The sequence below is a fragment of the Dipodomys spectabilis genome, unplaced genomic scaffold (genome assembly GCF_019054845.1).
Source record: "Dipodomys spectabilis isolate Male_0828 unplaced genomic scaffold, ASM1905484v1 ptg000335l, whole genome shotgun sequence".
NCBI classification, from domain to species: domain Eukaryota; kingdom Metazoa; phylum Chordata; class Mammalia; order Rodentia; family Heteromyidae; genus Dipodomys; species Dipodomys spectabilis.
Genome location: NW_024871012.1, coordinates 1131509 through 1203295, shown reverse-complemented (window position 1 = coordinate 1203295; position 71787 = coordinate 1131509). Strand labels below are relative to the sequence as shown.

The window sequence follows — 71787 nt, the reverse complement described above, 5'->3', positions numbered from 1 at the left end:
GGGTTAGGGAGCAGAAGAGGAGCGCAGAAGGGAAGGTGGGTGAACAAAGGAAGCCGTTGTTTCCAATATGCACTATGTAAAAAAATGAACTCTACAACCGTGGGCAGTGGTGGGAGAGGGAAGATGGGGAAAGAAAAGGAAGCAGCGGACTTGCTACCTGACATACGGAATTGTCACCCCTTTGTATGACTCCTTAATACTAACAATTTTTGAAAAAAGGAGGGGGTGTTTTATAGCACATGTGCTAAGGTCCTGGGCTCAGCCTCTCGAGACCCATTTTATAATACAACATTTTGCCAGACGTCAGTGGCTCATGCCTGTCATCTTAGCTACTGAGAAGGCTGAGATCTGGGATCGTAGTTCAAAGCCAGCCCACCCAGGAAAGTCCATGAGACTTATCTGCAATCAGCTACTCAGAAAAAGCTGGAAGTGACACTGGCTCAAGTGGTAGAGTGCTAGCTTTGAGCAAAAAAAAAAAAAAGGTCAAGGACAGCACCCAGGCCCACAGTTCAAGCCCCAGGATCAGCAGAAAGGAAGGAAGAAAGAAAGAAAAGAAAGAAAGAGAAGGAGGGAGGGAAGAAGAAGGAAGGAAGGAAGGAAGGAAGGAAGGAAGGAAGGAAGGGAGGAAGGGAGGAAGGGAGGGAGGGAGGGAGGGAGGGAGAGAGGGAGGGAGGGAGGGAGGGAGGACAAAGAACTTGGTAAGATCACCTAGGGATGGTTGTGGATGAGGAAAAGGGCAGATCACAGATCACTGAGCCTGAACCAGTGCTGAGCTGGAGCAGGCTCTGGCTGGCCAGGAAGAGTGCTGGAGCTTCTCCTCCCCCCCCCCCCCCCACGCCACGCTCCACTCGGGAACATGGTGCTCACGGCTTGAAATCAGCATACTAGACATATTCGCGCCATGAAAATCAGCATGCTTTTCCTCACAGAGCCGGTTGTTAACCATTCCTGCACACCACAGCCTGGGGCTCTCTCAGGAAAAGACAGTATAGTAGGGAAGATGGAGGGTGAGCTGGGGATGAGAGGGGAGGTCGAGTGGAGAGGCGGCTATCCTGTCTTCCTCTTTCCATCCTTCACCAAGGAGTTCAGCCCTTGACCATGTCACCTACAGAAACACACTCACACATACACACACACACACACACTCACACACGTGCTCACACACACATACTGTTTAAATTTCTATTCTGTATTTTATGGATGACTAACTCATTTCGGTAAACTCCAGTGCTTTAAGAAGCCATTCCATGAAAACATATGCATGAATATTAATGGGTAAATTATGTGCTCTGTCTCAACCTAAGCAAATACATACGCAATGTTCACACATGGAGAAATGGAATTGACCATTGAAAACAAGTTCAAATAAATAACAGGACATATTCAGAAGCAAAATAAGGCACAGTAACATTTTAAAGACTTTAAGTAAGAAGAACATTAGGAATTGAGGAACGCTAAAGGTTTAGCATTCTTATGATAAATTATAAGTGGCAGATATTTATGGGATCAACAAAGAAGCAAAATTAATTATCTGATTAGTTGCAATTACACATTTCCACAGTGAAATCCCTGACTTCATAACCAGAGTAATTAGCTCCTTACAATTGGTTGCGGTCAAACTTGGTTTGCATTGTCTAATGCAATCGTCTACCAGAAATGATCCAAGTTTCATGTATGTTTGTCGTTTACGCAAGGTTCACAGTATTTTTAAGGCCTGGCTGGTTTTGCTTGCTTAGGAATTTTTCAGGCATGGTCCCTGTTTTAATCTTGCTATTATAATTTCTTCTTCTGGGGCACCATTTTCTTAGCCAGCTGAGAGTATGACTAACAGGTAGAATATCTCTCTCAGCACTACTGTCTTAACCATCAGAGCAAACCATCAAATAGATTCATCATATCAATAGGCTCCCTGGAGTGCACTGATGCAAGCTCATCTGCGGTAGTTATTGTGTCTGGGCTGGTTTTCTGAATCCTCTGAACTCTGAGCTCAATCTCTTGATATGCTAGTGACTGCTTCGAATATAGCAAAGAGTCTGGAGACTTTTCACCCAGTGTCTCCCACTGGTTACATCAAATATATTTACCATGGAATGTAAAACCACACAATTGACATTAGGATAGCTTTTTCATAAGTCTCTATTTGTGTTGCTACCACTGCATTCAAGATACAGAACTATTCCAGGATCACACACACCTCCCTCATGTTACTACTTATCATCAGACTGGGGGGCGGGGGACTATAATGCTTTGTACAGGACTCTTTGTACAAGAAGGGGTCCTAGTGCCAGGTGTCTCTTTCCTGGTTATTTTCAAGATGCAGTCTTATGGACTTTTGGGCCTGGGATGGCCTTGAACGTCTGTATCTCAGCCTCCTGAGTAACTAGGATGACAGTTGTGAGCCCCAGACACTGGGCTTTGTTCAGGAATTTTTTAGGCCTGATTTCCATTTTAACTTTTCTTTAATGAGAATAAAATGGAAGTGAATAATTAATGACCAAATATAGAAAAAGTAAACCAATGGAAGTTTGTTTTACTCATTTATTGAAGAAGTCAGGGGTTTGAATGTAGGGCTTCATGTTCTCATATTCTTGCTTGACTTTTGTGCTCATCGTTGATGCTCTATCATTTGAGCCATAACTCCAGCCTGGCGTTTTGCTGGTTAATTGGAGATGGATCTTGATGACTTTTGTACCCAAGCTGGCTTTGAACCACAGTCCTCCAAGTCTCAGCCTCCAGAGAGCTAAGATTAAATGTGTGAGCCATCAGAGCTTGGACGCACCTTTCTCTTTCTGTTTGATTAATACATTTTCACACATTTATTTATTCAACAAATATTTACTGAGGATTATGACACATTGTTCTAAATATCAAAATATAATACAATAAAGAAGAACAAAATATCCCTGTTGTCAAGAAAACTAAGATTAGACTGAGGTCATGCTTGTCAATACACGCAATCTCTAAGATATTACCAGGCTAAATAATACATTGCAAATAATGACATAAATTGAGTAATATACATAAAATGTTACATGGGGGTCCCCTAGCTTTGTAAGTACAGAACACATTCCAGTGATGATTAGTAATGCTCAACTCTTCCTGTTCTTCTACTTCCCCAGTTCCTCCCTCAGGAAAGCCAAATACTTCCAAAAATTCATTAGCCCAGACTACCAATGAATAGTATTCCAGTATTCTAGAAATGAGACTCTAAAGCACTAGCCTGCCATACATTGAGTCATAATTTTAACCTCCTAACCAGGATACACAGCCAGTAGCGGGGTGAAGAATGTTTGCAGGGTATCAAAATAGCATGCGCAATAGATGTTCTGAAATTCTAACAGGGGCCATACACTTGCTTGAGTGTCTCCAGCATAGAAGGTAATCTAGAAAGAGGCATTGTGTACTTTAAAATGTTCTGAGGCCAGTGCTCTAGGCCATTTGAAATGCTGTTTTGGATTTGCTTTGAAATCCAGTAAGATTTTAGTTATCCATACTCATGGATGATGACTAGTCTGATCTTTAAATATAAGGAGCTGTTTATGTGAAATTTCCAAAAGTTAGTTGGCATAGAAATTAATCTGGAAACAGAAAAGGGGTTTTATTCTAAGTTAGAAAAAAAAAAAAAAGATCTTAGAGGTTGCTGGTTTAGTTTGTGATCTTTAGTCCACCTCCTTATTTTTTTTTTAAGTGTTCTTATTAGGACTGTGAAACAAATACTCCTTTATTTCTACCAAATGAGTAACTTGATCTTCAGTCAGCTGGCTACTAATAACAGGTAGGATGAGAGGAACACGGGCGGGCCATTCTCTACTCTACACGTCAATGGGGTGCTTGTGTGAGTTTTGTGAACGTTCCAGGAAAAGAAACAACCAAGGAGAAAGGATCATTTGTTGCAGAAACCTCTGACCAAATTAGAATCAGATTTGATCTTGTGTTCACCTGAGGGATCATACAGTCCAATACAGTTGCCCTAATCCTAGAGGAAGCGTAGAACCAAGCGCTTGGGCATCATACCCCAACTCACATCAGGCTCTCTAAAGTGAGCCTATTCAAAATGCACCTCTGTTGACTTAGGAGCTTTACATAACACAGTTTCTGTTTCTATGCTTTGTAAAATGCCAACGCATTTTGACATGTAGAAGGGATTCCTATATCAAAAACGAATGTTAAGTTTGATTAAAACTAAGTACAGCTGGGTGCCAGTGGCTCACACCTGTAATATTAGCTACTCAGGAGGCTAAGATCTGAGGATCATAGGTTGAAGCCAAGAAAGAGTATGAGACTCTTATCTCCAATTATCCACCAAAAAGCCAGGAGTTGAAAGTGTGGATCAAATCGTAGAGTGCCAGCCTTGAGTGAAAAAAAGCTAGGAACAGCACTCAGGCCCTGAGTTTAAGCTCCATTACAGTCACACCTGAAAGCAAGGAAGAAAAAAGGAAGGAAGGAAGGAAGGAAGGAAGGAAGGAAGGAAGGAAGGAAGGAAGGAAGGAAGGAAGGAAGGAAGGAAGGAAGGAAGGAAGGAAGGGAGGGAGGAAGAAAGGGAGGAAGGAAGGAAGGAAAGGAGGGAGGGAGGGAGGGAGGGAGGAAGGGAGGAAGTGAGGAAGGGAGGGAGGGAGGGAGGGAGGGAGGGAGGGAGAGAGAGAGAGAACTATGTCTGCAAATTGCTTTGGAGATTTAAGAACTTTCTGTAATATGACAAGTTCCAAGAAATTGTATTCGATAACAAAATTCCATTCTTATTTTCAAATGGTTGATTACGAGAATCCACCAAACTATACTTTTGGTTTATGGCTCATCTAACTAATTAACAGGAATCTAGTGTAATATGATTTAATGTTGAAGTAACTTCAGTGAGGTGATATTGCATTATAGAATTCTGTTTTGTCAGGTTAATTACCCATTGATAAATCTTTCTGACATCCAGAGCTAATCTCTACTTTTCTAAGCCTATTAGTCACTGTTAAACATTTCTCTCCCGATTTCCACCACATATTTCTGAAAGAGAAGAGATGATTTTCCTTCTGTAGTTTAACTTTCTCATAAATGGTCAAAGATCAGCATTTTCCTGACTATCTGGTATCCTTCAACTCGGGAAAAAGGGTATGTTTTCATCAAGTGGAGTTTGCATGTGTAAAACAGGAAGAAGTAACTAAAGAAAGACATTACTAAAGTAATGTCTGCAGATACAGCATGCTCTGTGGTTTGAGTACTTCACTTTCACCCCTCTCCTCTTAACAATCTGTATTCATCAGAGAAGGCACTGGAGATCCTCTGACGTCCTGTTGAGTGCTCTCTCTCTCTTAGGTCTGAGACTGGGACTGGCACTTTACCAACTGAGCCCTGCTTCCAACTCCCAGTTGTTGAGATTTCTCTGCCAAAGGTGGCTATAAATTTGGTGCTGGTGGCTCACGCCAGTAATCCTAGCTACTCAGGAAGCTGAGATCTGAGGATTGTGATTCAAAGCCATGCTGGGCAGGAAAGTCTGTGAGACTTTTATCTCCAATAAACCACCAAAAAAAAAGTTAGAAGTGGAGCTGTGGCTCAAATGGAGAGTGCTAGCCCTGAGCAAAAGAAGTTTAGAGACAACACCCAGGTTCTGAGCTCAAGCCTCAGGACCAGCACAAAAAGAAAATACAAAGAGTGTCTATAGGAGGATGCTTGGCGCATGCCTGTGACCCTACATACTCAAGAGGCTGAGACTAAGTGACCAGCAACAGCAGCAAGGCCTGGAGTTCAGGCCTCAGTACTGGCACAAGAAAGAAAGGGAAGGGGAGGGGAGGGGAGAGATGGGAAAGGGAGAGGAGGGAAAGGAAGGGAATGGAAGGGAAGGGAGGGAAGGGGAGGGGAAGGGAGGGGAGGGAAGAGAAGGGAGGGAAGGGAAGGGGAGGGGAGGGGAGGGGAGGGGAGGGGAGGGGAGGAAAGAATAAGTGTTGAACAGGTTTTTGTTTAGAGCTAAACTAAAACAACTGAGGACTGATTTACCAAACTTAACAATGTAAAACTGGTAACAATATCAACCAATTCTGGAATGTGGGGAAGGAGGAAGCCTGGAGGTCTGCTCCCAGTGACTTCTTTTATGCGTTCTCTATTAGCCCATTCGATGCTTTTCTAGATGATTCTCCTGGCTTGGGAGCGGCTGGTTCAGCAGTGCTGCCTGACTCCTGTCTGCCCAGTGTGGACCTCGCTGCACCCTTCCCTCCTCCCAGGTGGGCAATGGGCCAGGAAAGCTTGCTGATGTCCTTTCCATTGCATGGGGGCCAGGTGCTGGGGACATTTTCTTTTGTCTTGGTTTTGAATGGAAAAAGGAATGAATAACAATGTGGGCTCGGGTCCAGGTGGGTGAAACTGCCGGCCAGCAGCTCCTGGGAGCAGCACACAGCCCACTGAGGTCAGACACAGCGCTGTCTCTCCTGGCTCTGCCTCCTGACCCACATGAAGCCATGAGTCAGGATGAAATGCTGGCGGTGAAGAGTGCTCTCCGCCTTCCTTGTCCAGCGTGGCCGTGGACAGTTGTCCAAGGTGCACCTTCTTCGGTTTGCATGGACCATCTCAACAGTGGAACCACTCTGGAAAAGTAGAATGATTATTCTTTTTAAATTTATTTCCAGTCTAAAGCTTGCCTCCTCCCCTCCCTTCTTCCTTTTCTTTGCTATCACTATGCTCTTCAGGAACCACTGGAGTCACAACCACAGACACAAAAATAAGGAACTGTCTCAGCAAGGCAGAATTTACTTCTGTAGAAGGCTGAGTATCATCAGCCAACCATCTGCCCAGCAAGCACGCAGAGAGGCAGGTGCCCTTACATCCCTAGGGCAGCAGGCTCCACCCCCCTGATCAGATTGGTTGAGCTCAGCTTCACAATCTGCTGGAGATTGGCTAGTCTGAATAGGGTAACATGTATTTACATAAGGTGATTTTGAAACATGATTAACAGTACACAAGTAATCTTGAAATACACCTGTACCCGCTGCTATTTCTTGAACAGTCTGGGGTGTGTCTTAATTCCATCTTGAAAAAAATAAAAACGTTTAAGACAAAAAATCTTACATGTCAATAATCCTTTTTTATCCCAAAGCAGTTCCTCTTTTCCCTAACAGGAACCAAGCCACCAGGCCAAAGTAGGAACTTTTAAGCAACACATTTGGATAAAAACACAGCTTTCTCACACCTTCCCTTCTCTTGCCCACCCCTCCCCTATTCTCCTCTCCTCTCCCCTCATCCCTACCTTCGAGATAGATCTCAGCAAACTTTTCTTCCCAGGTTGTCATTGAACCATGCTTCTCTAGATCTCAGCCTGCTAAATGGCTTGGATTACAACTGTGAGTTGTGGCACCCAGCTAGCCTTCTATATTTCTAAGCTTTTAGTCTGAATCTTCTCTAGATTTACTAGATTTTTTTGTTGTTGATACGTCCTTTTTTTTCTTTTCCTACTCATTTTCCCTCATGCAAGTTTCATGAGAGTGGTATGTGGGGTGACTAACCATCCTTTTTTGTCTGGGAGTGTCAAGATTTTCCCACTGATTTTTCAGCATGGGCTTTTCTGCCCAGGCTGGCTTTGGACCAAGATTCTCCAGATTTCAGCTTCTGAATAACTAGGATTACAGGTAGGAGGCATCTTCAGTGCCTGGCTCTGCATGATCTCTTGATGCAAACAAGAAATGTGGTGGGGCTGGGAATTCAGCTGAAGTTATCCAGCTCCAACAAAAGCAAAACCCTATCTAAAAACGAAAAGACAAAAAGAGCTGGGGTATGACTCATGTGGTAAAAACCCTTGCCTCACAAGTGTAAGACCCTGAGTTCAAACCCAAAACTACCCAAGAAAGAAAGGAAGGAAGAAAGAAAGAAAGAAATATTGTGTAGTCAATACATACGCCAGTAACACAGTCATGTGTCATCATTGATATGGCTGTGTAGCACAGTGTATGTGCAGTGGTAGGTTTACAGCACCATCACCATAAATGCCATTTGACAGCTCCAGCATCTGCAGCCATCTTACAGGAGGACAGTTGTGTATGCTAACCATGCGTGGCCAACACCTCATCATGGTTTCTGTGACTGACTTGTCTCGTTTCCTTCATTTGAAGGTCAACAACTCCCAAATCCTTTCTTCATTTTTCCTTTTTCTTTTTGGTGGCATTGGGTTTGAACTCAGGGCCCTGCCAATGCTGGACAGCTAACTGTAGGACTTGAATGATGTCTTTACCCAAATTTTTTCCTTATCTTTGATGTTTTGCCATTTCTCTTACATCTTTCCCCCTGGGGACGGGATGTTCTCGCTACCTGCATAGATAAAGCTTGTCTGTTTCTGACAAGTGTTCATGCCCGTGTTACATATTTTTTTATTCTTGTTTCCGTTTGCTCTTTTTACATCCCCAAGCCCTGGACCTTGTGTTTTCTCTATATTTTCCTCTGTAGGAAAAAAAAAGGCAGACAGAGCAAGTTTATTTGAAAGTGAAAAGAGACCATGGAAAGGAAAGTAGCAAGATTCCTCTAAGATAGGGGTCTCCAGGAGGGGACAATGGAGTGCTCTCTGAGGGAGGGCTTATAGCATAAGGCTCCTTCCATATCATCTCCTCAGCTTTGTGCTTCATGGCCTATGCAGGCTCCACCCACACCTTTTTTCATTGGTTGAGTGGGAACCCAAGGTATGATGGGAAGAATCATTTCAGAGGAAACCCAAGGCACTATGGGAACAAGAAATGCCATGATGGGCCCGTGCTTCCTTTGAGGGGGCTTCTAGGATAGCCGTTCTCTCTCAGTTTTGCCCAATGTAACAGTTACTGTCAGAGGAGGCATGCTTTAAGTGCTAGAGTATGAGTTATGACTAAAAACAATAAGTGAGAGCTTGAGGCCCTGAGTTCAAGCTTGGTACCAACACATCCACACACACACACACACACACACACACACACACACACACACACGTTAGATGCTAGGGGCTCATACCTGTAATCCTAGCTACTCAGAAGGCCAAAATCTAAGGATCGTGATTTGAACTCAGCCTGGGCAGGAAAGTCTGTAAGTCTTCTAGGTCTGACTAGCCACCAAAAGGCCAGAAGTGAAGTTGTGGTCCAAATGGTAGAACAGCAGCGTTGAGCAAAGAAACTAAGGGACAGCACTGATGTGCTGAGTTCAAGCTCCTGTACCAGCATATCCAACAAGAGCAGAGAGAGTCACCTACTCAAAGACACACAGTTCATCTGTGATAAAGCTGGCATTGACACTCAATTCCTGTCACCAAATATTCTGAGATTTCATCCCCTGCAGCCGCCGTCTCCCACCGGTGTGTTCTCTCACTTCTCATTTCTATCCCTTAGGCCTTTGAACAATAAGAAAGTGACCTTGTTCACTTCTAATTGGTTAAACCACTCGATTATTTGGCCCTTTACTGAACACCTATCATGCATCAAATAATATATACTATTAATACTCTAAAGGCAAACACATGAAATTGGGGCAGGTCCAGTCCTCTGAAGAGAGGCACTTATGAGAAGTGTCACAATGAAAGAAAGACTGGAAGAGCAAGAGCCACAAAACAAAGTGACTCTCGCCGGGCGCTGGTGGCTCACGCCTGTAATCCTAGCTACTCAGGAGGCTGAGATCTGAGGATCGTGGTTCAAAGCCAGCCCGGGCAGGAGAGACCGTGAGACTCCTATCTCCAATAAATCACCAGAAAACCGGAAGTGGCGCTGTAGCTCAAGTGGTAGAGCGCTCGCCTTGAGCTGAAGAGCTGAGGGACAGCGCCCAGGCCCAGAGTTCAAGCCCCACGACCGACAGAAAACAACAACAACAACAACAACAACAACAACAAAAAAACAAAGTGACTCTCTTTAGGACAGGAGTCTGGTAGGAGTTTAGAAACAATTGAGGGAGGTTAGAGTCTAAGAAAAGGGGTGCTTCTAAGGGAGCAGTCATTTGACTCTAAAAAAATAGAAGACGAGTTGAACAGTTTTAAAAGGACTTGGATTGTTAACAGAACTAAGAAATTTATTAGCAGGGTTAATACAATTAAGGGATTCAGGACTGGAAGGTAGCTCAGTGGTACAGTGCGTGCCTAGCATGCGTGAAGCCCTGGGTTTTATTCCTCAGTACCACATACACAGAAGAAGTCAGATATAGCGCTGTGGCTCAAGTGGTAGAATGTTAGCCTTGAGCAAAAGAAGCTCAGGGACAGTGCCCAGGCCCAGAGGTCAATCCCCAGGGATGGCAATAAATAAATAAATAAAAATCTAAAATTAAGTGATTCTTTCAGATCAAAATGGAAGTCATAATCTTCTGTATTAAAACGGAGTTATCTCCAAGTCTTCTAAAGTTTTTTTTTTCTTTTTTAAGACAAGGTGGATATAGCCCAGAGTGGCTTTAAAGTCATGGTCTTTCTGCCTTTATATCTGGAGTTCTGAAATTATAGGCATGTGCCACAATGCCCAGCTAATGTTATATCTCTGTACTTCTGGAAGGCTGATGAGACTATGTTATTCTCTGTGAGTATATCACTCTGTATCACCTCTTACAGAGTAATGGCATCTTTTATATTTTTTTTATTGTAAAGATGCTGTACAGAGGGGTTACAGTTCCATGAGTAAGGTAATGAGGCCATTTCCTATCGAGCATTGTTACCCCTCCTTTGTTTTTCCCCTACCATCCCTTCCCTCCCCACCTCTGCAACTCCTCCCTCCCCGCCCCAAGTTGTAAAGTTCGTTTTTAACATAGTGTCTTGTACACCTCATTCTTACAATGGGTCAACCTGTATCCTTGTTTCAGCATTTTGTTATTTTTAAGCATACAGTATCTGTCCGGGTTCACACTCCCTAGGAGTTGTATTCATGCGTGAGGAATGCACTCATCGATCATGTTTGACACCAGAGTTCTGCTAAGAACTTGAGAGGAAACAAGCCCTTGGCCTGAGGCTGAGGCTGTAGCTTCAGAGATCTGGATGAGAGAAGGTTTATGAAGTGATCCAACCCAGATAGGCCTGAGCAGAAATATCCCAAAGCAACTGCAGAATGAAAAGGGGAACAACAGGTAGTCGTGTTAGGATTTGAAACCAGCTTCAGACATTGATGTTTCTCCTGTTTCCTGTGCTTATTTATCTTCCATTATCCTTTGGTAGGTGTGAACATGCTAGCTGTGCTGAGAAATCAAAAGGAGCAATGATGTTTCTTCCTGCTCCAAGAACTTACAAGAGAAGGGTCTTCAGGTGCTGGTTTCTGGGGTGGCTAGAGGAGGTAGAAGCAGAGATTCCCCGGGAGAGGTTAAACTCCAGGGCACCTAAGAGAGAGTCCCTTTTATCTGCCAAACTGTTCTTCATGGGCGGGGGGGTATCTATTTCACTCTCTCTTAAAGTCACACCATCGTTATAGATTGTAGAATCATTTGAAAACATCAGTGAAATGTCTAAGAGGAAGAAAAAAAAAAGCAGCCAGGTGCCGGTGGCTCACACCTGTAATCCTAGCTACTCAGGAAGCTAAGGGTCACAGTTCAAAGCTAGTGATGACCCGGAAGTCCTTGATGCTCCAAACTCCAATTAAAAACCAAAAAGCCTAAGTGGAGGCAAAGCTCAAGTGGTAGAGCACAAGCATTGAGCAAAAAAAGAAAAAGAAAAAAAGTGTCAACCACATGCACACAGCTGTGTGCATATTCACCCTTGTGGTTCTCAAATTTGAGCATGCATCAGAATCATGTGACAAGCTTGATATGCATAGATCATTGGTTTCCGTGGGTCAAGCCAGCCTCCTGGCAACCACTACTCCTGAGACCGTCTGAGAATCAGCGTGTTCTTGGGCTACAGCCATACTCATTCTAGATGAACACTCTACTATGGAGCTGCATTTCCTACCCAAGGGTTTGCCTTTGGAACAAAGAGACATTGATGCTGCTGGTGCTGAGAGCATACTTTGAGAACCCTGGTGTATGCCATGACATACTGAATGGATTTGTCTAGCCATTCCCCGCTAGTTGGATATTTATATCAGATCAAACACAACTTACACAAGGTTAATCATCTTTGTAACTTGTCTTTAGCAAAGACCAGTTGATTTCTTCACACTGAGAGCCAAAGAAATTAAGTGCTTGGAAGAATTTAAATCCAAAGAATTTTCAGTCGTGGAAGAAACAGTGAAATGCTTAAAAGGCTCCAAGTGGAGGATTACATAGAGCCTGCTGTGAAGGTCAAACGAAGACAGCGAAAATAATGAGCTGCACATGGTCATAGAACCTGTCTATAGAAACTCCATATTCATTGAATATCTTTTTTTTTCATTTCAACAAGTGTCACTTTATATGATCAGAGGCACATAGGCATGGAGATTTAGGTTCCTCCCCTAAGTATATCCTCCTTTGATTGGAATGCCTAGAATCCTGTATAATTTATCCTATCCCAGTGTATGTTAGATCGATCTAGCTTCTGCATATGAGAGACTATTCATTGAATTTCAATGGAAACATTCACGAGGAGATGTTATACTGCTTCACGTTAGATGTGGCCTTCCTGATTTAAATAAAAAACTAAGAGCAAGAAAAGAAAGAGCAGCCTGCCCCTGTGACCCACCCTTAAAATCCTAGCTACTCCGGAGGCTGAGTTCTAAGGATCGTGGTTCAAAGCCAGCCTGGGGAGACCAGTCGGAGATCTTTATCTCTAATTAACCAGTAAAAACCTGGGAGCGAAGCTGCAGCTTAGTGGTAGGGAGCCAGCCATGAGTGAAAAAGTGGAGCCGGAACAGGAGAACCCTGAGTTCAAGCCCCAGGACTGGAACAACAACACAAGAAGAACAGATAAGACGCTAGAGGAGGTGAAGATTGTTACTGCGGGGTGCAGTCCTCAACCAGCTGGAGGTGATGTCCAAGATGATTAACTACTACACAGGAGTTTACTAGAAACCAGAAGAGGAAAGAGGAAGGGGGAAAGGAAAGAAGATGGAAAGAGAAAGGGAGATCTTCTTGGGCTTCCTGGAGACATAGTTAATCCAAATTGGCTGGGCTTGGCTGCCCTCTCTTTCCCCTCCCCTTCCCTTCCTGAGTGGGGCTGATGTACTCACCGAGTATCCTTTGAAGAGCCTGATAAGAAGCTCAGAGCCTGGAGACAGCCTCTAAAGACAGGAGCCACAGCGGGCAAGTGTGCAGATGAGGCACACTTGCTCCTTTGGAACCCCAGAAGCCATCAGCCTTGTAGACGCTTTGATGTTGATCCAGGGAATCTGACCTCAGATTTTGACCTCCAGAACTGGAGGAGAATCAGTGTGTGTTGTTAGCCACCAAGTTTGCGGCGATTTGTTGCAGCAATAATAAGCAGCTGAGACAAAGGGGAGGGAAGGTAACATTCTAATAATGTTTAGTGCCTTAGTTTGATTCTCACTGAGACATAGAAAGCACAAGAAAGGCCAAATCAGTTTTTTTTTAATATCAAAGATAATCTTCATATCAACAGAGGTATTAGTCTCTCTTCTTTTGCTTTCTTCTTCTTCTTCTCCTCCTCCTCCTCCTCCTCCTCCTCCTCCTTCTTCTTCTTCTTCGGGGTACCACTCCTTGAACTCAGGGCCTGGGTGCTGTCCCTGGACTTCTTTTGCTCAAGGCTAGCATTCTACCACTTGAGCCACAGCTCAGTTCAACTTCTGGCTTTTTTTTTTTTTTGTTTTCTGGGCAGTTTACTAGAGATAAGAGTCTCATGGACACTAAGTTGACCTGAAGGCAGCAGAGGGGAAATGTACATTGGAATATATTTATGCAAATGTTATAGAAATTTATTGTAAATGAAGATTTTTTTTTAAGGGTCTTATAGGCAGGCTTTCCCGCCTGGGCTGGCTTTGAACTGCAATCCTCAGATCTCAGCCTCTTAATTAGCTAGGATTATGAGCCACTGGTCCCCTTCTTTAAATAGTACAGACTCTGTGGGACAGAGAGAGATAACAGGCTGTCTCGCTATCACAAAAGTTAGAGACCTTATCTCAAAAGCAAAGGTGGATGTGGTTGCATGCACAGCCACAGTCCCAGATATCAGCAGGCCAGGAGGTGGAGGGAGCAGGATCAGATCCAAGACCTGCCAAGGAGAATCCCTATTTGAAAAATAAAGCAAAAAAGTTCTAGAAATAGAACTCCAGCTGTAGCACTCTTGCTTGGCAAACACAAGGTCCTGAGTTCAGTCCTCATGGAGCCAAATAAATAAAAAAAACAACAGTACAATCATTTCTGTGAAGTTGAAACCTACACTTTCAGAATAACGGGCCTTATATAACAATAATGATAAAAATTAAGTTAAAGATAATGTTTTTCCAGTTGTCAAGTTTGTGTCTGATCTTTGCAGAAAGTAGACAAAAATAAATCTCGGCTGGGCATCTATGCCTCACGCCTATAATCCTAGCTACTCAGGAGGCTGAGAATGGAGGATCATAGTTTGAAGCCAACCCAGGCAGGGAAGTCCAGGAGACTTTTATCTCCAATAAACTACCCATAAAAAACTGGAAGTGTTGTTTTGGCTCAAGTGGTAGAATGTTAGCCTTGAGCAAGCAAAAAGAGAATGAGGGACACCACCCCGGCCCTGAGTTCAGGCCCCATGATGGGCAATAAATAAATAAGAAATCTCTTTGACAAATCATAACATCTGCCCTTAGTATTGTTTTAAGTTGTTATGAGCAATGCATGACTAAGAATTCTTACATCCTTCCCTATGGTGATAAAAAGACTGTATTAAAACTATAGTTAGGAATATTCATTTTGAACATGTTCCTGAGGGCAGTATTATTTACTGGTTTGTAGAGACAAAGATTGGATTTTGCAAAAGATGGTCCAATGGGAGAAGGGTCAGTCAACAAGACTTCCTCCCTGGAGCACTCCATTACACTGTGGTCGCTGTCTGCTTGCTCTTGTCCATGCTGGAGACGGAGCAGGTCTGAATAAGCGACAAAGAAAGATGCAGGACTAAATGTCTTAGAAAGGACACTGAGGTCTTTTGCTGCTTAGAAGGTTGGCATGTGTGAGTTTGTCCTGCAAGAGAGAAAGGCTCCGCTACCTGGTGATCTTCCACACAGAATAGGTGTTAGAGGGTTAGGAGTCAAAAACGTTTCAATTTTCTAGTGGTGTCTCTCTTTGTGTTTCTGTCTCTGTGTATAAAAGAGAATTATAGACATATGTATCAAGAGAGAAATATCGACATACAGATAGATACATGTATGTATATATGGATATGTATATATACGTAATATACACACACAAATACATATATACGTATATGAGTGCATGTATAATATTTTGAGGCGTGGTTTTACTTTATAACCCAAGCTGGCCTTGAATGTCTAATTCTCCTGCTTCAGCCCCTTGAGGACAGAGAGGTGCCACCTCAAGTTTTCCATGATCTCCACACGGAGTGCTAGGCTTGGAAGAGAGCTTGCTGAGGGTGTGTTGCGTGCGTGTTCATTTGTGAGCCATAAGAAACTACTTTGTGCAGGGGGTCAACCTAACTTCTCTCCTTTGTTCTAATTTTAGTGTGTGTGTGTGTGTGTGTGTGTGTGTGTGTGTGTGTGTGTGTGTGTGTGTGCGACCACCGTAAGGAACAACTTTGAGTTCAAATATTCTCTGGCCATTTGTAAAGTGAGGACTAATTTACCGACCTCTAAGCTGTGTAGTTTAAAAAGAAGCCCTGAGAGGTTGGAATGGCTCTTGCCTTTATCTGTCTCCATGTTGAACACAGGATCAGACACAGCCTGGGTCTTCAAAGGTGCAGTGATTGGTCCAGGGGTGGAAACACCAGGGAAAGCAACTCAAAGTGGGTTAGTGTGGAGATCTCTGAAGTTGTTTATGCAGAGGCTGAGAGAGGGCAGAGATGCTGCTCTCTTGGCTGTAGCTGTGCTAGAGAGACTTGGAAGTGGCCAGCAGCCATGTTCCCAGTCAAGCAAGCAAGCTGCCCGGCGGCGTAAGGTTTCAGGAAGAGCCCTGTGAGCTGCGGAGCTGTCCTCATACCACGCCCTCTTCATTCCTGAACCCATTCTTGCCTGAAACCACTCCACCCTTTTTGTGTTTGTTTACAGGAGCTACAGTGCACATTCTCTGCTTGAATTAATTCAGATGACATTTCTGTCACCTGAACAGGAAGCTGATCAAAGTAGATTTATACAAAGTCATGGACACTAGCCTCTGATAATCTGATTTGCATGGGAAAATAAGAACAATGAAGAAGAAACTGGGAACTAGAACATGCTGACATATTCCTTGGGGCATACTGCGTATGTACTAAGCAAGGGCTAAGTCTATTAGCAATCATGTAGAGAATATGAGAGATGGGACAGTTGGCTGGTTTAGAACAATACATCATAGGGCTTAGAAATGCCCAGAACTTGGTTTTAAATAATGTCCAGTTCTGAAAAACAGTAGGAGAAAAATGGAGAACTATCCAGGCTTCAGAGCTAGATCTGGAATGAAATCTGTAATGCAGGTTATGGGGCTTGAACTCAGTGCCTGACCACCTGCCCCTGAGCTTTTGTGCTCAAGGCTGGCACTCTACCACTGAGTCACAGCTCTACTTCTGACTTATGTGTGTACTCGATTAAGGGTCAGAATCTCATGGAGTTAGTCTCGTGGAGTTTCCCTCCTGGTCTGGTTTGGAACCAGGATCCTCAGATCTCAGCATGCTCAGTAGCTAGGATTATAGGTGCAAACCACCAGTTCCCGGATGATGATACATATTTTTAAGCATATTGAACAGCATTATGGGGATGCTGAGAACTCAAAATACTTATTTTTCACCTGTTCTACCTAACTCACTTGTTTTAAAAGGAAACATCTTGAATTTACAGGCAAGGTAGGTTCTGTAGACTAGGAAGTGGATAGCTTTTAAATGCCTAGGAGTTAAAGGCAGGAAATGATCATGTACAAGAATGCATGAGACTACCTTCTTCTACAACGAGGATGGCAAAGGGGCCAATAGAAGGTAAGTGGTGTTCCAGGTGATGATGAAATGTGACTGGGAGCCTGACGCAGCCCTTCCTCTTGCAGCAATAGTTCAAGATGCGCTCCTTTAATGCTTTCTGTCACTTTGTCCAACATAGCTATGTTGAAAACCAAGGATCGGCCTTCATTAGTTGGTTCACTGTCACAGACTGATACATTAGATAGAGAGAGCCCAGACTTAAAAAAAAAAAATCCATCTCTTCATTTGATTCTGAAGCTGCCTAATAGTTCAGAATTTTTATTTTGTGCTGGTACTGGGGCTTGAACTCAGGACCTGTGGGTGCTGTCTCTTAGCTTTTTCACTTAAAGCTAGCACTCTATCACTTGAGCCACAGCGCCACATCCACCTGTTTGTTGGTAAATTGGAAATAAGAGTCTCACAGACCTTCCTGTTTGGACGGGCTTTGAACTTCAATCCTCAGATTGCATCAGCCTGAGGAGTTAAGATGACAGGCACGAACCACTAACATCGGCCGGTGCTTCAGCTTCTGATAAACTTCTTTCTACACATTTCCCAATGTTTGTCCTAGTTTCAATAGTTTTTTTTTTCTTTTTTCCTTTTTCTTTCTTTCTTTTTTTCTTTTTGGTATATCAAGCTTGTAGGGTCTAATGATAGGTAGCTTTGTCTGCCTTCAACAAGGACTGCTTTCACCTAGTGACTGGCTTGAAAGAAAGTGAGAGGGGTCCCTTTTGTTCCTCACTGGTTGATTCCTAAAAGAAATGACAAACTGCACCTGAATCTCTCTCTCTCTCTCTCTCTCTCTCTCTCTCTCTCTCTCTCTCTCGCTGTTGCTGGCTCTTTTTCTGTCTGTCAGTGCTGGGAATTGCACACTAGAGATGTCTCACATTCATTCATTTTCCAATCCATCAAATGTAAGCTCCAGATGGGCAGTCACTAGGGGTACTTCATTCACCGGGGAAGCATAATGCCTACAGTCATGGGAATCTGATAAGTAGGAGCCAGGGATGTTGGTCTGAAGCTTCTACAATGAACAGAAGAGCCCCCACTCCTACAACAAAGGACACCGGGCACCAAGTTTCAGTGGTGTCTAAGTTGAGAACACAGGCTTAGCCGGACCGAGCAATCCTTTGACCCCCGCCCCCAGCAGCACTCAGACTATAATATCACATGACAAAATGGTTCTGGATTATACCTCTCCCTGCAGCCAGCCTATTGTGTGCTAGTCATCTGGGCAGATTTCAGAGGAAGGCTTTTCTCTTTCCTGTCCAACTGCTTTGTGCTTACTCTGTTAAGCCAAGGGTGTACGTTTTGTCTTGTGTGTACGGACTCCCTACTCTATTTTCATTATTTGTCCCTATTTCCTTGTTTGCACGTTATACAAAGCATTATTTGGTGTCACAGGAACAAGTGCACCTGGAGCCTGGTGGGGTTTCTACCTATGGCTCAGGGAAAACAATGCAAGCAGTGAGTCACAAACATGGACTGTACCTCCGCCCTGTGCTTCCTTCTCTTGTCCTGATAGACGAAAAGCAACGTCAGTCTTCCAGAGACCCACACCCTGTGAGCCCGCAGGGGTCGACCCCGCCGTCAGCCGCCTCAGTCACAGGCCAGGGCAGGGAGGAAAGGGCACGTGATGCCCACAGTTAAATTACCCGGGCAGCAGAAAACAACCATGCGATCCTTTAACTTAGACGCAGCGTTTTGTCTCTAAGAAAGTTAATTGTTTCACTCAGAGAATAAAGACAAGCTGAATTTAGCTGACGGGTATGTGTAAATTCTAAAAATGTGTATATATTGTATAAATTCTATTTGAGAAAAAACTTAGAAGAGATTTTTCTTCTTTAGTAGTGCTTGTTAATAATGGTTAAGCAAATGAACCAGTGGCTCATGACTTTAATCCTAAGTACTGAGGGGACTGAGATCTGAGGATCTTGGTTTGAAGCCCGTCTGGGCAGAACCATCGGAGAGACCTTTTCTCTAATTAAGCAGCAAAAAGCCATGCGTGGGGATGTGATGCAGGTGGTAGAGTGCCAGCCTGGAGTGAAAAAGCCAAGCAACAGTATAAGACCCTGAGTTCCAACCTCAGTAACGCAGACATGTGTGCATGTGCTCACACGTGTGTGCACACACACACACAAGATTAAACAAATTTAAAAAAGACCAAGTAATTCATTTGTTAATTTTCCAGGTTCTGAATGAGCACTTACTGTATACCACGTTCTGTAAGAGGTCACGCCGAAAATACCAAAACACATAGAGCATAGTCCTTGTCCTGATAGACAATATCAGCAACTACTTTAACAATGTTAAGATGCTGTTTTATGTTCAAGAATGCAAATGCAGACTTGGGAGAAATATTTGCAAAATTCATGTCTAATAAGGAACTGATAATATACAAATGTGCTTAAAATCCAACTATAAATTTGATTGGGACCAATCAGTTGTAAAACTCCACTGTACTTGATTTTGCAAATAGGCAAAAGACCTGAACAAACACTTCACCAACGATGAGCTATATAAATCACATATATGTACATGAGAAGATGTTTCATGTCATTAGAGAAGTGCAAATAAGACAGCAGCAAGACACTACTACGGCACACACGCTAGCATGATCAACATGCAGAACACTCACTACCCCACATGCCGTGAAACTAAGACACCTCGGAAACTCTCACTGACTGCTGACGGAAAGGTGAAATTGTGCAGCCAGGCTGAAAGTTTGGCAGTTTCTCACTACACATACTGTTTCTTTCTGGAATCCAGTAATCACCCTCCTTGGTGTTTACCAAAATAAGTTAACAGCAGACGTGCACGTGAAAACTTGCTCGTGTATATTTACAGTAGTTGCCAACGCTCGGAAGCAACCAAGATGTCCTTTGGTAATGAAAAGAAGAACGGGTGAAAGCTAAGGACTAGCACAGTGGCAGAGCCCTTGCTGAGTAGGTGCAAGGCCCTGGGCTTGATTCTCAGACCTTGTTAAAAAGAACTGTGGATATTTATACGATGGAAGTGCTAATCAGAGATCTCAAGACCTGAAAAGACCCGGAAGAAACTTGAGTGAAAGAAAGCAGTCTGAAAGGCTATCCTGTAGGATTCCCGCTGTATCATTCTGAAAATGGAAAAGGGGAATAAAAAGGTGAGTAGTTTCCAGAAACTAAGGGGAAAGAAAAGAAAAAAAAAGAATAAAGTGGAGCACAAAGGATTTTCAGGACAGTGAAACTACAGACAGTCTTCCAACTTAGGATGGGTCAGCTTACTGATTTCTCCACTCTACTATGGTGTGAAAGCACTGTGCGTTTTGTGGAATCTGCTCTTTGCTTTTCAACCCTTACCTGGGTGAGTGATACTCTCTTGTGAAGCTGAACAGTAGGAACGAGCCGCAGCTCCCAGCCAGCTCTGTCACCGCGGACTGTGTGCTGAGTGACAGGGTGTTCAGTAAGCGAAGCATATTAAATACGCTGGTGACATTCTCAGCTTAGGGTACATGGACTGGATGACAACCTTCATCCTAAGTCAAGGCATACCTCTTCTGGTATCAAAATGCCGACATACATTTCAGTCAAAATTTATAGAATAGCTGGGTGCTGGTGGCTCACACCTGTCATCCTAGCTACTCAGGAGGCTGAGATCTGAGGATCACAGAGCAAAGCCAGCCTGGGCAGGAAAGTCTCTGAGGCTCCTATCTTCCATTAACCACTACAAAACAGGAAGTAGAGCTGTGGCTGGAAAATGGAGTGAGCTAGCCTTGAGCAAAAGAGCTCAGGGACAGCACCCAGGCCCTGAGTTCAAGCCCCAGGTCCAACAAAAATCAATCAATCAATCATTCACTCATAGAAGATATAATACCAGGAGTGAATCCTGCTGCAAACTCTGGATGTGGCGTGGTAAGCTAGGCCCGGGTGGGTTCATCAGTGCTAAGAAGCCCACAGCAAGGCCAGCTTTGCCTCCAGCTGGAGATGGGAATGTAGGAATTATTGATCTTCCATGTAATGTTGCTATGAACTTAAAATTGCCCTGAAAATGAACCAAAGTCTATTTTTAAAGAAAACACACCCTGCTCTCCATATGTGCACGCAAATAAGCTGAGTAGTGTAATCGGATGAGGTAATAAAGCTCAGCCTGGAGTGCTGTGCACAAGTCCACTCAACACAACGGCCATTCGCGCAGGGAGTGGAGGGAGCGGTGGTAGAGAAGACCTTCCAGAGACCAGGCTGCCTGAGCTCTATGTTGACAGCTGAAGGTATTCTGGTCTGAACCCCTGCAGAGATGTGTTTTCGTGGAGTGTGAACTAGGATCTTTCGGATGGAAGTGCTTCAAAACCCAGTGCTGGGCTAGGGTTTGGATTGTGAATGTGTCTCTGGAAGGTCCTGCGTACAAGACTTCTCAACTACTGAGAAGTGATGTGCCTTTTAGGAGGCAAGTCCACGAAAGGAAGTGATGGCAAGGGCAGCATTCTTGGAAGGAGCTGTTGAGACATTGCTTCTTCTTTCTCTATTATTTGTTGTCCCCCCCCCACCGCCATTGCTGAGGATCAAGCAGAGGGATTCCTATAAGCTGGGCCAGAGCTCTACCACTGATCTACGTCCCTAGTCCCCTTCTCTCTCTGATTCCTTTCCAACCACCACGAGACGAGTGGTCTCCTCTACCACCTAACTCCCATAACAATGTCCTAGGCACAGGCCCAAAGCTAAAGGGCCAAGAGATCATGGCTGAAACCAGGAGTCTAAAATAAACCTTCCGGCTGGGAAGGTGGCTCAGTGGTAGAGTGTGTGCCTCGCATGCATGAAGCCCTGAGTTCCGTTCCTTAGTACCACATACACAGAAAAGGCTGAAGTGGCGCTGTGGCTCAAGTGGTAGAACGCTAGCCTTGAGCAAAAAAAGAGCTCAGAGACAGAGCCCAGGCCCTGGGTTTAAGCCCTGGGACTGGCAACGTAAATACATAAATAATAAATAAATAAATAGCCTTCCCCCTTTGTAACTGTGAACTGTTCCAAGTGTTCCAATATATCAGCAGAAAGCCGACTAGTAAACCTCTCTTGAACCATCAAAGACAGACTTTAGTGAAGCAGATGAGCGAAGAGACCCGGTCTCAGCTTGTCAGACTGCAAAAACCAGCTCCACAAGACCCTCTGTGTCTGCCATGCCTTCTTTTTCCTCCTCGGTATTGAGTCTTGCTCCTGTGTCTGGAGTAGCAGCACTCATGTGTAGCGCCTTCTTACTCTCCGATTTTGTGAACGGAGATAAAGCAGACAGAAAACAAAAAGGAGGCCTGTCTCAAAGAGCAGCAGCCAGCACAGTGTTAGGATTTACCAGTGTTAGGAAACTGAGCCATGAGCCCAGAGAGGAAAGAAAGAACCAAAACAATGCCCACAAACCAATTCAGCTTCGGTGGAGGGCTGAAGTTTGACGCCATGGTGGCCAGAGAAGAGCCAGCAGAGGGGAGACAGGACAGGGGCGCGAGGCCCGTGGCATTGTGTAATAGTGTCTGTGCTGCTCAGGGCTTAAATAGGGTCAGGTCAGGGGTGGGGGTCACAGGAAGCGCCCAGTCCCAGGCACTGGACTATTAGCCAAGCGCCCGCCCCTCCTCCAGGGACTCAGGCACGCCCCTCCCCTGAGAAGCGGGCTTCACCCTCCCCTACTGAAGACAAGATGCCAGACCCTACCATCCACCGTGTGGCCAAGAGGGCCCTGACCAGACCCCCGCTCCTCATTTCAATATCAGGGCCTTATCTTTTAGGCAACAGGCGTTCCTCGAAAGCAGTGATGTATGCGCGTGAAATCACCACAGCTCTGTCTGTGAGCTGTCCCACAGTGGGGAGAAGTCCTGTGACTTGCTACCCCGGAGTGGCCTCAGTTCCTCCATCTGTGAAAAGTGGGCACTGTCCTGCGTACACCCCAGGACTGTGGTGAAGGCTAAATGAGCCAATATTTACTAAAGGTGGTGAAGGTTAAATGAGCTAATATTTACCAAATGCTCAGCTCCAAATGCTTGGCCTATGGTGAGAACTAAATATTTGCTGCTATGGTGGTTGTTACATAGTGTGCTGTTCTTCTGTGGCCCTGCAGTGGAAGAGTGCGACGGGATCCAGCATTGAACGCTTCCCCTCTACATCCACATTCTGCTATCTTCATCGTCATTGCTTTACACTTCCACAAAGCACTTGCTCTTGGGACCTTAAAATTGCGAATAACTTCCTCTTCCACCTGGGCCACAGTCTCCAAAACCCCCAAGTAGCAACCAAGGACAGTTTATATCCCAACCATTGGCAACTTTTCACCTGGCCGCGTCCTGCAATGCAGTTTCCCACATTTCAACCCCTGTCCCCCTCCATGAGAGTTCCAGACCTCATCAACAGCTCGGTGTGGCCTTTCTCCACTGGACTGCTCCCAAGACTGAGCACACAGCCCTCCACCCCCACGTCCAATAGACTCCGCTTTGTCTCTGGCTAGGTTGTTTCAATGATAGTTTTCAGGAAGCCAGGTGAGGGATGAGGAGACTGGGTGACCAGGGAGGTGCGTTTGAATGAGGCACTGTGAATGAGAGAGGCTAGCTGGGAGGTGGGGAAAGAGAGGGTACATCCGGGGGACACCGTCAGACAGCAGCTCTGGTACCTGGTGAGGCAGAAGTGCTTTTCAAAGTAACACTTGCTGTGTTTGTTAGAGGTGGTGGAGGGTTTGGGCTGACATATAAACAAAGCCAGCTGTTCCAAAGTCCTACACAACTCTATTGTTATTATAAAGGGGATGGACGGAGGGATTACAGGTGCCTAAGTCAGGTAATGAGTGCATTTCCTTTCGTAGAGTATCTTCCCTTCCCTCTCTCACAGTTCTGTAAAAGCTCTACTCATCCCTTCAGAGGCTGCAAATAATTTGTGTTAGATTCAGGCTCCATTAAAAGATTAGGTTACTACCTGCTTGGTGACAATGCTCTCCTTCATCAGAAATGTTACCTCTCTGTGCTGAGCATCCTCCCCTTCCCCCTCCCTGCTCCCCCTCCCCCCTCCCCTCCCCCCTCCCCTTCCCCTCTCCCTTCCCCTTCCACACCCCCCCCCCCCTGCCGTGCATCACCTATCTGTGACAGGGCATTATTAAGAAACTGGACTTTCAAGGTGGCAAATGGCTAAAGGAGGTTGGCTGAGACCTGGAGAGTTGGCCCTTTGGCCTTGAACTCCAGTAGCAGAATCAATGAAGTGTTCATTGATAGATGAATGAATTTAAAAATGTTAATGTAACACATGTGTGCAATGCTGATCAGCCATCCAAAAAATAAGGCAATCCTAACATGTGTGACTCTAGATGGCACCGTGCTAAACACAGAAAGACCAACCCCGAGTGAGCTCTTCAACATGAGGAATGTAAAGAAGTCAGATGCAGAAACAGTAGAAAGTTGTTTGCTAGGGACTTGTTGCTGTGTTGGTTCTGGAGAAGAAATGCACGGCATAATTATAGTTAGTAACGTACCATGCACTTGAAATTTGCTGAGTAGATTTTAAGACTCCTCACCACACACACAAAGGTAATTATATGAGGTGATGGATATGCTAATTAGTTGGATTTGGGTAATGATTCCATAGTATATACATGTATTGAAATACTATGTTGTACACTTTAATTATATATCCTTTTCTGTTGGTCCTGATTAGACCGATAAAAGCTGGTGTCAGAGGCTCATACCTGTACGCCTCAGGAGGCTGAGATCTGAGGATTGCTGTTTGAAGCCAGCCTGAGCAGACTAGTCTGAGAGATTCTTAGCTCCAGTTGAAATGTTTAAAAAGGTGGAAGTGGAGTTGTGGCTCAAGTAGTAGAACATCAGCTAAGGGATAGCTCCCAGACTCTTGTTTTAAGCCCTGGTACTGGCACAAAAATGAAACTCCCGAACAACAGAACCGTAACAAAATAGAGATGATCCCTAGAAACTGGGGATTGACGCTTGATATGTATTGGATGTCAAAACAATTCTCTTTTATGCTCAATTCTCCTTTGATGCTTTCAGGTATTAAAAACAGAACTTCTTCAGTAGGTAGCTCTTTCTTCTCCTGTTTTTCCATGTGTGTGTGTGTGTGTGTGTGTGTGTGTGTGTATGTGTGTGTGTGCGCGCGCGCACTGCTCCTGGAGGTTGAATTCGGGGCCTGAGCCCTGTTCCTGAGCTGAAGGCTTGTGCTCTACCAGTTGGGCCACAGCTCCACTTCCTGCTTTTGGTGTTTAATTGAAGGTTAAGTGTCTCACAACTTTACTGCCTGTGCTGGTTTTGTAACATGAGCGTTAGATCTTAGCCTCCTGAGTAGTTAGGATTACAGGCATGATCCACTAGTGCTCCTGCTTTTAAGACTATTATTTCCAAAGATAGCTTGATGGCGCACACCTTCAATGCAAGCACTTGGGAGGCGAAGAAAGGAGGTTTACAAATCCCAGGACAGCACAGTGAGACTGTCACAAAGTACTAAAACAGTAGCAACAATAACAGATACAACAAAAAGCACAAGCTATTAGTCTCAGGACTTTTTCTCTCCCCTACCTGTTCTCAACAGACTGCAGCTCATTTGTGTGTAAAATGTGTGCTGACAGTGGACTGTAGCTCAAAGTGCTCAAAGTACAGCTGTATATGCACAATAACCTCCTTCCCCCCATCCCCCCAAAAAGATCTGCACTTGAAGTAGAGCAGGGTCTGGGAAGAGATGGATGGTGGAAATCATAGAACAGAGATGAGTGAAAGACATTTTTGTTTTCAGAAGAGATGCCATTTGTTTGGAGTCATGTCTTTGACTCATTTGTCAATTAGGCCAATAGAAGCATGAGGTAAAAAAGGTTCCAGGCAAAGTGCTTTGAGCCTGTGCACTAAATGTCAGTTGTTACTCATCTACTCCAATGAACATATTAAAATAGGCATGCATCTTGGAGTGGATGGGCGGGAAGAGCTTTCCCAAGGAGGAAACACTTCCTTGGGGTCAAGTCCACGAAGAGAATTCTAACGGGGCCACAAAGACCTTGCTGATATGTTTAATAACAAAGAAAGTAAATTATAAACACTCAGTAACATTTGTGTCAGTGATGAGCGTACGGTACCCATGTTCTGCAGGGTTTTAAAACATTGGTTTCTATAGAAAGGTCATTGGAGCTTTCACATGAAATGCACAAATTCTTGTTAAACAAGAACTTCTTCCTGCACCGATGTTGTGACGGGTAAGAATGGATGGGTGAGAATGGATATTTTTGAATCTTCCTGCTGAAGGTGAGTGAACACGTTTCGCACTGGCACACAGCTCACAGAACCAAACTGTCCTCATCTAACAAGCAATTAGACCCCTATTTATCTGATTTTAGCAAATGAAATCCCATTTATTCACTCGGTGGATCTAGAGGTTAAGAGAATGTTCTAAGCACCTCAAAATCTTGACAATAAATTTTGGTTGTGGCTACAGAATTGTGTTTGTTTTTCCCTGATCACATCTTTTCTTTTCCTGCTCTACCTGCCAACCTCCCTCCCCGCTAAAGGTCCCCTTGACTTTGTTAATAAAACAAAGTGGGGGGGCTGGGAAGGTGGCTCAGTGGTAGAGAGCTTGTCTTGCATGCCTGAGGCCCTGGGTTCGATTCCTCAGCACCACATAAGCAAAAAGAAAAAAGCCAGAAGTAGCGCTGTGGCTCAAGTGGTAGAGCGCTAGCCTTGAGCTGAAGAGCTGAGGGACAGTGCCCAGGCCCAGAGTTCAGGCCCCACGGCTGGACCCCAAAAAAAAAAAAAACCAAAGTGGGCCACAGTTTGCTCCTTCTTCCTTGGGGGTAAGTGAAGAGCATCAGCAGTCCCGCCTAGAGCTGAGCCTCTCATATCTGGATGTAAGCCAAGTGCATCTGCCCTGCCTTTGTGACCACTGAGCTACTATCTGGGATCACTGAAATCTGTTCTCCCCGCCAGCAAACAAGGCCGAAGGGGCCAGCGTCCTAGAATGCTCATCAAGTTCTGCCCTCATTTACACGATATATGCAAAATTTCTCCTTGGTACACCTTCTTCCCTCAGACATCTTACAGGAGTGCCAGATAGAAGGGGGAAAAAAGGGAATAATTTGTGTAGCTACGGCATTGGTTTCTCAATGGTTGGTTTTAATGGTGATACAAGGATCTGAATTACATTCAATCACATCCAGTCTACAGTGTAAAAATTCTGGCAACCACATTTAGCATGGAATAGTGTTGCATTCATTTTTATTATTAGTTTAATTCAATTTTCTTTTTCTTGACAGTCTTAAAACATTCATTTTATACTAAACATAAAGCAAATGATTTTTCCTAAACACAATGCAAATGATTTTTCAATTGACCCTTCTCATAAAATAATAAAACAGGATCTCTTCTGACCCAAGTCACTGGAAGAAAAAAAATCTAGTAATTATCTCACTTAAATGAATCTGTACTTGATGAATGGCACAAATATAAGATAATACCCCATATTTTCAAGGCAGAGTCATTGTTCACCATGGTCTGGGAAGAACTTAGATAGTTGCCTATAAAGCAAATAACTTTATCTTTTATCCTCACTCAATAGATTCTTTCTACTCTAAATTTTCAGTTTATGTATGTGCAGGGACTTTTGATTTTTATTTATGAATGTGACTTCTAAAAATAAGACCCCCAAATGATGGTACAAAAAAATAGTGTTTAGTAACTAACATGTGAAAGTTAAATAAGTTCCATAACTTTACTGAAGAACTCGAACTTTGTTCCCATCTCTAGTTTCACTCACAAATTCTCACTTTTTCCATCCCTCATATTGCATTTGAATAAGCAAATGCTGGTCCCCGCAGTATAAGTTGGCTTTCCATAAACATTTGCTTCCCTTTTGTAACATGTTGCTTAAATCTTGCAAAAGGGAATCCTTTGAGCCCAGAGAGAATCCTATGCGCTCCTGTTAGCAATGAACAAAGAGGGGGTATCACAGCTACAGAAAAGATGGTGCAGCCACAATTTTAATGTGGGTTCGCGGACATGGATTCTACAAATCCAGTATGGATAGCATGGCAGACCCAGAACCCGCTAATTTCAACAGAAGTCAGATGCAGTGACACTACAGTTTCCAGGTGTGTTACATTTAACACACGCAGTTTAAAAGAAAATGGAGCACAGGTGAGGGTTACCTGTGTGTTCACTACATGTACTGTTTTCAACTCTCTAGTAGATTTGCTGGTTTTTAAAATGAAAAAAAAAACAGCTATAAGTTATAAATTAAAGTATTATGTCAAGTATCATTGGCTTTAGGGTAAGAAAATAATGTTCTATCTTACAAGTAGAAACCGTTCTACCAAAGGAAAAAAAATATATATATACACTTTAGAAACTAACACAGGGAGTGACAGGCGTGCACCTGTCACCCCTCAGCCACATCCACATCGTCTCTTGAGTTTCTTTTTCTTTTTTTTTTTTTTGAGTTTCTAAGCAAATAATGTTGATCTTTGTCCAACACTGGTTGTTTTACTTCTTGGTCTAACACAAAACACAACTTATCATTTACAAACGATGATAACGTTTTGAAAAAGAATACGCCTTTCAGTAAAATGAAACTTAAAATGATTGCTTTAAAACCAGCTGATATGAATAGCTCATGGACAATTCAAACGGGCTATGTTTTACCACTGAACTTAAAAACAGTTTCGGTTCTTGTGTAAAGACTAGTGTCAAATGACAAAGCTCTGCCATTCCTAGCAGCTCTTTGGCTGGACAGTATCATCTTAGCCCAAGTCTCAAAAGTAATAATAATAATAATAAAAAATCTTTACTTAGGATGGGAGATGGAATACAGTGCTACCTTTTGGTGACAACAGAGAGAGTAAAAAACTATGTGCTGTGGACAATACCAAGAGTGAATCTGAGTGAAATCTGAAGTTCCCCTCCCAGGCCTTCCAACAGGCCTCTTGAATAACAGAGCAACACTCCCTCCCCACTGAAGTCTCTGAGAGAGGAAGACACAACTTACAAAGGGCTTATGACCATGGGGGGGGGGGGAGGAACACCAAGACCCAAGGTTGGGCAGGGCCTGGTTCTTTCAAAGGCACTGATGACACTGGAATATGTCATAGACACAAGTGGATCCAATGAGCAAAAGCCCTGGGACAGTGGTAGTTGCTGGTTTCAAAAGCTCAGCATGGAGTATCATCATCAGTCTACATAGATTCCTTCTCCTTCCTCTCAGACCTACTTCTATCTCTGTTTTCTGCATGGATTTCTGTCAACTGGAGCACATCAGAGAATCAAGACCATGTTGGTTTCTCAAATGGCAAAATTTTTCACACCCTTTGATACAGAGGCTGGGGAGATGGGGGGGTGGGTAGGGGATATAAAAGGAAATATTGGGAAAAGATGAATGTTACTCTTGGTAAATAAACAATACTTTGAATATACACACTTTTTTTTTTTTTTGGCCTTAGAGTTAAGGTCTCAGGCTAGGAACATATTGCCTACCATAGATGAGGCCTTGGACTTATTCCCAGTACTAAAAGACAAAGGGAGAGAGGTAGAAAGTAAGAGAGGGAAGGAGACCATATCCAACTTGTCCCACACTCCTGAGAGCCTGACCATCATCCTGACTCAGCCTCCTGAGTACCTGTAACTACAGGTCTGTACCTGATAAACAGCTATTTTAAAAGATGATTCATAGAAATCAACTAAAATAGAAACTCATTTTTCCCCTTGCTTTCAAAATAAATGCCTATGTGCTATTATAAGGGAAAATAAGACAGCAACGTGAACATCATGCCTGTTGAAAGCTCCCTGAGACAGCATTCAGACACTACGCCATACAACGTGACAGCACAAAATCAATTACTTTACAAGGATCATGTACAATAAAAATCAAGTCTCCATTTCACCTCTACATAACCTACAGGATACACAGTATCCTTACAATTGTGTGTGGCAATAAATTTACCCATGTCGGAAAAATGATCAGACTATAAAAATTCTCAAAATAATTTTGGCACGAGTCCCTGAGTTGTTGTGAACAGTCCTGAAGGCTGCTTCCCGCCACAGCCTCCTTCCCGGCCATCCTGGCCCCTGCTCCCAAGGCTTCATTCCCTGGTGCAGCTCCCGACACTCCAGCTTCCCCTCCATGAACAGAGGCAGAGGAAGGAGGTGGGCTGGAGGCACATCTTCATTTAGTGTTCTAACCTCTCGAGGGCCTTATGCCGCAGATGCTCATCCAAACACTGGATGGCAAAGAGGTCGACGTCCATGTCAAACTTATTGGCAAAGAAGTGGTGCTTGCGAAGCATCCAGTTCAAATCCCCGGCCCCGAAAATGCACACGGCGCGCACATGCACCCCATCGCAGGGGGGGTAGGGTGCACCGCGGGCCATGTCGCCTTCGAAGTATTGCCACTTGACAAACCGGGCCACGGCGTTCATGTCAGACAGGTCATACTTATTGCTGGAGGACAAGGAACCTGGCACTTCGGGAATCCTTTGGATGGTGGCCCAGAGGTACTCATCGGGACTGTACGTGTCCTGCGCCCACTCCATGAACTTCTGGATGTGTTCATCCTCTAACACGAATCTCACGTACTCCCTACTGACCACAAAATAGGCGCTACCTGAAAACAGAGGTGTGCTCAGGGGAGGCGGTGTCTTGACCGTCCCCGTGTTAATGATCCGGCCGTTCATGATGACATAGTGCTTCCTCCACCTTTCCTCCTTATGGGCTGGCATCTTCTCTGTCTCCAGGTTGTTTTCACCCCTGAATGACTGCAGCTTCCTAACAATCTCCAGGTTGGTTTTGATAGGAAAATCCATGCCGCACAGATTGATCAAGTATTTCCAGCCCGCATTCATGGCGTACAGGTCCTTCATGCAGTTGAGGTCTGCCTGTACCCGACTCCAGGATGCATACACCACGGTCTCCAAGCGGCTGGCCACGAAGACGTTACTGAAACACGATGCGATGCCCCTCGCTGCAGCTAAGAAGGCTTCCTCGGATTTCTTGTCCACGTGAATGCAGTAGAAATTCTGCGGCATGTAGATGGCCCGCAGGAGCCTGTCGAGCATTTCAATCTTGTGATGAACCACGATGGAATAGGCAATTGGGAAGGCCACCTCCTCCTTGCTCAGGGGCTCTGTGATGTACTTGCGCTTCTTGATGAAAGAGCCACAGTCCCTTGTCATGTTTATATAGTCCTGCGGGGTCCACCGAGGGCGCCTCTTAAACCCCACCGTTAGCATCTCAAGCTTCGCCTTTTGGATTTCGCTAACATCACCCTGTAAAATTTTGGTGCAGTTGACATTGCTACTAGGATTCTCTTCCGTAAACTCCAAGTGACTGACACTTAGAAACTCGGGCTTCTGATGGATCTTTAAAACAGACAAGGTAATCAGAGACAAAACAAGAAGCACAAAGTAGTATTTAGTGGGACAAGAAAAAAGTCTCCTCCGCAGTAAGTTCTTCAGCATTTCAAAGGGCAATGAGAGACTTCCCTTTCTGAAGGTCGCAGTGGTAGGCTTGGGTGCCAAAGATTTTCCTCTCCAAACCGGTTGGGGTGTGTCAGAGGAACAAGAGCATCTTGAAAGGCAGGACAGCACTGAAAGCAACACAGAAATAATGTAAGTAAATACAATCTTGTACAGCATCTTCTTAGGTGAGAAAACAGTGTCACTGCTACAAAGGTCAGGTCAGTTTTTTAAAAGAAAAACAAGGTGGGTTAATAAAAGGAAGAGATCGTTTTACAGGAAACCCACAGTCTATAGCATTAAAGCCACAGGGAGGTTGTAGAATGAGGGAAGAGGTAATGGGAGGGGACCCTGGACACAGCTGCCAAAACCTAGTACTAAGTTGTCCTCAATTAACATGCATATACTGAGATGCTGTTAGAACCTGGACTGTAATTACTGAACTGTCTATACTTGGGGAGAGCCAGTGTTAACAAGCACTAAAATCACTACTCACGTCCATGAACTGGTGTCAGCAATCAGGAAGGCTCGAAGAGATTAGATCATTCAGACATTTTTAAAGAAGTTTTGAAAGCAGAATAATTCAGCTGACTTTTCAAACCAAACTAAAATAATTTTATGTAAAATGAGGCCAGATTGGGGGCTGAATTAGGTTAATACCATATTTAAATTCAGTTCAATGACAAGTACTACAGGAAGACAAGACAGACACAGTCCAAAATAGAGCCTGTATTTCCTAATAATGGAGCCGTTAGCCCGGAACCAGTAGCTCATACCTATAATCTTAGTTACTTAGGAGGCTGAGATCTAAGGATTGTGGTTCAAAGCCAGCCTAGGCAGGAAAGTCCATGAGACTCTTACCTCTAACCAGTAAAAAAAAAAAAAATGGGGCTTTGGTTCAAGGGGTACAGCAATAAATAGCCTTAAGCAAAGAAGCTCAGAGATAGTACCCATGCCCTGAGTTCAAGCATCAGGATTGGTAAATATACAAAAATTAATAATTATTATTAATACTAACATTGGAAAAATAATAAAATTATAATTTCTATTGGAGACCACCCTATTTTTATTACAAAAATGCTTCCAAACATTCACATGTTGTTTGGTATTTTCTGTGTGTGTACAGAGGCTTGAAGTCTGCTCTTGCTTGGCTTTTTTTTTGCTCCAGACTGGTGTGACACCTATGAGCCATCTCTCTACTCAGTCTTTTCGCTAGTTAACTGGAGGTGAGAATCTCATGGGCTTTTCTGCTCGGGCTGGCTTCAAACCTCAATCTTCAGATCTCAGCATCCAGAGTAGCTAAGATTACAGGTGTAAAGCCCCAAGCACCTAGCTATTGTTTAGCTTTTAGAAGCAATTTTGTTATTTAGCAATTGGTTCTACAACAATAGGGGCTGTTCCAAAACAGATCAAATACCATGCATGAACCATATCCATACCGGGTTTAGAAAGTGATGTTTGTTTTTTTCGGTACTAGGGTTTAAACTCAGGGTCCTCTGTTTGCTGGGCAGGTGCTCTACTACGTGAGCCATGCCTCTGGCCCCAGATGTAGAGAGACTTGACATAGGAGGCTTTTTTTAAAGAATCTTTTTGTTCTTTGAGACAGGGTCTCACTATAGTCTATGCTAGTCTCAAATTTGTGATCTTCCTGTGTCAGCCACCTAGGGGCTGAGATTACAGCTGTGTAGAATCCTTTGTTTGAATTAAGTTCTAAATGCCAGAATTAACACTGAACCTCTTAAATATTTCAGTGGGAAATAGATTATCACTATCAATAATGAAAATAAAAATTACCAGTACCACATAAATGCAGGATCAAATGAAGCATTTGGATCTTTACCATTCAGAATACATAGACGTCTGGGTGATTCAGTGTTCTGGTCACTGTCATACTGTTAGGTTTCTCAAATGCACCAACAATGGTGATATACCTCCAGGGCTGTTTAAATAATCTACAAGACAGAATGAGAAATAAGTGAGGCGGATGGAAATACATACCCCGATTATTTCTCTCTTTTACAATTTCTTCATTTACAATCTTATTTTTTAACTTAATATGTGTATGGTTTGCTAAAGGTTTCAAAACACCTGGCAATTTAAGCTAAGCTTGTGTGTGTGTGTGTGTGTGTGTGTGTGGTGTATATTGCTAGGCATCGAACCCAGGTTCTTTCATATGCTAGGCCAAGCTCTCTATCATTGAACTATACCCTTACACCCCTAGCCATTGGTGAAGCCTATATGAAAGGAAATTCTAGTAGCCTTTCCTAAAATGTATGCTGAGCAACCATTTAATGGTCCAGTATGTGTGACTGGAAAACCCAGCATACAGATTCCAGGCGTTCACTAGCATGTTAGTGACCATACTTCCTCTCCTTTTCCTTTGACTATCTTGATCACTGCCCTGCTCCCACACTTTCTTTGAAAGCAAACATTTCTGCTAAAATCGTTAAGCATTTCCATCATTACAACATCAAAACACTAAGCAATGATATTCCTTGCCTCTTATAGTTCAAGACATTTATAGAAACCTCTGTCCAGTCACTGGCAAACTCTGAAGTGAATGGAACAGAGAGATTTCAGTGCCCCACACAACAAATACAGACACTAGAAAATTAATCAAAGAAAGTATCAAGGGCTGGCAATGTGGCTTAGTGATGGACCGTTTGCCTAGCACGTATAAGGCCCTGAGTTCAATTCCGCAGTACCGAATACACAAAAAATAAATAAAACTAATAAAATTAAAAGAAAAAAGAAAAATAAAGAAAGTATCAAAGAAGGGGTGGAGGCAAAGCTCAGTTGGTAGAGTGCTAGTCAATGAGCAAAAACCATCAGGCTCCTAGTTCAAGTCCCAGTCTCAGAGCAAAACAAAAAAGAAAGTATCAAGGAAAATTGCTAAACGAGTAGCGATAAGAATCAGCTGCAAGCAGGATAAGGATGGAGTTGTGAGTTCCAGAGCTGACGTATTATAAAATGTCCAGTTTCAACAATAACAAAAAACAATGATAAGCACACAGAGAAACACAAAATCATGGTAAATCAGTACAGCAGAGCATTACAAGTTTTTGTGTACCGTTGTAACTCTCTTAAGTAAAGCTTCATAAAAAGATCTTTTAAATACACAAAGGAATTTCCATGAAGAAATGAAGTATCTGAGCATATTAGTTTCTTGTGTGTGTGTGTGTGTGTGTGTGTGTGTGTGCGCACACGCGCGTGCGCCTTATTAGTGGGGCTTGAATCTAGGACCTCTCAGCTATTTCCACTCAAATTTGGCATTTAACCACTTGAGCCATACCTCTCCTTCCAACTTTTTGCTGGTTAATCGCAGGTAAGAGTCTCAGATTTTCTAAATCAGGTTGGCTTTCCACCGTGAGCCTCAGATCTCAGTCCCTTGGGTAGCTAGGATTACGCCTGAGCCAACAGAGCCTGGCCTACTACCTTCTTTTTCTTTTGGCAGTAAAGAAGATGGAACTCATGGTCCTGTGCTCACTAGGCAAGTGCTCTCCCAACTGAGCCACGCCCATTTTATACGCTGTATTAGGTTAATGCAGCTTGAATCACCAAAAATTCTTAGTTCAAATAGAGAACACCATGGAGTAGGAAAGGAAAGGAAGAAGGAAAGATGGTACCTGAAGACAATAGTTCTTAACATGTGACTTCTAGCAAAAGAGATGAAGAAAAAAACGAAACAAGAAACGTAAGAATGCAAAGCTCTACTGAAAACAGACTGTTCTTTCTTCTATAGTGCCAGTGATAAGAAGAAGTCAAGGCAGGAGACAATAGGAAAACTACCAAGTACCCCTCAGGTGACAGTCTGGTCACACTTCAATGTAATTTTATAATTTAGTTTATATAATTCATAAATAATTTATATGGGAACATAAAACACCTGGGCCTAGGTGAGGGGTCCGTTTGAGTATTCAGTGCAGTGGGAAGACAGACAAGATGATTTTGGGGGGTGAGGGAAGAGGAGGTGGCGATGCAAATGGTAGAGCAGATGAAGAAGTAACTGATTAATCAGATCCACAAACCCCAGACTGAAAAAGATCCAGCTCCATTTACTACTACCATCTTCACCAGGTTCAGGAACTGGTGTCAAGAGCACTGTAGAAAGGAGGTTTGGCAGCTGTTTAGAAGGCAGATGGGTCTTCACCCCAGACTTTGCCAAGATCCAGGGTTTAGTCTCTGCACAAGCTCATACCAGGCCCCAGGAAAAGAGTGGAGAGCCCCATGCAGAAAACAAGAACCCAGACAAGAAAACTGACACTTCCTTCCTCCCCTCTGACTTCCTTGTTCCAGTTGGATCTCAGAACCCTGGCTGTGAAAACAAGCTCAAGTTCATTTGCCAGGAAATCCAAATAAGCCAAGAGAAGAAAAATGACTTAACAAATGTCACTTATAGTGGAGTTCCTTCTGTGTTCAAAGGAAACATCCTATACACAATAAATAAAATGCCAATACCAATAAAATGCTTAGGAAGATAATTACTTCCATTAAAAAAATAAATGGATGGGCAGGGTGCTAGTGACTCACACTTGTAATTCTAGCTCCTCAGGAGCCTGTGATCTAGATGCTGAGATCTGAGGATTATGGTTTGAAACCAGACCATACAGATAAATCCCTGAAATGCTTACCTCTAATGAACCAGCAAAAGCCAGAAGAGGAAGTATGGCTCAGGAAGATAAGGCCCCGAGTTCAAGTGGAACTGGTACCAAAAGAAAAAAGAAAAAGAATATGTAAATGGATGGAGCAGATTACATTTTCTGAAGACAGCCAGACAACACTGTCACTACATGTGTTCTTCTGTAATCTGACCTCCAATCTCTCATCAAGTAGGCAAGCTCTTCCTGCTTTCATTTGGACAGCCATATGATAATGTTGACTGAGGAAAGTTCTGCAGAGTGTAGCCACGCCAGAGTGACCACACCAAAGCTAAGTCATATAAAACCAGGCAGCTACTGCCAGGTTACTTGGAAAATTTTCTCTCTTGACGTTCATTTCTGAACCAGCCTCTATGCTGTGGGAAGCCAGGTTGGTAAAATTCAAAGCCAACAATTCTAACTGAGCCCAGCTCTGACTCCACCCGAGGTGCCTGCGTGTGCAGAGTGAGACGCAGCACTGCGGGAATCGTCCCTGAGTTCTTCACCCGTGCACATCAGGAACAAAACATAAATAAAATGAAAGGGCCAATGCTGTGTGTTACTATGCTGGAGGTGGTTTGCCTCACAGCAATGGATGAGGACAACAGGAAACCCCAGGACACCTAGAAAATAAAAAGAACCCTTAAAAAAAAAAACCAACGAGATGACAGCAAAATTAAAAAAAAACAAAACTCAATAAAAGGGTTGGAAGCTCAAGCTGAGAATTCTCAAACAGACAAACTGTGACCAATTAGGAATAAAAAAATAAGAGAAAGAAATACAATCATTTAGAAGGTCAGGCCAGTAGATTCATTTTCTGGTGGAAAGGCAGGAGGAGGAATGGTATCAATTCAATAAGTGAAGAGCTGGACACAGGTGGCTCATGCCTGTAATCCTAGCTACTCAGGAGGCTGAGAGCCGAGAATCTCCATTTGAAGCCAGCTCAGGCAGCAAAGTCCATGAGACCCTTATCTCAATTAACCACTACAAAGCTGGAAGTGAGAGTGTAGCTCAAATGATAAAGCACTAGCCTTGAGCCCCCAGTACCAGTACCATATATATATATATATATGCACACACACACACACACACACACACACACACACACACACACACACACACACACACACATATCCCAAGATGAAGAAATTGGTACTAGAGGATTTTGTGCATAAATTGATGAAATCCATATATGGTGGGTGAAACCAGAACTCACACCAAGAGTCATCCATTCATTAATCTACCACGACATGTCAGAATGCTGGGGAAAAGCACATGAAGTGGATTCAGAGCCAAGCAAGGTGGCAGCCGCCTTTCATATCAGCACTCAGAAGGCAGAGGCAGCCTTACTACATAGTGGATTCAAGGCCAGCTTGGGCTACGCAGAGAGACCCTGTCTCAAAAATAAACATCAATGAGTTGAGAAGAACGTCTTCACACTTCACAAAACCCAGCTATGGAAACCAATAAAAAGAGCACAGAGCAATGCTTTCCAAGTACTGAAGAAAACAGAACGGGGTCCAGCTGGGAATTCTTATGAATTATCAATGAAAGTAAGTACAAAATAAAACACTTAAACATTCATGTCTCAAAAATATTTACATTTACCAACCTAATTCTCATGAAGCTACCAAACACGGAGCTTCATAACACAGCAGTATTAACCAAGAAAGGAGGAGACTCATCAGGTTAGACACAGAGGTGGATGTAACAGAGGCAAAAGAAGCCCAGAATTATGAAGAAGGTCATGGTAAGCCGTGTAGGAAACCAAGAGACAAACCCCAGCGAGTCAGCAGGCCCTGGGAGCCATGTCTTCCACAACACAAAGCCCTCTGCTCAGGTTTATCCATTTCCTGCGCTCTTCCTTGGCCTGCTCTTGGTGGCACTGAGGCAATAAACACTGAAAACCAACTTGAACAATGGCAGACTTTGAGTCTGAGTTTGTAATAAGCACTTTGAAAACAAAGCAGACTAAGGAAGTTAGGAGTGTAATTATGGATCCCAAACAAAGCAGTCATGCAAAAATGAAAACAGCCATCATAACCTATCCCAGGGCTTAGATCTGAAGAACAGGGCTTTTATATGTAAACACTATTTATCAATCAATGTGCAAGCAACTCTGCTTGAAGCCATGGCTTGCTTCCATCCCCAGCAACAGGAAGGGAAGGGAGGGAGGAGAGAGGCAGGAAGGGAGGGAGGCAACTCAGGAGTGAAGGGAGGGGAAGAGAGGGAAAAGAAGGAATAGATGGAATAGAAGAAAGGAGGGAACAAAAGGGGGGAGGGAGGAAGAAAGAAGGGAGGGAAGGAGGATAAACAGCAGTCAGCAACATATAAAACACCATGGGAACATGGTCAGGATTACTTTGATGCTACCAACCAAGAGCCTCTTTCTAATTTTAGAATGTGCTTGTCTCCAACAGCTAGACACGGTCAGGATCCACAGGAAAGCATGAAGTATGGGTAAAAGGTACAAACAAATACCACTGATGCATGTAAGAAAAGGCCCCAAATCACTGATTATCAGATCTAGATTTCAGCTTGAAATAAGCAACAACAGGAGACCTCCATTCCCAAGTAAATGAGGGCCATTGTGGCTTTCAAAACCCAAATCTACTAGATATGACTAGTATATACACCTAGCTGTGTATCAAAATGAACCAGTTAAACATCTCATATTCATTCTGATACCAGACACTTACTAGTATGTTAATTTAGAGAATTTCACTATATAAAAATGGAGGAAAATGTTGAAAGAAATGAGTTTCATGTGCTCAAGATGTATTTTCCTTAATTCTCTCCCCACCCCAGCTTTTGTTTTTCAGACAAGATTTCCATAGAGTGTCCAGGCTGGCCTCCACTTTGCTACATAGTCAGAGCCCAGGACTCAAATCCTTTCTGCCTCTATTTCCTAAGTCCTGGGCTTAGGAACATGAGCCACCAGGCCCAGAACCTTAATTTCCTTTTTAAAAAAAAATACTGAGGTTTGAACTCAGGGCCTTGAAGTTGCTAGGCACCTACTCTACCACTTGACCCAAGGTTACAGCTCTTTTTAGATTAGTTGTTTTTCAAATAGAGTGTGGCTTTTTGCCCAGGCTGGTCTGGATCGGTTATGCATCCCATGTAGCTGGGTGACAGGTATGTGCCACCATGCCCAATTCTTATTGATTGAAATGGGGTCTTGCACTTTTTTTTTTTTTTTTTTGGCTGGTGCTAGTCTGAAACCAGGATCTTTCCTGTTCTCGTCTTCCTAGTAGCTAGGAGGAAAGAATCTCATTGTAAGTTAATGTAACAAAACCCTGTCTACTTAACTTCTCCCTTCCTCAATCCCTCAGAGTTAGACGAAACCAGGGTGCACACTCACGAACGTTAAGTGAGAGCACTAGTACTGAGGGCCATACTGCCGATGCTCTGTACCCTTCTTCTTTTTTTGTGGGTCGTGGGGCCTGAACTCTAGGCCTGGGAGCTGTCCCTCAGCTCTTCAGCTCAAGGTGAGCGCTCTACCACTGAGCCACCTTCCCAGCCCCTCCTTTTTTTTTTTAAAGGCAGTGGAAATACTCTTTCTTTCAAGCACCTGCACACATCTGTACACGTGTGTATATTTCCACGCCTTGCCTCTGCCTGGGTGTGCATACACAACATGGATGGAAAATCAGGGCCCACACCCCACTGCCCTTCGGCACAGGAAGTCTGAGCTGGTTTTTCTTCTTGCCCTCTGTGTCAGTGGACATTCTAAAGCTCCGCCTCACCCACAGTCCTAGGACTATGCAGCTCTGTGGCCAGAGACAAAATACCAAAAATAATTGTGATGGAAGCCGAAGTCATCGAAGTGTCTTAGGATTGCTACTCTAAGGAAGCCAAGAGACAGAGTAGGAAACAGATACTCCTGAAGACAGAAGCTCTACCATTGGGAATGGAGTTCTTTCTGAGCATCTGGTCACCCTCCTCCTCCCCAAACTCGCCCCTCAACTGACCTCAGGGTTGCCTGAGGTACAGATGATATAGAACACCGTTCTCCAGGGCTTGCCCTGCTTCAAGAGTGGTCTCAATCTCTGCGACCCTCTGCAGGGAGCTGTATAGCTTCCCAGCCCGTCTCCGCCTAGACAATCTGAGACTCTACCCCTGGCTGCCCCTGCAGACCTAACACAATGTTTGAACAACATTGCCACAGCCACACACCAGTGGCTCACGCTGGTAATTCTCAATATGCTGGAAGCTGAGATCTGAGAATCACAGTTTGAAGCCAAAGCAGGCAGGGAAGTCCATGAGATCCTTATCTCTAACGAACCACCAAAAAGCTATGAGTAGAGCTATGGTTCGAGTGGTAGAGCACCTGCTTTGAGTGAGAAAGCTAAAGGACAGTGTTCAGGCTGGAGTCCACGCCCCAGTACCGGTAGGTAAAACTCAACCAAATCAAATCAATCAATCAGTCAAGACTGGTGTGGAGCTGGTGCTCTCAGAAGTCTCTGTTGATCTCTTTGGCTCCAGCCATGCAAACGCGAGGTGACAGTGAGCCTTTTATGACTAGCAGTGGGTCATGTCTTCTGTGCCTTTTGGGAAAAGGCGCTTGATTTGTGGATGGACGCTGCAGGCAAAGCCAGATGATAGGGAATGATGCCTAGCTCCATGCCTCACCCCAGGGCCAGGCCTACAGAGCAACTCAGCCCGCCATGCTTGCCTAGTGAAGCCCGCACTACCACACTCCTTTGCCAAACATGTGGCCCCTCCCGCTCCTATTCCTACCCCCACGACAGAAGCCTGGTGTCCAGATCCTTACACAGGCAGACAACACAGGCTTAAAAACAATAATGTGAGGGCTGGGAAGGTGGCTCAGTGGTAGAGCGCTTGCCTTGCATGCCTGAAGCCCTGGGTTCGATTCCTCAGCACCACATAAGCAAAAAGAAAAAAAGCCAGAAGTGGTGCTGTGGCTCAAGTGGTAGAGTGCTAGCCTTGAGCTGAAGAGCTGAGGGATAGTGCCCAGGACCAGAGTTCAGGCCCCACAACAGGAACAAAAAAAAAAAACAACACCAAAAAACGATAATGTGATTTCCCCCCTATACTTCAAACCCCTCAAACACCAAGATTACTGTTGAAGAAATAGCACCAGAAAATTAAATAACAAATGTAAACAAATCAGCTACTATACCAGTGGGGCACCAGTGGCTCACTCCTGTAATCCTAGTGACTCAGGAGACTGAGATCTGAGAATCATGTTTGTGCAAGCCCACCCAGGCAGGAAAGACCTTGAGACTCTTACCTCCAATGAACCACCAGAAGACTGGAAGCAGCACTGTGGCTCAAAATTGGTAGCGTGCTCGCCTTGAGTAAAGAGAAGCTCAGAGACAGCACCCAGGCCCCCAGTTCAAGTCCCCCTGCTGACAAAATAAAAAATAAAATAAAATAAAGGCGCTAAACTCAAACACACTGCAGAATGACTGACTGCGGGGGGGGGGGGGGGGGCGGGGAGGCAAGAAGGCAGAAGGGTAAATGGGAGGTGAGGGAGAATTAAGTCCTCCACAACAGCCGAACTTGAAAGAGAGCAAACTAGGAACAAGGTAAGCGTTCTATGCTTGAGGGATATGTAAATCACACCCATGGAAATCTACAAAAGTTGCAAAGGGTTGGCTGGGTGTGGGGGGGCACGCCTGGCATCTCCAAGGACACGGGGACACAGAAGTGGGAAGGTGGCAGCCCAGGCAGAAAGCCAGATGCCACCTGGAAAATAACCTGGGTCGAAAGAGGTTGGAGGCGGGGTTCAAGCTACACAGTGCCTGTCAAGCCAGCGTGAAGCCCTGAGCTTAATCCCGAGAAGCTAAAACGAATGGTTACATGGTAGGGCTATGCTTTACACTGCAACTACCGAGCCCTTGAAATGTGACTACCACGACAGAGGAAGTGAATTAATTTAATTAATTAGAATTAAAGTGTAAAACCTGAAGCACCATAAAATACCCTTCCCTTAAATATAACTTTAGTGTTTGGATTGGACATTTCTCTTTACTGGCTGACAGTGTATGAGCTCACCATTTATTGAAGTGTGTATACCTCATATTTTGGACACATGCATCATTCCAATAACTCATTAATCACTTCTCATACTGCTTTATATACAGTTAAAAATAATACATGTTCATTAATATTAATTAATACATGCACGAGTATATTGGCAGGAGTATATTAATTTCAAATACCAATTTCTTTTCTGAAATGCTGTGAACCATTTTGAATTTATTTTTCTCTAGAATTTTGGAATATTTGCATATCTATGCAAAGTAGGAACTCTTAGGACTGGAACCCAGTCTATGAGACAACTCATTGATGCTTCTGTTTTTGGTTTTTTGGAGGTTTTGGTCAGTTTTGTGGCTTGAATTCAGGGCCTGGGAGCTCTCTTGAGCTTCTTGCTCGAGGCTGGGACTCTTGCACTTGAGTCACAGCGCCACGTCCAGTTTCCTAGTGGTTAATTGGGGATTATGTGACTGTAACCCCTCTGTACATCACCCTGACAATGAAAAAAGTCCCACGACCTTCCCTGCCCTGGATGGCTTCGAACTGTGATCCTCAGATCTCAGCCTCCTGAGTAACTAGGATGACAGGCGTGAGTCTAGCACATTGATGTTTCTTATACACCTTGGACACCGAGGTTGAGGGTAATTTTAATAAACTATCAGTGTGTCAGGGCCCTGATACAATTTGTCACATAGGGCAAGGGGTGGAATTTTCCACCTGTAAAAAGTTTCAGATTGTGATGCAGTGTGGATTTCAGCTTATCGCTGCTCTATTAAAATTACATTTTCCTTCTTCATTTTTGTTTTTGCTCTCAACCAGTGCTTCTAGAAAATTACACGTGGCTCACATTATTTCTCCTGGACAACCGAGAATGGAAAGTTCTAGGGGTTGTTGACAAAGCAATGTGGTTTTTCATGACTGTGACCGTGTAGGGACAGAGTTCTCCATGGCCCCTTGCATTTCTATACAACTTGAGTTAAAAATAATAATAACCTTGGGGAAAAAAACAACACTTTGACCCAGGTACTGGTGACTCACACTAGTAATCCTCGCTACTCATAAAGATCAAGGTGTAAAGCCAGCTCATGCAGAGGAACAAAAATCAAGAGACACACCCCCATGCCTCTGTGCCAGTAAAAAGCTGGAACTGAAGGTATGGCTCAAGGGGCAGAGCACCTGCAGTAAGTGTGAAAGCACAAGGCCCCAAGATCAGGCTCCAGTAGTGGCAGGCATGTGTGTGAGCACACACACACACTTACAAAATAAATGCAGAAACAAATAATAAATAACATTTTGTGCTATGAACTGTCTTTCCAAATTATTTTTTAAACACAATCAATGTTGTTCCTCTCCCTAAAAACAACAAACCTTCTTCCAGAAGGTTCTCAGAGAGAGAGAGTGCTTGCCTAGCATAGTCTTGTAGATCTCTGAGCTGCCTTGTGGGAATTTGGACTCAAGAAATCTGCCTGGACCAGGTACAGTGGCTCACGAATGTAATCCCAGCTATGGGCAAAGTAGAGATGGGAGGATCATAGTAAAAGCCTCCCCTGTAAAGTGTTAGGAAAACCTTACCTTTAAAAAAAAAATAGGGCTGGGAAGGTGGCTCAGTGGTAGAGTGCTTGCCTAGCATGCATGAAGCCCTGGGTTCGATTCCTCAATACCAGATAAACAGAAAAGGTAGTAAAGCACTAGCCTTGAGTAAAAGAAGCTCAGAGATAATGCCCAGGCTCTGAGTTCAAGTCCAGGACTGACAAAAGACAAACAAAAAAATAGGACTGGGAATGTGGCTTAGTGATAGAGTGTTTGCCTAGCATGCATGAAGCCCTGGGTTCCATTCCTCAGTACCACAGAAAAAGTTGGAAGTAGCGCTGTGGCTCAAGTGGTAGAGTGCTAGCCTTAAGCAAAAAGAAGCTCTAGAACAGTGCCCAGGCCTGAGTTCAACTGTATTTGATGTCGGTATAATTTGTGGAGGGGAAGGGGAAAAACAAATCATTTAAATAGGGATACAGGTGGACCCATTGCAACAATGAGATGTACAAGTCGTTATGTCGAAAACGAACTTTACAACTTTGGTGGGGGGGGGGGGAGAGGGAGCAGGGAGGATTGGGTGGGGGGATGGGGGGGAGGGGGGAGGATGGGAAGGGATGGGAAGGGTAAACAAAGGAGGAGGCTACAATGCTTGATAAGAAATGTACTCATTATCTTGCCCATGTAATTGTAACCCCTCTGTACAGTATTTTCACAATTAAAAAACAAAAAAAAAAGCCAAGAACAGGGCTTCTGTAGACCCAGCCATGCAAGCTAGGAAGATCACAGTCCAAGACCAGTCCTGGGGGGAAAACGTGTAACTTTACCTGAAAAGGGCTGGGAACTGGCTCAAATAGTAAAGTATAGCAAGTATGCAGCCCTGAGTTCAAACCACAGGACTGCCAAGAAGAAAAAGTTTCCACCGTGTAGAAGAAAAAAACCTGATTCCCCTGCCTGAACGGCATGGAAAGTTCTACTCAGCTCTTCCATTTGTTCATGAAACTACCGAATGTCACTTCAGTAACAGCCTGGCATTTCACTCATTAGTGGAAATGGCATTCATTCCTGTCTCTTTTCAAGGCTCAGGCCCCCATGGGCACAACTAGGAACTCAAGCAGCGGAGGTGCTGGGGGAAGGGCTGCGGGCTGCCTTCCTGCCAGCCCAGTGCTTGGCAGCACCCGTGAAATCCAGGTCTCTGCATTGGCAGAAAGCGGGAGGTGCGTGGTAGGAAGGACTCACGAGGCTCCCTGGATGACCAGAGACCTGTGCTGCTCATGACAGGATTTAGATGTCAGGATAGAAATGGCTCCTGCTTCTTAAACTTTCTCTAGAGACTCAGAAAGACTGCACCCGAGGTGACGGCAACCCCAGGAAGGCAGCCAACAGGCCCCGGGCGGTCAAAGCTGCTCACAAGGTGAGTAATGACCATTGCGGTTGGGCAACATTGAAGACTTCCTTCCCCATTTCACCCCGAGCCATGTCCTCACCTTGGTGAGACTGGTGACAAACAGGGTCACTCAGACACCCCTGATGCACACGCAGACACAAACACCCACACGCATGCACAGGCATGCACACATATATGCAATGCACACGTGTACACTTGTGTAAGTGTGCAAACGTGCATGTGTATGTATAGGCATATTTGTGGACAGGTGCATGTGCCTATGCACACATGAATGCAATGTACATTTACACATGTGTACATGTTCGGGCAGCATGGGTACATGTGTCCATGCACTTGCACATGTGACCATATGCATGCGTGCATGCACACAGGCATGCACACAGGCATGCACTGCTTAGGACTAAAGGCTGACCACACATCTCTTTACACACCAAATGACAGCTCAGAAGAGTGAACAGAAACCCACTACCTGGCCTCTATTCATTCTTTTTCCCCAAAGCTGGAGACAACATCGTACCGGAATGGATGGAGGTCAGGAGGGTGCTGGCAGCAGGCATGATGCTTGGGCCGCTTTCTACCTGGGGTCACCTTGTCTGCCTATCAAGGGTGACAGCACAGGCTTCAAGCTACTGGCTCCAGCTCAGTAGCAAGACCAGCTGGAAAGGAGGGATGCAGAGGCACAGATTCCCTGCCTACCACAGCCTGCCAGAGCAGAAGTCCCACTGGTCCCACTTCATCCAACTTCCTGTTCAACTGAAAATGAATGCTAGAAATAGGTGTGTGGTCTTACAAATTCCATACATTTCCCCTAGAAGCCAAAGGAACACACACACTTCAGCATCAAAATAAAGGCACCATATCAGTAGTTAATATTCAGCCTTCAAAAGGAATGAAATCTGAGCTAGGCAAGATGGTACACAACTATAGTAGCCCTCGGCAGGCTGGGCACGAGATCAGAGATCATGAGTTTGAGGTTAGCCTGGCTCTCACAGTGAGAGGCTGAAACGGAGGGGGGGAAAGGGGGAGAGAGAGAGAGAGAGGGAGGGAGAAAAAATGAGGAGGTGGAGAGGAGAAGCAAAGGAGAACAGGTCATTTCTAACCTGTTGCGACATGAATGGGCCCTGGACACTGTTAACCGAAGTAAACCAGACACAAAAAGACACTCACAGTAGGATCTCAGTTACGAGAGGCAGGAAAAGGAGCTGAATTCAGAGGCAAAAAGCACATGGGGTTACTGGAGGCTGACAGACAGGTGAATAAAGAGTTAGGTACAGCGTTTCTACCTCTGTTAGCGAAATGAGCTCCCTTCCCATAGCTTAGTCCCCTTCCCCTCTCCACAGCTTGGCACGCTCCCTTCCTAGGCAACACTAGGCCCGTGTAGTAAAGGCAGTAAGTATTCAGCCACCAGCCCCTTTACCTTGGATGGCACTGTTCTGGGGCAGCTACCACCATAGAAGGCAACAAGAGCCCCTTAGAGTGACCTTCAGCTCTAGGCAGCTGCAGGACCCTTATCTACTAGCTGGACAACAGCCATCAATCCTGGTCCGCCATGATGAAGCCCCTGGCGCTCACGTCCACACCGGGGTCTCTGCCTCCTAGCCCCTTCTAACTCCTCCTAAGCCTCCTAGGTTATATAGGTCACCCCAGACAAGAGCCAGTGCTGCTTCTAACTTCTCTCCCTGGTGAGCAGGGGTCTGGCCTGCCCCTCTCCCGGCAGTATACCTTTCTTTGTTCTCTGAACCTGGATGTCTGCGTGGTTCTCTGGCAAAGTCCAAATAATCTAACAACCTCCAATGAAGAAAGTTTGACATCGGAAGAGGGTGTGGGAGCTGCACAAAGCTGCAAACAGATTTATCGACTCTGGATTTATTGCCTTTTTCCTTTGGCGAGTGTTCATTTTTAACTGCTTCATTAAAATTAAGGTGAGATGCAGCTGGCTCATAAATTATATGCATACTTCTTTACAGCAGGTGTACAGGTAAACAAAAAAAAACTCACATTACTTTACCTATTTACTTACAGGGCGAGGGACTGAAGCCCCGGGCCTCGTCCTGCTAAGCAAGTGCTCTACCGGTGAGCTCCACCTCATAAGGATGAGCAGCTTTCTTTAGTCCATTTCAGAGAAGACAGACATAGAAGGAAATATACTAGGAGAGTATAGGCAGCTATGTTCCCCAGGTTATCTGAAGGAAAAAGAAAAACCTTTTCTAGTACAGGGTCCTGTGTGATCAAACAGGTATGGTCAAAAACAAAGGTCAACTGAAATCAGGTAATTTTAGGGGTGGGTGAGGTCGGGAGAGATGGGGGAAGAATGCTTTCTACCAAGGCCGCAATCACATTGAAGATTCCTTTTAAAAACTATTATCTGTGAGCTGGGTGCTGGTGACTCCCTCCTGAAATCCTAGCTACACAAGAGGCAGAGATCAGAGGACTGTGATTCTCAAAGCCAGCCTCTGAAACGCTTTTCTCCAATCAACCACCAAAAAGCTGCAAGTGAGGCATGGCACAAGTGGGAATGTACCAGCCTTGAGCAAAAAAAAAGCTCAAGGACAGCTCTGAGTCCAATGCCACAGTATGGACAGACAGACAGACCTATTTGCTTAAGATGTATGTGTAACCAAAAAGGATTCTGTACATCCTCATCAAATGAACTTTGCCCCTGAACAGAAATGGCTTTGCTGTGACTCAGACTTCAAGGCAACTGAGGTAATGGTGAAACCCTTAGGCTGTGTAGAGAATGAGTTGACCTTTGAGGAGTCATCAGCGACCTTTGTGGGCTTGATTTAGATATATACTTTCATAGTTGGAGTTGTACAAAGGCATTTGGATTCAACACGTCAGCTTTTTTTTTTGGAGGGGGTCGGTCGTGGGGCCTGAACTCTGGGCCTGGGCGCTGTCCCTCAGCTCTTCAGCTCAAGGCTAGCGCTCTACCACTTGAGCCTCAGTGCCACTGCTGGCTTTTTCTGCTTATGTGGTACTGAGGAAAATCGAACCCAGGGCCTCATGCATGTGAGGCAAGCGCTCCACCACGGAGCCTCCTTCCCAGCCTAATGCAATGCTTCTTGATCAACCTCTCTGTCCCATCTCTCCTGGGCCCTCCATCCTTGTGCCAGTTGGTCTTTGTTCTTTTTTTTTCTTTTGTTTTTGGTTTTGCCCATCCTAGGATTCGAACTCTGGGCCTGGGCGCTGCTCCTGAGCTTTTGTGCTCAAAGCTAGTGCTCCACCACTTGAGACCCAGCTCCACTTCTGGCATTTTGTGGTTAACTGGAGATAGAAGACTCAAGGAATTCCCTCCCTCCCCCTGCCCCCAGGGCTGGCTTTGAACAGAGATCCTCAGATCTCAGCCTCCTGTCGCTAGAATCAGCCTTTGTTCTTGAAGAGAGCTACATTTACAGGGACTCTGGGTCTGGAAAAGGTCTTTCTTTTTCCTTCATATAGCCAGAGAAACATGTCTACCAATACCCTCCTAGCCTACTGCCTACATCCATCTTCTCAAAGTCACTTAAGGCTTCTTATAAGGAAGATCCTTTGGGTCTGAGGTGGAGCTCTGGGGTTGGAGCCCTTGCCTGGCATGAATAAAGCTCCTAGTTCAATCCCCCATGATCTCACTGTCCTGTTGGGATTCCAGGCTGAAGAGTGATATTTTCCTTTCTTATAAAACAAAATGAAATAAAATTGTAAAGGTCTATAGCTTATAAGACTCGGTTATGACACCACCGTTTTATAGAAAGACAATTTTAGATCGGAAAGTCACTTAAGTTCATTTTGTCCACTCTTCATTTTAAAGTTGAGGAAAGTAGGTCACACGTCAAGAAGGATGCTGTGACACAGCCATCTTCCAGTGGCCTGGCTTCGCCCCCTGAGGGTACAGCGCGAGATGAAATCATAACCCGTCCTGTTTGTCACAGACAGAGACAGCAGGTCCTGGGGCTTCTGAATAAACCCAATTTTAAATACCCTAGCCTCTGAAGTGTTCCTTTAGTCTTTAGACCAACTCCAAAATTCTACCCACTTTCCTGGTTTTAGAGGTAGCCTTCAAATTCTATTTGCTTCACTGAGATTGTAAGCATATGGATTCTCACCCCAAAGTAACAAAGAATAAGCAAGAAAAAAGAAATGCTGTATCTTCCTAAACTCAAAAATCAAGCCACCACCCTCTTACATATGGTCTCTGTGACCACGCCCTCCTTGAAATCTAACAGTATTTCCTATTAGAGGCCACTGGCAAGCCCGAGTGCGAAGTTAAAGAAGAAAAGAGCATAATCCTGACCATGCCAATTTGTTTTCATGTGGCTTGGATGAGTTACACACTCTTTCTGAGTCTTGGTTTCCTCATTGGGCGAATGAGATTATGCTATATACAAGACTCCAGGTTTGACCCTAAGCACTCTTCTTCCTTCAAAATATCCATTTCACCAAGTACCAGGGGCTTACACCTGTAATCTTAGCTAGTTGGGAGGCTAAGATCTAAGCATTGTGATCTGAAGCCAGACCAAGCAGGAAAGTCAATGAGGGTCTTATCTCGGATGAACCAGCAAAAAGCCAGAAGCGGAGGTGTGGCTTAAGTGGTTGAGTGCTAGCCCTGAATGAAAAAGTTAAAAGACAGTGCCTGGGCTCTGAGTTGAACCCCTAGTATTGACACAAACACACAACAATATCCAGCCTCTCCAGATGATTAAGTCACCTACAAAGCATCTGGGACTGTATGGTCAGGAGAGTCCTGGGGTCCTGTCAGATCAGCACAGAGTCTTGCAGAACTGTTGGTGACTGGAGCTTGGAAAGTTCACTAGAAAGCCCCCACTGGTCCAGGACATCCTGCCCCATCCTTTCTACTCACACATCTCCCTGGGTCTAGCCTCAACTTATTCCATCAATAAAGATTCAAAAACAAAAAAAAAAAGCTGGGCAGCTGACACCTAAAATCCTAGCTTATCAAGAGGCTAAGGTTTGAGGATTGCAGTTCAAAGCCAGCTGGAGTGGAAAAGGCTGTGCGGGATTCTTATCTCCAATTAACCATCAAAAAGCTGTGACTCAAATGGTAGAGCACTAGCCTTGAGTAAAACAAGTCAGGAACAGCTCCCAGGCCCTGAGTTCAAGCCCCAGGACTGGCACTGAAGAAAAAGAAAAAATTCAAACACAAAACTCTATGTATTTCTCTGGGGGGGGAGGGGGAAATAAAGAAAGAAAGAAAGAAAGAAAGAAAGAAAGAAAGAAAGAAAGAAAGAAAGAAAGAAAGAAAGAAAGAAAGAAAGAAAGAAAGAAAGAAAGAAAGAAAGAAAGAAGAAAGAAGGAAGGAAGGAAGGAAGGAAGGAAGGAAGGAAGGAAGGAAGGAAGGAAGGAAGGAAGGAAGGAAGGAAGGAAGGAAGGAAGGACAGCATGCTGGATACTGCTTGCTAAATAAGTGTGCCCTGTAGCTCAGTCTTTCCCAAAGAAAAAAAAAGTATAGTACTTAACTATTCTAAATGACAGTGTATCAGGGAATGGAGGGTGAACTCAAAGCATGCAGTGTTGAGTTAGACACAGGGTGTATTTATAAAGAAATCTAAAACCACAGCTGCACCTCTGGTAGGGTTCACCTCCTGTGTTCAGGACGGACCCTGACCTTTCAGATTTTGGTCTCTCCCCTCTGTGTAAGGAGAGGTTGGATTCAACTAAAGGTCCCCAAGGCTAAGCGATAAAGAACTTAAGGCTGGGGCTGGGAAGGTGGCTCAGTGGTAGAGCGTTTGCCTTGCATGCATGAGGCCCTGGGTTTGATTCCTCAGCACCACATAAGCAAAAAGAAAAAAGCTGGAAGTGGTGCTGTGGCTCAAGTGATAGAGCGCTAGCCTTGAGCTGAAGAGCTGAGGGACAGCACCCAGGCCCAGAGTTCAGGCCCCACAACCGGACCCCCCCTCAAAAAAAATATCATTCAGAGAAAATAGAAGTAGGGAGTCATAGACTTGCCTTTTTGTTTTATTTACTGGATAGCAAAGATTTCTTTCCTGTCTTTGCCACTGTAAGTTTTTGTTTGTAGGTTGACTATTAAGGGTATTTCCAAATTATACTGCTATAAACATAAGCAATTTGTATTTTGCTACACTCATGGCTTTGTGTTTTTTCCTTGCTTTTAAAGGATTTCCTTGGGAATTCCAAGGGTAAGGCTCTTAGGTCAACTGTATATCCTTAACTTACTTGATTGGCTGAGCACCTCTTCCCTTTGTAATTGCTTTAATGTGGTCCTACCTAGGCATATGCTGTCTAATTACTTTTGTCAATATTCCATCTGGAATATGGCACATCATGAGGGCTTCCTTTTGTCTTGCTTTGATTACTTGTGGCTAGATATGTTCTCTTGAGTTTGTCTATACATGAGAGGCAGAAGAGAATGAAAACAATGGATTTTGGGGCCAGACCACCCAGCAGAAAACCTGGGAACCCTCACTAAGCCCCCAACTCAAATGTAGGATAGCCCTTGGCCTCTTCCAACTTCAGCTTTAAAAAAAACGTTTTAAAATTACATTTCTGGTAAGCAACAACCACGAAAAGAGTGTTCAATAGATTGCATAACTTCAGTCTCTTTGTTGGTTGAAAAGAAGTAATAATTAGCCAGGCATTGGTGGCTCAGGCCTGTAATGCTAGATTCTCAGAAGGTTGAGATCTGAGGATCACAGTTCAAAGCCAGCCAGGGCAGGAAAGTCCATGAGACTCTTATCTCCAATTAATCACAGAAAAAAAAAGCCAGAAGTGGTGCTGTAGATCAAGTGGTAGAGCACTAGCCTTGAGCAAAAGAAGCTTAGGGACAGTGCCTAAGGCCTAGATTCAAGGTCCAAGGCCCCCCAAAAAGTAAAAACTTAATTGGGAAAAAGAGCATACATGAATTCTGGTTAAGAATAGTTGGGCCTGGGCATTGGGGCTCACATCTGTAACCTGATAGGGTGGAGGAAGTAAAGATGGAATATAATATTTGACTTGGATTGTGTAAAATGGATAATGAATGATTTTAAGATAGAAATGTAAGTGTGCTTAAGACTTCCCTGGTAGCTAAGTGGCTATTTTAGCTAGTAACTATGACTCTGTAACTGTAACTCTGCTTCTGTTTTCTGAACAATGCAAACCCTAACCCAACCTGAACCATCACCACCCTTTGTTCTAGTCCCATGCCTCCCACCAGCAAAACCTTGGCGGGAAATTTAAACTTAAGGTTCGAATTTCTTGTAACAATCATTGGCTAAAACCAACACCCAGCCTCCCCTTTTCCCCGCCCTAGCCCAAAATGCTTAAAAGCCGATGTGGGCTGGCCCTCGGGGCTGTTTCCTGGGATCCTGACTCCAAGTGCGGTCCTGGCGTGTCAGCACTCTTTGCTCAATAAAATCTTTTACATTTTCACCGAGGACTGAGTGGTCTCACCACCCCTCCCCACTACAATCCCAGCTACCTGGCAGAAGTTGGGAAGATCATCTTGTGGGGAAAAGTTAGCAGGATCCCATCCAAATGAATAAGCCAGATGTGGTGGTTTATGTCTGCAATCCTCGCTAAGCAGAAAGCCTAATATTAGCAATCTAGTATAGTATTAGCAACCTATTACTATTACTTATTATTTCTTGCATCTGACCAATGTGCAAATCTTGTTTTTCTGGGGGGCCAGTGTCTCACTATATAGCCAAGGCTGGCCTTGAACCCTTCCTTCTTTTCTCATGCCTGGATCAAATCTTTCATCTAAAAGTAACCTTCAAGCTTACTATTAGATACTTCAATGCCATATTGAGCAAATACTATACAAAACTGACTCCTGTGTCCTGGTGGGGAAAACACAGCTCCCAACTCTCAAGGAATCTGCAGGGTGGTTATTTGCTGAGGCTTCTGTGGGGGAAATTATAGGTCTGGCCAACATAATGAACACTATTTTTGGAACAATGTATTCTTTGTAGAGTGGTAAGGACACAAGGTTGTGTTGGAAGCCCCTGCTTCTGGGAGTGCTCACTAGGTCTTTGGGTCTGGGTGCATTCCCAAGTGCAGTAAATTAAGAGAAATGGAGGCAGAAAGCAGGTCAGACCAGGCCTGGGCAGCAGAGCCCTTGACTAGCACACTGGCTGAAGACCCTGGGTTTGATTTCCTGCACTGCAGGGTATAGGGCGAACCTGTAATCCTGACTACTCAGGAGGCTGAGATCTGAGGATCAAGGTTCAAAGCCAGCCTGGGTAGGAACGTCCGTGAGACTCTTCAAATTAATCACCAGAAAAGGCACTGTGGCTCAAGTGGTAGAGTGCTTGCCTTGAGCTGAAGAGCTGAGAGACAGCGTCCAGGTCCAGAGTTAAAGCCCCACAATTGACAAAGAAAAAAAAAAAGCCTTAAACAAGTTCTGGGGTTATTTCTTCATCCTTAAGGCCGTGATGCTCAGTCGACGTATTCAAAAGGCAAGGGCATAGTATTCATCCAAGTAACTTGAATTTTTTTTTTAAGCGTATTAGAATAGCTTGTAGGCCAGTGTATAAGGAAAGTCCCTCCGGAGTTCCAAACCCCACCCTTTTTTTTTTTTTTTTTTGTCATTGACGGGATAGCTAAGAGATGGGGGTAGAGGAGATTGGAAACCTAAGCAGTTTTTCTAAAGGAAGCCTGGGGAAACTAGAAGCCAGAACCTTGCACGGGCTGGTTTTGTCCTTTCACACTCTTGCCACGCCTCGATTCAATTCTACATTTTTTGGAAGGAGTAAGAGTTAGGGTCACCCACATAATCCCATTCACCTCACCACCACCTGCTTTCAAACAGCTGCCCCGAGATGATTGTTCTCACCAACCTGCTTACAAAAACAACCAAACCAGCTTCGGCTGGTGAGCAACGGGAGCCTTAAAAACAATAGCACTGAGGGCCAGTGAAACGAAACAAATCAGCCACCACATGGTCAGTGCTTAAACCTCAAAGCACTGACCAGCCTGGGATTACTGAATGGCTGGTGTTTAAAGGAAGGGCCTATAACTATAGTTTATTTGGTTCATAATAGCTTGTATTTCTTCAGCCCAATGCCAAACTGAGAGATCTGATCCAGTATCAAGAGAAAGAAGACACAGTCCTTGTTTCTTATTTATCACTCTCCCAAGTCTGCACATGTTTGTTGTTGTTGTTTTGGTGCTGCTACTGGGGCTTGAACTCGGGTCCTAGCCATTGCCCTGTAGCTTTTTTTTGCTGAAGCCTCGCTCTATTACATGAGCTACAGCTGCACCTCTGGGTTTTTTGGTTAATTTGAAGTAAGAGTCTCAGAGAGTTTCCAGTCAGGGCTGGCTTTCAATTGTGATCCTCAGACCCCAGCCTCCTAAGGAGCTAGGATTACAGGCCTGCACCACTGGCACCCAGCTACACTTATTTTGTTCAGTTTTTCATTTATTATTTAATTGACAAACCCTGAATACATTTAGGTGTATAATGGTGATGACTGAGTACACTGTACACGGACAGCGTAAAATGGCTAGCATGATTAACACATCCATCGCCAGCCAATGTAATTTTTTTCCCTCTCATTGTAATTTTATTTTCTGCTGCCTGAAGAATAGGAGTGTGTCTGCCCTGTGTTTAAAGGCTGCTGTTGCTGAAAAGCACTGACTACTTAGTTGGGCCTGTGACTGAACTACAAGCAGAAGAGCTTGGCATCCTATCTGACTCCACTTTTTGTGGGTCTGGGCTGGGAGCCCTTCTCCCAGCAGGCAATTCGCAATCACCTTGGAACCCCCGAAGGACAGGACTGATGATAAGCATCTTCAGGACAAGGGATGGGAAAGTGTATACCCAAAGACCAATTAAGCCTCCTCAGGGAACCCGCTTAGCAACAGACTTGTTTATCTCAAGCAGAGATAACAAGGATAACTTTCTGGAACCCTAACCCAAACAAGGACTAAAACAATGATCACCAGGCCCTACTTGGAGCAGGATTGATTAATGATGCTGCATACCTCTCTCTCCCAGCCTCTCTTCCTCTACTGAAGTACATAGTTGATGTCTGTACCCCAGGGATCTCTGAGGATGGGCTCAAGTGCTGTCTCCCCAGGGTATGCCTGTGCCCCATAATAAATCTCCTTTCTCTCCCTTCACCAAGTTCCTTTTATTGGTGGGCAAGTAGCAGGATCTGACAAGTGGAGTTTAGCCTTGGCAGTGGCTAAACACTAGGGTTTCAGAGGCAGTTTTAAATGAAAATTTATTGGCAAGCAAGCTGCCAAACTGTTTTTATCCTAAATATATGTACACATTTATATTTGCTATACATTTTACACATATATTTACATTATATAAAATAGCAGTAGAATGTCAAAGTCCTAAATACACACACATGCATGCGCACACACACGCATGCACGGATTTTGACTCAGTTATTAAATGATAAGCCTGCCAAGGTCACTAGAGACCATAGGAATAAAAATCTTGGGCCCAGGAGCCTATGGTTTATACTTGTAATCCTAGCTACTCAGGAGGCTGAAAACTGAGGATCCCAATTAGAAGCCTGCTCTGGCAGGAAAATCCAAGAAACTCTTATCTCTAATTAACTAGAAAAAGTAAAAAGTAACAGTGGATGTATGACTCAGATGGTAAAACAACAGGCTTGAGTCAAAAAAAAAAAAACCTAAGAGTAAGAGACCCCCCCAAGTTCAAGACTCAGTACTAGCATGCACGTGTGCACATGCTTACACACACATGCATGCACACATGCTCTCTCTCTCTCTCTCTCTCTCACACACACACACACACACACACACACACACACACACACAGAGGCCTTGAAAGGTCCTCAATATATTATTTTTTGAAATTACATGGGCTGGGCATGGTCTTACACACTTGGAATCCTAGTTTGAGGTAGGAAAATCCAGAGTTCAAGGCCAGCTTGAATTACACAGAAAGATCATGTCTCAAAAAAAAGTAAATAAATAAAACATCTATATAAGGCTGGCCCACAATTCCTGGGCTCAAGCAATTCTCCTGTCTCAACCGTCTTAGTACCATCAACACTTTGTTTTTAACAAAGTGTTAAGGAGCTGGGAAGGTGGCACAGTGGTAGAGCACTTGCCTTGCATGCATGAGGCCCTGGGTTCAATTCCTCAGCACCACATAAGGAAAAAGAAAAAAGCCGGAAGTGGCGCTGTGTCTCAAGTGGTAGAGCGCTAGCCTTGAGCTGAAGAGCTGAGGGACAGCGCCCAGGCCCAGAGTTCAGGCCCCACAACTGGACTTCCCTTCCCCCCCCCCCCAAAAAGTGTTAAATAACAGAAAGTATTTTGGTAAAATTCAGCTGCTAGGTTTCAATGAATTAAATAACCAGCAAGGGTCACCCACTTTAAAAAATGGATTTAAAACTCATTTGCTCATACTCCTCACTTGAAAGATTTTAAAAGTAGACAATTCTACTTCCAAGGTCTTAACTTTTCTTTTCCTTGGAGAGTTTTGATACGTTATAGCATTAATTTTTGGATACCTATTGACACTATGACAAAAAATTTCCAAGTGGTCACTGCCGAAATGCCTCCAAGTGGCAGAAACTTCTCTTGAAAAGAAATCAGTCTCCATCCTACCCTGAAACCCTCACATTTCCCTCGAACTTTCCTCCTTCCCCAAGCACCTGTGGCTAGGGACTGGCATCATAAACTTAGAAAAGGACACGTTGACAGCTCTGCCTTTTTAGCGAGGGATAGTCACTTGAGGACCTTGACTTCAGCACTCAGGCTGAAGTAGGAAGATCACTGAGTTATGGGCCAGCATCAACTACATCATCCCACCTGTGGCTTTGTTAGTTTTCTAATGTACGTGCCCGAGAGCTCAAGACGCTAGCAGGGAGCAGCGGATGGCCAATCCTGCTCCAAGGCTCCACCGCAAAACATGAAGCTGCTAGAACCTAAGCCACAGTCATCCACAGCTAGCCTGGCTTGAGCCACAACTCACCACTGAAAAGGCACCTGTGACACTGCTCAGCCGAAGAAGGAGGGCCAAGAGAAGCTAAGCTGTCAGTACACCCGTAATCACTCGCAGGCAAGTGTGGGGACCGCAGTGGAGAGGCGCTCTGACTTGAAGCCTTTGTGTTTCATCAGCTTAAACCACTTAGTGATACCTTGTAGCTCACAATTTGCAATCTCCATACTCTATACTTACTTTACAGCCAGCTGAGCAAGGAAGCCTTGCCCGCCTCCTTTGTCACCTAGGGAACCACACTCACCCTCCAGGACAGACAAACCTGAGCACCCCTGTTAATCCAGACATGATTTAAAGAATAAAAAATGGGGCTGGCAAAGTGGCTCAGTGGTAGAGTGCTTGCCTCCCATGCATAAAGCCCTGGGTTCCATTCCTCAGTACCACATACACAGAAAAAGCCAGAAGTGGCGCTGTGGTTCAAGTGGTAGAGTGCTCGCCTTGAGCAAAAGCAACAGGGACAGTGCCCAGGCCCAGAGTTCAAGCCCCAGAACGGGCAAAATAAATAAATAAATAAAAAGATTGGATTTCTCTATTAAATGCTAATGAAATCACAAGAGCATATTCCTTCAGTGCCCTACAGCAATGATATTTGCATCTTGCTTTGCATTCCAATATGATTGGCTCACAATGGCCCTGCCCTTCCTGTCCCACATACTGATAGAGAGTAAAGCCCAGTGTCAAGGGCCAAAACATGGCAGAGTGGCAGACCAACCTTGTTAAGGAGAAGCCATCCCTGTTAAGTGGCTTCCAACCTTAGCTGGGCACTGGAATCACAGCGGGAGGTTTGGGGGTTGTTTTTGTTTTTCCCCCCGAAAAAATGCCAGTAACAGCCCTCCTACCAGAGATCCAATAGCATCTCACTACGGGGCCATTACCATTACTCACTGAGTATGGGGGGACGGGGTTGAAAAGGCTTTTCTCCAGTTAAGGATACCCATGTCCATCAGAAGATGGACATGTTCTGTATCAAGTTTATTATCAAGTTCTGTATTATTATCAAGTTCTGTATGAAGTTTATTGCCTTTAACCAAAAGTCAAAGGCAGGAAGCAGAACTATCCAGCTATGAAATTATACATATCAGTAAGAGGAAGAAGCCTGACTTAAGGTTCAGGGAAAGGCACAATTAAGGAGATAGTGAAAGGTTCAAGGGCGGAACAATTGAGATAGGAGGGAAGATAAATAGGTGGAACTCAGGAGAGTTTAGCAGTGTAGCTCTAGTTGGTGTGACTCTGTAATGCGTAGATTTTATAACACATTGATGCCCAATGGGGACGTGGAGGCAGAGAGCACGCAGGAATGCCCTGCCGCCCGCCTCACTTTGCTATGACCCCGTAACTGCTCCCAAACACAAAGCTGCTTTTACATAATGTCTTAATGGCAGGAAGCAATGTATAGGCCAGGGGTGGGAGGTTATTTCCAGTGTGTAAAGCCCAAATCATCACCATCGATCTGAACACTTTCCACAGGGTCTATCGTGAAACTTGCTCAGTTGGACATGTGCTGCTTGGTGACACGGAGCTCTTGTGAAGCATGTGCAAGGCTCTGGGTTCAATCCCTTGCACTGCATTTTTATTTTATTTTTTGCCAGTCCTGGGGCTGGAACTCAGGGCCTATGCTCTGTCTCTCAGCTTCTTTTGCTCAAGGCTAGCACTCTACCATTTGAGCCGCAGCTCCACTTCTGGCTTTGTCTGTTTTTGTGGTACTGAGGAATCGAACCCAGGGCTTCACATTCCCAGAAAAAGAAAGAATGGAAGGAAGGAAGGAAGGAAGGAAGGAAGGAAGGAAGGAAGGAAGGAAGGAAGGAAGGAAGGAAGGAAGGAAGGAGCAAAGAAAGACAGTGCTCAATAAGCACCCAGTAAGGAAATAATTTGACTTCACATTTAAATGCAGCCAACTCAACCCAAGGCTCCACCTCCTGCAGAGAAAAGAGAAGTCTTAGAAATCCTGCCTCCCAAATCTAAGCATACCCTCACCCACACCACTGCCCTCCGGCCTTCCATCATAGACCCATCCCCCACCTGCATTCTCATCTTCTTGGAGACCTGGTCCTGACACGCCTTCACTCTGTTCAATCGGTAGCCTCTTCCTCCACCAGAACTTCTCAGCATCACTAGAACTCATGCATCCTCTCATCTCAATTTGAAAAAACAAAGCCCTACACCTCACATATATCCATCTGGCTCTTTAGTAGCCTTCAGTGGCTTGTCCTCTACCCAGAATGCTCAAATGCCATAGACCAGATCTGTTCTCTTCTTGCTTTATACATACCCTCTTGGGAAGGTTTATTTTACTTATTTTTGTGGTACCTGAACTCGGACCTGTGCTTGCCAGGCAGGCTGTCTACCACTTGAGCCACAACTCTAGGCTTTTGGGCTTTGGTTATATTTTGGGTAAGGTCATGTATTTATGAGTCAGCTTGAACCACAATCCACCTACGTACTCTTCCCAAGCAGGTAAGATGACAGGTGCACACTACTGTATCATTTTTTATGGGTTGGTAGAGGTATCAGTTTTTGCCTGGACTGGCCTCAGGGCTGGGAATATGGCTCCGTGGTAGAGTGCTTGCCTACCGTGCATGAAACCCTGGGCTCGATTCCTTAGTACCACACGAACAGAAAAAGTCGGAAGTGGCGCTGTGGCTCAAGTGGTAGAGTGCTAGCCTTGACAAAAGAAGCTGAGGGACAGTGCCTAGGCCCTGAGTTCAAGCCCCAGGAATGGCAAAACAAACAACCTCTTGATCTTCCTGATCTCAGCCTCTGAGTAGCTAGGAGCTAGGATTACAGGTATATACCACCACTCTGGGCTGGAGAATCCATGATATGCAATGGTCATTCATCTGTATTTTTACCTCAGCTCTCCTTCATGAGTTTTAGGTGCTGTTCCTCTGCTTCACTTGGATGTCTCATAAACAAACTATCTCCAAACTGGAATTACCCAGTCTACTCCAGCACCATCCACCTCCCTTGCTCTGGGACTCTGTGCTTTCACCGTTCCATCCCACTCCGTTGTTTATGCCAGAACCTTCTGATTCATCCTCATTACCTCCCCCTCCATCAACCATATCCCAATAATTACCACCTTCGAATGGTTTGAATACCAGACTCCATCTCGGTCTCTCTGCCATTACATTTTAGTGAAGGCCACTGCATCAGCCCTGGGTGACCACAAAAGGCCTCAGTTAACAGCGTGGGCCACACCCATTCTCCCCTTCCACCTCCCCTGGCCACACTTGGTAGCACAGGAGGAAACAGCTTTTAGAACTGGTCTAAGCAGCCTAATCCACATTTCTTTTCTATGGGACTACCCCCCATTCCCCCACCACACATACATATTCAAGGAAAGGTTTCTTTTCTGGTTTGCACCAACATACCAATCATGCCAACCAGGAGTACCTACCCCTTGAAACTACTCTCTACACAGCCACAGTGGTGATCACTTTAAAAACTCCAATGGAACCATCACTACTCTCATTTAAAATCCTTCAGTGGGTTCTTATGACCGAACTTTCAAATCCTAAATCCTAAAAAATGATCCGGCCACACTTCCATGTTGCTCGCAACCCTATACGCCTGGCCACTCATCTCTTCTTTACTTGCTTATGCCATCACTTAAAGAATGGCTTTTTAGAGAGACCTTCCCCAAGCAATCCTCCTCCCCTAAACCAGGAGAGGGGCTTAGGCCTCCTGCTCTCCCAACACCCCTGAAGCACCATTCAGGACTGTGTGAGCCTAGGCCACTGTGTGTCAGTCTCTCTCCTCGTCTGCCAACAGACTGGACAATACCTATAGTTCAGGATGGTCTGCCATGGCCACGGATGTGACCCCGGTGCCAACACTGCTGGGCACCCAACATACTCAGTAAACAGCTGTTCACTGACTGCCTAAAGCGGTAGCTCAGGAACCCAACACTCTGGCCAACCATGTGGCTCCCTCTTTAACAAGAGAAGAATTAAGCATGGCAGGATCTCTTAGGAACTTTATTGTACTGATTCGTGATGAAAAGTAGAAGTTTAATCAATGAATCAGAAACTCAAGGTGGTTTTTGGCAACAGTTCAGTTAAAGGGCTGCATTTATGATCACAACCCTTTGAGCTATGGATAAGCAGCTTTAACTGGAGCCAGCCTTGCAGCGTGCAGCCATGCAGTGGCCCTGCTTGGCTTAGTGCTCTTGTCACTATTTTGCAATCATTTACAAATGCCATTCCTTCCTTCCTTCCTCCCTCACTTCCTCCCTCCCTTCCTTCCTCTCTCCCTCCCTCCTTTCTTTTTCTTTTCCTTCCTTTCTCTTTCTTTCTTTCCTTTCTTTCTTCCCTTTCTCCCTCCCTCTCCCCTCCTTTCTCTTTCTTTCTTTCCTTTTTTTCCCCTCTCTTTCTCTTTCTGAGGCTTGAATTCAGGGCCTGGGCACTGTCCTTGAGCTTTTTATTTTTCCCCAAGGTTAGCACTCTACCACTTGAGCTCCACTTCCAGTTTTTTTTTTTTTTAATTTTTTTGGAAGTTTATTGGAAATAAGAGTCTCATGGACTTTCCTGCTGGACTGGCTTTGAACCATGACCCTCAGGTCTCAGCCTCTAGAGTAGCGATAATAATAGGCATGAGCCACCAGCGCCCACTTTTCATATTTAAATATCTTCTCTAACCATTGAAACTTGAAGCTCATTATGTTTAGCCTGTACTTCTGTTCTTAAGTGTCTAGAGCATTTTATATCCTGTAAACTAGGGGTTAGAAGCAAAGTCAACTAGGGGATTTGTTTCTCAACAAATATTTGGTCATGTCTGGAGACATATGGAATTTTTTAACTGGAGGGAGGGGAGCTACAGGCATCTGGTAGGTTTAAAACCAAGGATCCTGGTGAACACCCTATGGTATACAGGAAAATCTCCTGACACAAAACCATCTGGCCCAAAATGTCAGCGGTGCCAAAGAACATTGCTCTAACCCTGCACATATTTGTCGCAGAAGACATTAAGGAAACAGGACAGCATGGAGCCGAGCCTCCACTGTCAAAGCCAAGAGCAGACAGCCCCCACAAGCATGCCACCCCTGGTTGACAGCAACAGTCATTCGGAAACTCCAGCTTTAACACTGAGAGGGAGACATTTGACATGCTGACCTGAAACCATGGCGCATTTCTCATAACCATGAACATTAAAACTAGTGAGAGAAGAGAGCCACTGTGACGGTATGAGCCTGTAAGCTCAGCACTAAGACAGAGGAGGAGACTGACACAGGAGGATGTCAAGTTCAAAGCCACGCTAGGCTAACAACGATAGACTATATCTCCAAAAAAAAAAAAAAAGCGGTATATTACTCATGAGATACTTAACAAGAAATAGCAAAATCAATCAGGAGAGAGCCAGGCAGGGCCGACGGCTCTCGCCAGTAATCTTACTCAGGAGGCTGAGATATGAAGATCATGGTTCAAAGCCCAGGCAGAAAAGTCTGAGAGACTCTTATCTCCAATTAAACACTAGAAAACCAGAAGTGGCAATGTGTCTCAAGTGGTAGAGTGCTAGCCTTGAGCTGAAGTACTAAGGGACAGCATCCAGGCCCAGAGTTCAAGCCTTACAACTAACCAAAAACAAAACAAAACAAATCAGAAGAGAGCACTCATTTTCCAACAGTTCTAATATCTCTTTCTTATCACTTCATTCCATAAAAAAGATGCAATTACCTACATCATAGTTCAGATATCTTCATTCACTTGAGAATGTAATCATTACGAACAAACAGTAGGTTCTGAGACAGAGATGAACCAAACCAAATCTCACTTCATTGCATTTAAAAACAAAAGGAAGAGGACAATAAAAGAACCAATATTTAAAATCAGGTTTGGGGCTAATGGTATAGCTCAAGTGGCAGAGCACCTGCTATTAGGTAAACACCAGGCCCTGAGTTCAAATTCCAATTCTACTAAAAGCACAAGCAAACCAAACCTTTTCAGCTGCATTGCTTTGGGGGCAAAATAAGAAAGACAACTCAAAACAGAAACTAAAGGGAAGAGGGAAAAAAGCCAGATACCAGTAGCTCATGCCTATAACCCTAGCTACTCAGGAGGCTGAGATCTGAGCATCATGGTTCAAAGCCAGCCTGAGCAGGGATGTCTATGAAATGCTAATCTCCAATAAACTTCCAAAAAACAAAAACAATTTCAAAAACCAGAAGTGGCACTGTGGTTCAAGTGGTAGAATGGTAGCCTTGAGCAAAAAAGCTCAGGGCCAAGGCCCAGGCACTGAGTTCAAACCCCAAGACTGGGACCAAGAAAACATTTGGGGGGATCAGAATTCCTGAGCAGTTCCTACCTGGAGGTGGCTGCCCCACTTCCAGGCCTCTGCAGGTCTCCTGTCTTGGCCAAGCATGCTTGAACGCTACCTGTTTGTCCCTGTGAACAGATGAGTTGTGACCCTCCTTTTATTTTGTTGTGATAGTCTTGAGGCTTAAACTCAGGATCTATGCATTGTCTGTTGGCTTTTTCAACTCAAGGCTGGACCTCCACCACTTGAACCATAGTTTCACTTCTGGTTTTTGCTGGTTAGCTGCACATAAGAGTCAGACTTTCTTGCCTAGGCTGACCTCAAACTGCAGTCCTCAGATCTCAACTCCTGAGTAGCTAGGATTACCGGCAAGAGCCACCAGGGCTTTGGCTGTAATCCCAGTTATAAGAGAAAAGTAGTGCCAGGTGCTGGTGGCTCACGCCTGTAATCCTAACTACTCAGGAGTTTGAGGTCTGAGGATTTCGGTTCTAAACCAGCCCAGGCAGGAACTCCAATGAACTACCAGAAAGCCTGAAGGGGTGCGGCGGCTCAAGTGATAGAGTGCTCACCTTGAGCTGAAGATCTCAGGAACAGTGCCCAGGCTGAGTTCAAGCCCCATGACAGAGAGACAGAGAGACACAAAGAGAGAGAGAGAGAGAGAGACAGACAGACAGACAGAGAGAGAGAGGGAGAGAGAGAGAGAGAGTCGATTTCTTTCATTACAAGTGGAAAGTAGCAAGTTGGAAGCCTAAGAAGCATTCTAATTAATCAGTGATGAGCCACGATTAATGGAAGGTGGAATCCGGGCGCTCTGGGCGCAGCTGAAGGCCCCTTCGAGCGCTGGACGGGCGCAGAGGAGGTGGCTCCCGGAGTGTCGGAAGGAAGGACAGAATCGGACCGCCTCCCCTAACCACGCGGGGCTTCCTCAGAGTCATTCCGCAGCGCAGCACGTTTAAAACCAAACAGACAGACAGACAGACAAGCCCCGAAGGGAGGGGGGCAGGCAGACCTCTTCCGGCCGCACCTGCAACCTGCTGGGATGGGCGGGAGCGCGGCCACCAGCGCGGGAGCCGCTCGGGGTCACGGACCCGGCGTGCAGCCTCAGGCCGCTCCGGTTCCCCGCCACAGTGCAAACCTGTCTATCAGCCCCCCCACGCCCCCAAACTCAGGCCCCAAGCCTGCGACTCCCTTCCGGCCTCGCGGCACCGTCCAGCCCCCTGACCCGCTGGCCTCAGGCTTGGTCACCAGGGGCCTCTCTTCCTAGATGGGCGGGGTGGGCGATCCTGACCCTCGGGGTCACCTGGGAGGGCGCGGGGCCCAGCCCGGGGTGCTCCTGGGTGGACGGTGCGGACAGGTGTGGCACGCGGGGGCTGGGGGGAGGGAAGGAGGGCTCCGGGATGTGCCCTCGGCATCGGAGACAGAACCGCGGAGAGCGCGGGAGCGGCGGGCGCGGGGTGCGGGATCGGCGTGCGCGGGGCGCGGGAGCCGGCCGGGGAGAGCGCGGGATCGGCGGGCGCGGGGCGCGGGAGCCGGCCGGGGAGAGCGCGGGATCGGCGGGCGCGGGGTGCGGGAGCGGCGGGCGCGGGGCGCGGGAGCCGGCCGGGGAGAGGGCGGGCGCGGGAGCCGGCCGGGGAGAGGGCGGGCGCGGGGCGCGGGGCGCGGAGCGAAGGGGGGAGGCCGGGCACGCCGGCCGCCGCGCAGATGGAAGGAAGCGGGAGGAGGGCCGACGGGGCGTCCCGGGCTCCGGGACAGAGCCGGCGGGGCGAGCGGGACGAGCCGGGCGCGGTGCCTCTGACCCCCGCCCACCGCCGGCCGCTCCCCCACCCCGGACAGTTAACGCGGCCCCGGGTGCGGGTGAGCGGAGGAGGGACCGCGGACACCCCAGGCCCTGGCAGCCCCGTGCGCCCGCTCTGCAGCGCGGAACAGCGAGCGCCAGAGAGGCCGTGCAGGGCTTCCCGGCCCCCGCTTCCCCGTCCCGGCCGCGCCCGCCCCGGGAGAAAGCGAGGAGTCGCGTACCTGGAGCGGGCTCCCGGCTCGGGCGCACGCAAGGATGCCGGCCTGCGCCCCGGAGCCGTCCCCGCGGCGCGGTGCCGCGGTCCCGCCGCCCAGCCGCGGCCGCCACGCCCCTCCCGGGCCCACCCTGGACGCCACGCCCCTCCCGGGCCCACCCTGGACGCCACGCCCCCTCCCGGACCCACCCTGGACGCCACGCCCCCTCCCGGACCCACCCTGGACGCCACGCCCCTTCGACCCCAGGAGGCCACGCCCCAACCCACCCCCAGAGGCCACGCCCCCTCCGGGATGGTCCCCTCCCGGGCGGTCCCTGCCCCAAGCATCCCTGCCTCTCCCACCTGAGCCGGCTGGGGCTCTGCGCCGAGCTGAGGGCGCCCTCTGCCCGCAGCTTGCAGACCAGGGCTTCCTCCTTCCTAGGTGCACACTGAGGGACCGCGCCTAGGCTTTAATTTCCCGTCCAGACTCACACATATAACACACATATGTGTGTAGGATACTCACACGTATAGCTAGAAAGAACCCTGGGTCAACTTCTAGAATCAACACCTAGCTGTAGAGGTGGGAGAGGGTGTGCATATATGTTTATAATATGCATGTATACATGCTATATATACATGTACGTATATATTGTACATATGTTTATGTATAAATAGGTAGAGATATTGTGTATATATAGATAAGGTTATATATAGATGTAGATGTATAGATAAGATTATATATATATACATATATAACCTTATCACTGGGCACCGTGGCTCATGTCTATAATCCTAGCTACTCAGAAGGCTGAGATCTGAGGACCTTGGTTTGAAGCTAGACTGAGCAGGAAAGTCTGTGAGACTCTTACCTCAAATGATCGCCAACAAGCCAGAAGTAGAGCTTTCGCTTAAGCACCAGAGTGCTAGCCTTGAGCAAAGAGAGGCTCAGCAATAGCACCCAGGCACTGGACAGACAGGCAAACAACAACAGAAAGAAAAAAAACTCCCATCGCCTTCCATTTATCTTCATCAAGCAGTCAGATCCAAGTAAATTACAGAACAACCCATAGGGTCCTGGTAACATGGGTAACACCTCTCTTCCACCTTTACAGCATATAGCTTAGAGTCGATTACAAAAGTGGACACAGGGCTCTTTGTAGCTGGAGGACTACTGTATCTGGGTCTTCCCGCACTGGACTTTTAGTTCCTAGAAAACAGAACAGGATTTCCGTCATCTTCATATCCTTTTGAAGGAACTACACACTTGCTCACTCCCCTGCTACCATGTCCTGCGGGAGGTGTGTATAGATGCCTTCCTTGTAATAAATAAGCTTGCCCTGCTATCCATCATTTCTACAAAAGAAGCTCTTTTTTTTTTGCCAGTCCTGGGGCTTGAACTCAGGGCCTGGGCACTGTGCCTGAGCTTCTTTTGCTCAAGGCAAGCACTCTACACTTGAGCCACAGCACCACTTCCTGGGGCTGTATCTCAGGGGAGTCTGACTTGAAGAGGCTACACGCCCTGGGGAAATGGCTGTGAAGGCTGGCTCCGGAGGCCAGCTAGGCCGAGGACCAGAAGAGCCGCTGAGCGAAGCACAGCTTAGCCACGCCCGAAAACCACAATCCCATATGATCTCTCTTTTTCAAAAAATGTTTCCATACTGGAGGTTTGGCAAGTGCTTTACCGCCTGAGCTATGCTCCCATAACTTTTGCGTTTATTTTACTTTTGAGATAAGGTCTTACTTTCTCCAGAGCTTGCTGGGGATCCTCCTGTCCGCTTCTGGAGTCGTTGAGATTACAGGCGAGTACTACCACACTCATGAATTCACTCTGTTTATACCTAGCTTCTTTTTCTCTTTTTTGTTCTTTCTTCTCCCTCCCTCCAAGAGTATAATCTCTCTCTCCTTCTCTCTCTGTCTCTTTCTGTCTCTCTGTCTGTCTGTCTGTCTCTCTCTCTCTCCTCTCTTTCTCTCTCTCACTGTCTTTCTGTTTTTCTCTTCTTTTTGTGGTGCAAACCTGGGGCCCTCACACACACAAGTACTCTACCATGGAGCTGTATGCCCAGCCTTGCTTAACTTTAGTGTGTGTGGGGGGAAAGGGGGGGGCTGTATGAGGTTTGAACTTAGGGCTTTAAGCTTCTAGAGTTCTACCACTTGACCCATGCCTCCAACACCATTTCATACTTACACTATTTAGCTTAGGGTCTCAGATCCTGTCCTGGTATGTGTTTGTTTGTTTGTTGTGCCAGTACTGGGGATTGAACTCAGGATCTGGGCACTCAATGCTGGCACCCTACCACGTGAGCCACAGCTCCACTTCCTATTTATTTTTGAGAGTCTTACCATGTAGATTTAGCTGACCTTAAACATGCGATCCTGCTGTCTCTGCCTCCGAGTGCTGGGATTCTAGGCCTGCCTCACGATTCCTGACCTTTGTGTAAGTTATGCTGATAGGAAAATAAATAACAAGAACCAAGCACTGGATTTTACAGTAGGTCTTAGATTAGACTTAATTGTGTTTGTTATTTGAATATTGCCTCTAAGTCATAAATGCAATTCCCTTGTCAGTTGCATGTTGTATACCCATAAATGAAATCCACCTGTACTTTCCTGTAGCCAGGAACCCACAGGAGTTCAGAAGCTATTTCTGGGTTGCTTAGGGGACTATGTGAGTGAGAAAGCAAAAATCACAGACATTTTTTTTTTGGGTCTGGTCGTGGGGCCTGAACTCTGGGCCTGGGCACTGTCCCTCAGCTCTTCAGCTCAAGGCTAGCACTCTACCATTAGAGCCACAGCGCCACTTCTGGCTTTTTTCTTTTTGCTTATGCGGTGCTGAGGAATCGAACCCAGGGCCTCAGGCATGCAAGGCAAGCGCTCTACCACTGAACCACCTTCCCAGCCCCAGACATTTTTTTTTTTACAGAGCATTTCCAGACTTGCTGAAATGGATACTGGAAGGTTTAGAAAGGCAACAAGAGACATTCTACAGTCACTGCAGAAAGCAGCGGCCTCTCCTCTGGAAACAGGTAAGGGTGTGGTTTTCAGGAGCCTACGCCCCTGGGGAGCTGGGGCTCAGCTCCTAGGGGAGAAGGGGTGCTTCCTGCCTGAAAGTACACATGGAAGCTGCATGGGGTGGGGGTGGGGATTAAACTAGCAAGCAAACCTCCTTCTGCAGCCAGGAAGGGGCCTTGCTAGGCAGCACTGTTGGGAAGGGCCAGCAGGTGGCGCTCACCTTTCCACCCCTGCCCCCACTGGCAAACTCTGACCTGAGAAAAATGTGCTTTGTGAGTTCCAATCCCAGGACATAAAGAAGAGTATGGACAGAGGATGAACTTCAAGACCTATCCTAGTAAGCAATCCAGGGCTATCAATACCAACCATCCTAATATGATAGGTAGATTAGGCAATGCCTAAGAGATGCGGCTGTTATAGCAATGCATTGCAGGCAGAGGCAGACAGCACATACAGATGTAAGGACGTTGTTATCAGGACACGGAACGCAGCTTTGGGAGATGCAGGTGTGGAGGTGTTCAGGGTGTAGGGGCCTGGCAGCTTCCCTCCATGAGGCTTGTGTGCTGACCAAGTGACAGGGCAGTCTGCATGTCATGGCTGAGTCTTGGGGTGCTCCTTATTGTTTTTCTTTTGTGGGTCCTGGGGCTTGAATTCAGGGCCTGGGCGCTGTCCAAGAACTTTTTCACTCAAGGCTGTTGGTCTATCACTTTGAGACTCAACTTCTTGTTTTCTGGAGGCTCATGGGAGATAAAAGTCTCACAGACTTAACTCTACCTCTACCCTCAGATCTCAGCCTCCTGAGTAGCCAGGATGACAGGCGTGAGCCACCGGCGCCCCGCAGCAGTGTTCTTTGCTTTATAATTTCCAACTGATAAGCTTGCATGTCTGATGCTTCTGATTTGATGTTTATGTGTATAATTATTGCCATACATCAACCATCTATCAGTTTGTGCCTCCTGGGGTGCTGGCAGATGGTGGTGGTTTATTTGGATAAATGAAATGTCACTGTCCCTTGGCCCTTGTGTTCAAAATGGAGTAACTTAGGTCAAAGCTGCTGCTTTATAAACTGAAGTCCCTCAGTGCAAGGCATTTCCCGCTATTCTATGCAACAGACATGAACCCAGAGCGGGCCTGGCCTTCTGTCCTGCGGGAAGGATGTGTGCTTGGACTTGATGCTGGACTTGGACTTCACCCACCTCTGGGCTCCTGGAAACGGACGCAGATCAGTGCCGTCCTCTCCTCCCCGCTGTGTTTCCTGACACATCACTTCCTCCACAGATGGCGCCTTTCCACAAATGGCCTCCCCTAGACCTGTGGATCATGGCCTTATTCATTCCTGCCAGGCCATGCAGGCTGTCCAAATGCCCGTTCTCACTTCGGGAATTAATGCTGAGATGATCCCTACTCCTTCACTGTCCCTCCTGGCTGAGCTTGGACCCTCTAAACTTCATTGTGGTTTTCCTCCTTCTCCCAAGCATTTGACTTTAACCCCTCCCCCAGCCTGAAGGAACAACAGGAATGCAGCCCAACCCTCCTAGGGGCTTTGCCAAGGAGAAAGCCCTGGCTGCTCACAGGGAGAGCCTCTCTGAAACTAAAGTATACCAAAGCAAACCAAAAACCCCTCTTACCCCACCCCCGTCCCCAGTCCTGGGGCTTGAACTCAGGGCCTGGGCGCTGTCCCCCAGTTGCTTTGGCTTAAGGCTAGCACTCAAACACTTGAGCCACAGTGCCACTTCTGGCTTTTTCTGTGTATGTGGTACTGAGGAATCGAACCCAGGGCTTCATGCATGCGAGGCAAGCACTCTACCACTAAGCCACCTTCCCAGCCCCAAACCACTCTTTCTAACTGAGCCTGAAAACCTCCAGACCTTACAGTGACAGTATTCGACTACAGCATTCTATCAGAACCTCCTTCCTCTTATTGCAGCAAGCCTTTTAAACAAAGCCTCTCCTGTTGTATGTCCAGATTTGATCATTTCCAGGTGCTGTGATTCTGCTCAAGTTGAGGCTTTTGAGGGCCCTCCCATGGCTTGGGTTTTCTTTTGGAGGGAATTGCAGGGCTTTACTGCAGCCAGCACTCTCTTACTGAGCTACAGCCCCAGCCCTAGTGGGTCCAACTCTTAACCCAGTGCTTTGGAAGGCAAGGTTAAAGGTACCTTGACTATCTGTGGCAAAGAGATGCTTTCTTCGGTCCTTCTGTAAGGATGTTCTTATTTTTGGTGATGGTGTTTTTATACCCCCCCAGGGTCCCCAGGAATTCTGCAAGGGAGAAACGCTAGGACTGGTGGCTCATACCTCTAATCCGAGCTACACTGGAGGCTGAAATCTAAAGGATCATGGTTGGAAGCCAGCCCTTGCAGATAAAGTCTTACCTCCACTTAACCACCAGAAAGCTAGGAGTGGAGACAAGACTCAAGAGAAAGAATCCAACTCAAGAGGTTAAAGTCCTGAGTTCAACCTTAGTGGTGGAAAATTTAAAAAAAAAGTAGTAGATAAATAAATGTAAGCGGGATTTTTTTTCCTCAGAAACTTTTAAGATTTTTGACTTTCTGTCAACTTTCCATTAACCCTATAGGTAGCTACTAACCACTATCTGCTCTCATTCAATCTAGTAGTTTCAAAATGGCAGAAACAAAGCAGATGCCAGTGGCTCAGGATGCTGCGATCTGAGGATCACAGTTCAAAGCCAGCCCAGACAGTTAAGTCTGTGAGACTCTTACCTCCCATTAACCACCAGAAAACCAGAAGTGGTGCTGTGGCTCCAGAGCACTAGCCTTGAGCAAAAAGCTCAGGCCCTGAGTTAAAGCCTCACAACGGACAAAACAAAGAAACCACAAATACCCAATATCGAAACTGTCTAGACGGTTTCTTATTTCTAGGATGTCACAAAATTAGGTAATAAAATCCCATAAAAGTATTTGATTCTTATTGGCTAAGAGATTTTAAAGAATGCTTAAATAAATTACATATTCCAGCAAGGCACTGGTAGCTCACACCTGGAATCCTAGCTACACTGAAGGCTGATATCTGAGGATTGAAGTTTGTAGCCAGCCCCAGCAGATAGATCCAACTCTTATCTCCAGTTAATGAGCAGAAAGCTGGCAGTGGAGGTATGGCTCAAGTGGTAAAGCACCAGCTTTGAGAAAAAAATGCTAAGCAAGAATTCAAGCCTCAATAACGGCACAAAGTTAATGTTTGCATGGATGTAAAAAAAATGTAGCATGGTCTTACAATGGGATAATACTTATTGAGGGTGGGGGTGGGGTGGGAAATAGGGGCAATGAAAATGACCAGGAGGAGCTGGGAATGTGGCTCAGTGGCAGAGCGCTTGCCTCGCATGCATGAAGCCCTGGGTTTAGTTCCTCAGTACCACATACACAGAAAAAGACGGAAATGGTGCTGTGGCTCCAGTGGTAGAGTGCTAGCCTGGAGCAAAAAGAAGCTCAGGGACAGTGTCCAGGGGCGTGAGTTCAAGCCCCAGGACTGGCACAAAAAGAAAAGAAAAATGACCAAGAGACAAAGATTCCAAACACAAGAATATATATTATTTGGTTTATCATTTGTTCTGTTTACTGAGACATGGTCTCACTATGTAGTCCAGGCTGGCCTCCGTTTCCCAAATGCTGGAATCATACATCTGCACCAGCATATCTGGCCTATATTCTGTCATTCATATCTGTACTCACTTTTATATATTTAAAATTCTGGAGCAGATC

At 45.4% G+C, this 71787-nt stretch overlaps 1 protein-coding gene across 3 annotated transcripts; it reads right to left on the bottom strand.

Annotated features, from left to right (window-relative positions):
* Positions 1-26972: 26972 nt before the first annotated feature.
* Gcnt1 (glucosaminyl (N-acetyl) transferase 1) lies at positions 26973-65110 on the bottom strand. 3 transcript variants are annotated; one of them, XM_042665616.1, is made up of 3 exons: positions 65088-65110; positions 33122-33273; positions 26973-31452 (listed from the first exon to the last, which is right to left on the bottom strand). In XM_042665616.1, exons 2-3 carry the CDS (start codon positions 33162-33164, stop codon positions 30038-30040), a joined length of 1458 nt encoding a protein of 485 aa, XP_042521550.1. In that variant the 5' UTR covers positions 33165-33273; positions 65088-65110; the 3' UTR covers positions 26973-30037. The 3 variants fall into 3 exon arrangements, with proteins under 3 accessions (XP_042521550.1, XP_042521552.1, XP_042521551.1); XM_042665618.1 differs by having other exon boundaries at positions 33162-33273; XM_042665617.1 differs by lacking the exon at positions 65088-65110 and adding an exon at positions 41213-41236.
* Positions 65111-71787: the final 6677 nt, after the last annotated feature.

What these genes read in the sequence shown, in the direction of transcription:
- Gcnt1 (XM_042665616.1), bottom strand. Translation starts at nt 33,164, where the DNA reads ATGGTAAAGATCCAAATGCTTCATTTGATCCTGCATTTATGTG. An exon ending in TTTGATCCTGCATTTATGTG is followed by an intron (nt 31,453 to 33,121) that starts GTACTGGTAATT and finishes TGTTGCTTTCAG; the next exon opens with TGCTGTCCTGCCTTTCAAGA.